The sequence below is a fragment of the Eucalyptus grandis genome, chromosome 6, assembly GCF_016545825.1.
Source record: "Eucalyptus grandis isolate ANBG69807.140 chromosome 6, ASM1654582v1, whole genome shotgun sequence".
NCBI lineage: Eukaryota > Viridiplantae > Streptophyta > Magnoliopsida > Myrtales > Myrtaceae > Eucalyptus > Eucalyptus grandis.
The window spans coordinates 47222973-47295061 of NC_052617.1; the positions used below are offsets into that span (position 1 = coordinate 47222973).

Below are 72089 nucleotides of genomic sequence, written 5' to 3' on the forward strand. Positions count from 1 at the left end.
ACGACGAAGATAAGAGCAACAAAAGGCGTAGCAAACGGTGCTACGTTTGTGGCAAGGTAGGACATATTGCCGGATACATTCCGTTGGTACAAAGGCAAAGAAGGAAATGTCGTCACTTCTTGCAAGAAGGAGATTGAAAGCGAAGAAGAATGGGACTTTCAAGTACCTGTTGCAATGAAGGAACGAGAAGAGCTTGCAACAGCTTGTATAGTTGAGTTGGATAATTCGACAGGTTCCATCATGACCCCGAATAAGAGCAACCCAAGGGAGAACTCGAAGAAGCAATTGCCAACAAGCAGTCGTGAAAAGAAATTGCATGAGATGCAAGATATGATAAAGAAGCTAAAAGTTAAGAATGCAAAGATGGAGAATATGTTGAAGAAAAGGGATGAGATGATAAGGCAGAAGGATCGAGAGCTCGAGGCAAAAGAAAAGGAGCTAGAGAAGTTCCGATGTGAGTTCAAGAAGCCACAGAAGCTTCAGGACCTCAAGCCCACTATGATGTTCCGAATTAATCATATCGGAAGAGACAATGAGCAAATGAAGGAGAAAAGAAAGTTTTCTTTGAGAAAATGAGGCCATCTACACCCTACATCCCGTGGTGTAAGGATCGGTGGAATCAGATCAAAGGGAATAAATTTTATGAGGAAAAGGATCAAGAGGTTTACATTGAAGTGCTTCGGATGGGATTGAATCGGTTGAAGCACGAAATGAAAGTGACGAATGAGAGAGTTGATCAAATGAGTTCTAATCTCCAAATTCTTAGAGGAGATATGCTAAATACGAAGACTGAATTGAGAAAAAAGAAGGAAAAGGAGACTAAAGGGCAGAATGAATTGGCATTGCAAAAATTCAAGGATCACAAAACTCAATGGAAAATCGCAAGAGAAGCAACTGAAGATGGAGCCATAAAGCCATCCACGTATGAGGAAGCTTCACAATGTGCTGAATGGAATAAGACAAAAGCAGATGCCGAAAAGCAACTTGACACAATGTCCATGCTAAGAGAGAGTAGTCGGTGAGGGGGAGTGTCAGAAGAAAAAGGCACCGCCTCTCTCTCTCTCTGGATTTTTCCAGATTACTCTCTCTCTCTCTATTGCTCTAGACTTTTCTCTCCCTCTCTCTCCAGATTTTTCTCGGCCATTTTGTCCGTGGACTCCACCGACTTTGGCTCCTATAAATAGGGGCTCTTGCCCCTTGAGTGTGCGTGAAGAAATGTGAGGAGTGTGTACGTAAAGTGTGGGGTGTGTACGTGAGTGTGTGAGTGGGTGGGAGTAGGTGGCGTGAAGTGTAGAGTGAGAAAGAGTGAGTGGGTGTGTGCAAGAATTGTGTTTGTGTGAGGTGTGAGAGGTGTATGAGAGTGGTGTGTGTAAAGAGTTTGCAATATTGCTTATATAAAATAAAGTGATTATTTTACTTGCACATCCACTTGATTACTCAACATGGTCAATAGTCCAAAGATTGTAGCGCTACAATCCAGGCTATTCGCCGCTCAACGGCACAGCCTTGGAGCACGAGACGTTGGAACAGCTTGGCCGCCACCCAGAACCACTACCAATGCCATCTCCACCATAACCATCAAAACCTGAGAACGACCACCGTTCGAGTTCGACCCCAAACCATTTCTCCTAGCCGAAACCGAGCGAAGTCTCTCTCGGAAACTGTCGAGATTATGGAGGAGAGGGAGAGAGCTATATTGTGCAATAAAAGTAGTGAAGGATCATTACAAGAACCAAAGTCTTGACGAGTAAGATGAGTATTGATGCTGTGAAAAAGGGTGTAAAATCCTAAAGAATATAGAATCAAATCTAATATCATTGCGGCTCTGTTTGTTGTCATTAAAATGTTTTCCAAAAAATGATTTTCCTATATTTCTGGTGTTTGGGGCTTGAAAAATCAAGTGGCCAGGAAAATCATTTTTGGACAACAGAAATTAATCTTCTGAAAATATGACTTCCTCTTTTTATAAAAAAGGAAATTATTTTCCTCATCTTTCTCACGCAGCCTAGGGCTTCTTCGTCCCGTCCCTCGTCTCAAGAGCTCCTCCTCCTTTGCCGCATTGAGCTTCTCTTCTAGATAGCAAAGCAAAGAGGATGCCCCGTCATCACTCTGGCTTTGAGTCATCCTTCACAGGCCCAATTCGATCGTCGCTTGACTTGCTGAAGTTTCACGTCCATCGGTTCTCTAAAGTCTGAATTCCAGATTCAGGTCGCTTTCTACTCCCTCATCTCTGAGTAATTTTCTTATTTCTAGCTCAACTGTGTCTTCATTCACGTCAAATCAGATGTGCTTGTTTATTATTGTGGTACTTCACTTGCTTTGGCGGGGGTTAAGTTCAGTGGATTGATGATTTAGTTTCTGTTGCTTTTAGGGACAGTCGGGTATCGTTTTGGTTGGTTAGGTTAATGTCCACTTCGTTTGCTCATTTATTTATGGTCCAGGGTGATTTTTGGTAAGAGTGAAACTTTTTATCCGGGGAAGCTACTGAAAGCGTTTGTTCATCGTACTTATAGGCCTTCATACAATTAAAGGTCGAAATATGTCTGTGGGTTATGTCTGAGTTGAGTGAGAGGTGAAGATGGTTTGAAAGCTGAAGTGTGTGCCTTATATTTGTTGTGATTGTGATGTTACTTTCGACTCCATGGAGAGGGCAAGGACTACGTGAGGGAATTGCAAGGCATTAGTGGGAATTGCTTTGAAGTGGCTGAAACAGAGATGGGGAGTTGATATTTATTGGGCTAATTCCATAAAAAAACATCAACTTTAGGTCGATGGACAAATCTAGCTAAAACTTTTTTTCTCATGAAAAAGCACAAACTTTGGTTCGATGGACAAATCTGGCCCAAACTTTTTTTTTGTCTCGTAAAAAAGCACAAACTCTAAGTTAAGTGACAATTCTGGCTCCAAATTTTATTTTTTTTTGTCTCATAAAAAAATCACAAACTTTCACTCCTATCCAAAATCTAACCCCTACTATTAACTTTCTATTTGAAATTAACCTTATTTCAAGAGAAAAGGTTCTAGCCGTGAGATTGGTGGATCTCATATGTGGTTTCTCTTAACGAGCAATGATCTACACCTTCATATTACGACAAAATGATAAAGTCTAGCCAGACAAATTCAATCTGGAGATTTTTTTACTTTCTAGTGACAACATAGTTTCAGCGTTATTCTTCAAGCTGTAACTCAAACAAGAAGATAATGGATGGTGTTAGCCAACAAGTGCACATTGATTTATTGATAAGGACAATCAATGAATCTAAGTTAAGGGGGGCCAGATTTAGGATTTAAGTGAAAGTTGGTGATTTTTTTCAAAAAAAAAAATGGGCTAGAATTGTTACTCGATCTAAAGTTGATGCTTTTTTACATGACAAAAAAAAAAAAAGCTTGGGCCAAATTTGTCACTCGACCTAAAGTTGTGCTTTTTTACGAGACAAAAAAAAAAAGTTCGAGCTAGATTTGTCCATCAACCTAAAGTTGATGCTTTTTTTTGGAATTAACCCGATATTTGTTGATATAAATAAAAAAGTAGCGAGAAGTTCACGGGGAGTTTTAGGTTGCCCTAGAGTGCGAAGATGGATCGGGTTAGGCCTCGGTGGAGAATGAAGTGCTCCCTGTCATTGTTCCAAAGGTGGAGGAGAAGAAGCCTGAGTTCAAGGCCATTGCAATCTCCGGTTGAGAGTTGGTGAATTTACAGTCCTCGTTGCAACTTGTGTCTATACATTGAGTGTCTCTATGTATATGCTGTATTCTGCAGGGGTCTGTGTGTCTGAGTTGGGAGTCTCGGTCTTCTTGCGTCTGATATGCCATATTGTAACTGTCGTGACTTTCTACTGGTCATGGGATTCGACGATATGATTTCCTAACTTCTGTTAAATGTGATATTGGTTCCTCAAAGTATTTTCCCCCTATTTCTGTGGTATCGATTGGTAGTTGCTTTTGAGATGTTGCTTATTTTGATGTGATTAGAAATACTATGATGACAATGCACCACCTTCACATACCGCCTTTTCAAACAGGAGTTCAATTAGTTCATTCTTTTCGTGATGTTCCATGGAAGGATCCCTCAAAAATTGTAAGTGCCACGCTGTGCACATTGTGATCATTTTTCCAACTGGGTTTGGGGGTGCCTGTAACATGCATTGAGATGAGGTAGTAACTTTCTGAGATGAAACCAGGCTTGAAACCATATTTCTCCTTTTGAGCTCAGCACGAGGTGCAGGTTTCCTTCTACTTCAGTCTATCAAATTTATCAAATAACAGCACTGGATATCCCAACAAGCTTTCTATTGAAGGCAGATAATTTATCAAGTACTCGGTTCATGTGCATTAGCTGTTAGCGCCAGAGTTCGGGTCCACCGAGGCTGGGCCCAGGTTCCTAGTGGTTGGGACTAATAAATCCTGGCTTTTGCTACTAAGACCCCAGCGCTTGGGCTTCGGAATCTTAGTGGCCAGGCCCATGTCCCCTGATGCTGAGACCCAGTCCTTGATGCTCGAGCCGGGATCGTCAGCACTCAAAAATAATTTATGGATTCCTTCCATCACATGAATAGTGCATATCTCTTTAGGAAAATAAAACAAGTTTCCTTTATTAAACAATGGAAAATATTTTTTAGTTCATTTTCAAGTTTTAGCCATTGATAGGAAAATATTGTCATTTCCTAAAAAATAACTTTTTGGAAAAGCATTTTCTAGAAATAAACTGAGCTTAGATATTGTGCGTGTGTGCTTTGAGAAATGACCAAATAGAAGCTGGTGGATTTATAATAACACAATTCAATGAGGTAAGGGAGTAATTTTCAGGGCGTTGTAATGAACTTTAGGATAGTAAAAGGGCTACGTACATAAATAGTTTTACCCTCTAGTTATGCATGTAAAATTGGAATTCACAATGAGAATCGGCTAATATAATGGCATCTTAAAACCTGTGAACTAAATTTTGGTTGTGTTCGAGTGAGAATGTCACTAGAAGGGGTGACGACTTGAGAAAGCAAAAGCAGTCACTTGCGTAAATAATAATCATGAGGCTCCTTATTAAGTGGACAATATAATTAGTCAGGTTAGGATATTAAAACGACCTCAATCTAATGACGGTTGCCCTTGTTAGGCAACCTTAAAAATAAAAATAAAAAATCTTAAATTTATTACACTTTTACCAATTCAGTTCCTTTATTTATTAATTTTATCAATTGAACCCTCAACTTTTTTATGTTTTATCTATTGAGTTCATCTGATCAATTTTAGCCAGAAATTGATGACGTGTATATTAGTTGTTGTATGTAATATGGCCAAACATTGATGATTTTTAATAATATCTTTATTAAATTTTCATTTTTTTTCTTTTTCCTTTCTTTAATTTTCTTTTTTTTTCCATTTTCTCTTCTTTTTTATCTTTTTTTTTTTTTTTCTCTTTCTCTTTGCCGGGCCTCTCAAGCAAGGGCCGCCCCTGCTGGATTGGGCAAGGAACCAAAAAGAAGAATTTTTTTTTTTTTGAGGGGGAAGTCAGAAGGGTAGCCTTACTTGAGGTTGGTGGAAGGAAAAATGATAGAAAAAAAATAAAGAAGGAAAATAGAAGAAAAGAAAAAGGAAAAATAAAAGAAGAATAAAAATCGAAAAAATATTAAAGTATTACTATACATTGTCCATGTCAACATCGGCCATGCCTGATCATGCTATGTGGGACTGTCAACATCCATGTGAGCGAATTTAGGCTAAGATAAGTTGGATGGACTTAATTGACAAAATGTAAAAATGTTTAGAACTCAAGTGATACAATTAAAATGTTGAGAGCGGAATTGACAAAAGTGTAATAAATTTAAAATTTTATAAATGAGTTTTTCAATGGTGGACTCTAAGTAGCATTGACACCAATACGGATATGCGACACGCTGACATGTCATTTCTCAAAAAAATAGAGAATTCTAACACGTTGAGACATATTTTATATTAAATTTATATTTTTATATATACATGATAAATTATCATAATATTTTTATGATTATTTCAATCAAATTAATTTGATTGAAATTCATAAATAATAAATAATAAATAATAATTTAGAATGAATTTGCACTATAAACATTAATCAACAATTTGTTAATATCATTTATTGTTTCAATTTGACAAATTCAACTATATTCCATTCAAATAATCCATGAAACTTGGTAAGGAAAAAAAGTAAAAAAAAAAAAAAAAATCAACATTTCACCATCAAATATAACAAAAAGTCTTTCCCCATTTATTATTTTATTATTTTTTTACATATTTACATTTTGACTCTTTATTTATTAGAAATTTTTAAAATTGACCTTGTATGTATCGAGAATCATATGTCAAAATTCCAGACTCACGTGTTGGAGCATGTTAGGAGAGTTGATCATGTGTCCGAAAAAATCCGACACATGTTGATCAAGCATTGGACACGTGTTGAAGTGTTCGACACAGCACGAAGGCTCTCTCGAAGAGTGTCGGTGTTTTTAGGGTGGACTTGACAATATTAATCACTATAGTGGTTGATATGATTTCCGTAGGTGCTTAACTTATCCGAGGCCTCTTTTAGTCTATTAGTATTGCTTAGCGTTGAAATTCCATTCTAAGCGTACTTAGGTGATGAGGCTATTGTGATGGGTGAACTTCTAAAAATATGCTTCATTGCATGATAAAATCACAAGATTTAGTATTAGATGGATTAACCCTGAATGAGTTAAGCTAGGATGTCATAATGACGGGAAATGTGTGAAGAGTCCCAAACTTATTGAATTGGTATCAATTTAGTTCCAAATTTTTCAACCTAATGCCTATTCAATCCTTTTGCCTAATTTTAGCCCGATATTACTAATGAAAATACCAGCCGACTTACGTGACACTACCGGCTCGACATGAATAATTTTTAATAGTAAATAATTTTTTTAATTTTTTTTTAATTTTCTAATTTTTTTTTTTTTAATTTTCTAATTTTTTTTTTCCTTTTTTTCCCTTCTTCTTTCTTTTGTTGGCCATCAGCCACAAGCGATAGCTAGGCTAGCCTCGCCCAGGATAGTTTTGATGAGGTCACCTTGGCCTGGTGAGGTGAGGTGGACTCTAGCCTAGGCTAGGGCGACCTTGTCGAGCTTGCCCTTGCCTTGGTGCGGCTCAACAAGTCCAGGCTAGATTTGGCAAGGGCGATCTTTGCTTAACCTAGGGCAAACTCGCCGACTGTCACCTTCACTTGAGTGATGCCCTGTGAGGGTTGGCCTTGCCCAAGCCAAAAATGGCGAGGCTAACCATCACCCATAGGAAGGGGACCTCGTTTATGGCAGGCGATGGCAAGCTAGGAAGCACTCGACACTCTTCAAGAGTTTTTGTGTCATATTAGACATTTCAACACTTATCCAACACTCTCGGACATTCTCGAACACTCGGTTAACACGTGTAAGAAAATCTGACATCTGGTCAATTTTCTCGACACTCCCCGACATTTGAATTGGAATTCCAATATGCAAGTGTCCGATATGTGATTCCAACACGTAAGGTTAATTTTAAAAAATTTCAATAAATGATGGATCAAAATGTACACATGTGAATTTTTTTTTAAAACAATAGTAAAAATAATAAATTGGGAAAGAAGAAAAAACCCTATCTTCTTTTCTTTTCTGACTTTTACTTGCCATGATATATAATTTATTCAAGTTTTTTTTTTCTCTTTTCTTCCGATACGTTTGACACACAAGTCCATAATGTAAATTGCTTATTTTTTCTCTAAGTTTATAGATTATTGGAATGAAGTTAAATTTGTCAAATTGAAACAATGAATAATTTTAATAAATAGTGGATTAATGTTTTTAGTGTAAATTCATTCTAAGCTTTATTATTATTTATTTATTTGTGAATTTGAATCAAATTAATTTGATTGAAATAATCATAAAAATGACAATTTATTATATATAAAAATAGACATTTAATGTACAACATATCTCAATATGTCAGAATTCTTTGTTTCTTGATAAATGACGTGTCAACGTATCGTGTCGCGTGTTAGTATCGATGCTACTTAGATGGTGAGCCTAGCCTGGCCATGGCTAGCGGTTAGTGATCTTCAGTGGCCAATGGCCAGTCGTCGGCAAAAGGAAGAAGAAGAAAAGAAGAAAGTTAAAAATGGGAAAAAAATATTGAATTATTAATAAAAACTGTCCATGTCAATGTCAACGAACTGGCATTTATCTTAGCAATATTTGGCCAAAATTTACTGGAAGGGCTAAAATGGCACTAGGTTAAAAGGTGTAGGATTAAATTGATATCATTAAAAGATTTATTATTATTTTGGCACAAATATAATAAGTCTAAGACTTTGTCGACACTTTTTCCTCATAGTGGCCACCTTGATTTTCATAAACACAATCATATTTGTCTGCGCTAAACAATTATTTTGCATAGTATATATTAATCTCCAATGTTGAAATCGGTGGTTATCAAACAAAAGGATCCGATATATAAATTCTCATTATGTCTCATCTTTATCTTATCCTATCCTATTTGACCTAATAATTCAGGCCACCAAGTAACGCGCAAGAGTATATAACTAAAAAGTAGATGAAATACTACAAGCGTGCAAATGAAGAAAGGAAAAAAAGGAAGAGAAAAACCCACTTCGACACATTTCTCAATAAGGAACATGGTCACATTGGCATTTCTCGTTAATTAAATTTGACAAAATTAACTAACAGATTTGATTGCACCCATTTGACTAATTCTAGACTTTATTTTAAGTTTTTAAAATTTTAGAATTCAAATGGGCCTCCACAATAAGTTCTTGAAACTTCTAGTGCACTTTCTCCCTTAAAAGAGAAAATTATTGAAAAAATCCAAAACTAATGACAATTGTGCCAATTTAATCATAATTTTTTCTTTTTTGCTAATTAAGTCCTCAACCACCAACTTTAATAATAAAAATAAATAAATAATTTGAAAAATATTAAAGCATTAGTAAAAATTGTCTATATCAATGTCGGTTGACGATTGGTATCCATGTCAATGTTAATCCGCAAAAATTGGTCGAGATGAATTAAATTGATACAAATATAAAAGATTTAGGATTCAATTGACCAAACAAGAAAATATTTAGGACGGAATTAATATAATTGCAATAAGTTTAGGATTTTTTTGATAATTTTTCCTCTTAAAATATCAACAGAAGTCTGCTGCTTTACTGGATAAAAGGACCTTTAGCGGAAATTACATTTTTAATCCCTTGGAAATATTTCCCTTTTGGTCCTTGTCTTATTGGCTTGTGGACAAACAAAGTCATTCGGTCAAAAGTTGGGTTTGAATATTCCCGCAAATTATTGAATCCCGACGTAGGAAACATTATCCTATAGTTTCATCCACTGTGCGTTTAGAAATATCTAGTATTAGTTTCCGTTTCAAATCAGTTCTCTTCCAGATTGCAGAACGCAGCCATACGAGCAATTTTCCTGCTTTGGATTATCCAGTCGAGGAAGCGTTTTGACTTATTGCATCAGAAGGGAGAGAATGCCGGAGGACAGCCGGAAGAAGTACGCAGATCAGATGTCGAGGTGATCTCTGTCTCTCTCTGTCTCTGTCTCTGTTTCTCTGCCTCTCGGCGATGAATTGGATATGACCACATCGATCAAAAGCTGCTACTTCTTGAGTTCTGAATCTATTTGTATAGGAAGCTCAAACAAGACCTGTTCAGCATCGACCAAAAGACTGGCCTTTGCGCCAAAAATAGGGAAGCTATTTTCCTATTTCCTTCAGAAGCTCCCTCATCGTCTGTTGGAAAAACAATTAATAGCCCTGTTACAGTCATGTAGGACCAAGAAACAACTTCATCAAATCCATGCCCAGGTTTTCTGTCATGGCCTTGAACGAAACCATTATGTCGCTCCCAAAATCATCACAACTTGTGCTCAGCTCAAGGAAATGGGACACGCCCATAAAGCCTTCGACCACATTCTCGACCCGAATGTTTCACTCTGGAACGCCATGTTCAGGGGGTACTCTCAAAATGAATTGAACAGGGAGGTCGTTCGTTTGTTCAGTCAAATGAGAAGCATGGGCGTGATGCCTAACTGCTTCACTTTCCCTGTTGTGCTTAAATCCTGTGGCAAGATCAACGCTTTAATGGAAGGCCAGGAAGTGCATTGTTTTGTGATGAAGTCCGGTTTTAAAGACGACCCTTTTGTAGGTACCACCTTGATTGAAATGTACTCAACCGGGGGAAAAGCTGGTACTGCTTACAAGGCCTTTGGCGAGATGCTCGAGAGGAATGTCGTTGCATGGACCTTGATGATCCATGGGTACATCTCGTGTGGAGATGTAGGCTCAGCGAGGCATCTGTTCGACATGGCTCCTGAACGTGACATAGTGTTGTGGAACACCATGATCTCCGGTTATATAAAAGCTGGGGACATGGCGGCTGCACGGGAGCTCTTCAATGCCATGCCCAATCGGGATGTTATGTCGTGGAACACTATGTTAAATGGTTATGCTAATAATGGTGATCTAGATGCTTGTGAAATGATGTTTGAAGAGATGCCTGAACGAAACATTTTCTCATGGAACGGCTTGATTGGAGGATATGCCCTCAATGGCAATTTCTTGCGAGTCTTGGCTACTTTCAAGAGAATGTTAATTGAAGGCACTGTGAGCCCAAACGATGCCACTCTAATGACTGTTTTGTCTGCGTGCGGTAGACTAGGATCTCTTGATTTGGGTAAGTGGGTACATGTATATGCCGAGAGCCATGGATATGGCGGGAATACATATGTTGTCAATGCTTTGATCGACATGTATGCGAAATGCGGGACGGTAGAGAATGCCCTTTATGTGTTCGTCAATATGAGCACGAAGGACTTGATTTCTTGGAATACCGTAATAAATGGTTTGGCAATCCATGGCCGTGGGGCTGACGCCTTGAGTTTGTTCGAGCAGATGAAACGTGCTGGAGTAAAACCAGATGGAATCACATTCATAGGCGTCTTGTGTGCCTGCACGCATATGGGAATGGTTGCAGATGGTTTCTCGCACTTCCAGTCCATGATCGATGATTACTCGCTTGTGCCTCGAATGGAGCATTATGGCTGCATGGTCGATTTGCTTGCTCGAGCTGGACTTTTGGTCCAGGCTGTTGAATTTGTGAACAAGATGCCCGTAAAAGCCGATGCTGTAATCTGGGCTACCTTGCTCGGAGCCTGCCGGCTACATAAAAATGTTGACTTGGCTGAAGTAGCCCTCCATCAGTTAAATGAACTTGAACCAGGAAATCCCACCAATTACGTTACGCTTTCGAATATATACAGGGATGTCGGAAAGTGGAAGGATGTGGCAAGATTGAAAGCTGCAATGAAAGATACCGGGCGTAGAAAACTTCCTGGATGTAGCTTGATTGAGGTCAATGATGATATTGTTGAGTTCTATTCCCTGGATGAGAGGCATCCTGATGGTCATGAAATATACGAAGCCTTGGACGGTTTAATAAAACTATCAAGGTCATCTGGGTATGAATCTGACTTAACTTCGTTTGAGCAGTGAACTTACAGAAGAAGAGGTACCTCTTGAATATTAGAAATATATTTGGGAGATTCTGTATATTTCTTGGATTGTAATTAACATTGTAATACTCCGTCACTTTAGCGAAGCCTGATCTGAGAAAGCCTATAGAATCTGTTCCATGATGAATGTACCAACAACAACCGCATCAGCTGCATTTTCTCCGTTTGTCCATAGCCTTCAGTTGCTGTTTCGGCTGCTTGTTTCAAAGTGAAGAATACTACCACCAGACTTGCTCTCCTCAAATAAGCCATGCCGTGAAGTTTCATCACAAATGGCGGCCGAATGCTGCCTCACACGACATCACACACCACCCCATCTCGGATCTGTCACACCCCGAAAACTACAGGGAGAGGGGGTGACACGACTATTTTTCCACCCGAACGACGAAGCCTCTAACCAGCTGAATCCAACTCCCAAAAGTCTCTGTGAGCTATAAGTCACTAACTGAGGCACCTGAAAATATTGAGAAAGAGAGGGATGAGCAACAATAAGTTTGGCGAGTAACATATATCTCTTTTAAGTGGATTGAGTAGCCTTTATGTATGTACGTATGTAGGCATGCGTGCATGCATGCATGTATGTATAAAGCACCACTAGATATTCATAATCTAACTCATTAATATACATATCAAATCAAATATGAGTTGTTCATTTCAACAAAGTTTTGTACAAGTAAGAAATACACATTTAAATACATCATCATGTTTCAAATGTCAATGGTCAAATCCATTGATTAATATCTATGAAAAACTACGCCAATGATCCATCTCATAATCGACCAATTTTTTGTTCAATATCAAATTATAGTCACAACACAACGCCTTGTGACAAGATGATCAAGATTCATTGCTTAACAAAGTATTTACTACAAAGCCAATAGTTCGACTTATAAAGATATCCTAAATTTGATATGCATACTCATTAGCCCTTCAGTAGGCTCACAGTGATATTGAGTATCAAATCCATATTCTCCAATATCTAGAAATCTAATTCATAATTTGCATTTCATTTTCTCAAACCAATCATATAGCTTTTCGTAATTTAGTGAATCAAATAAAATATACTCCGTGAGACATTTTTCATAACGTTTCGAAATCCACTTCATAAGCCCTTGATGTTTTGAAACGCTTCTCATAAAAAGTTTCTCAAATCATTATAGACTCATTCCAAAAACCAGTTCGCAAAGCCACACACACACACACCATTTCACAATACTTTTCATAAAATTATTATTTAATCATTCTCAAATATTAAAATGTACTAATTGCCCGATCTATACTTTTATGCAACAAACATGTCTTAATTACTTGTATGATACTCAAATATTTATCTTTTTCAAGACATGAGTTTACAAATCTATAGAAGATATATAACACCATTCACCTGGATATGCCCTAAATCAAATAACAGAGCCCACTTGATCTAACGAACTCACATTCATAACACATAAGTGAGAGATAGCATCAAAACTAAGTAAAATGCTATCTCAACTACGGTTTGGTTAAACTAAGCTTAAACGCTAACAAAATAAGAAATCGTTCACCTGAAGCAATTACTCAAACTTAAACACTTACCCGCGAAACCCTAAAATCTCGCTCCAATGAAACTGATATGTCAAAAATGATTTCTGTCAAAACCCACAACTCTATAATGTCATAATCCATCATTCCCACAAAAACTTTTCATAACCCAAAAATTAGACTTTGTGGTTCAATTTCTACATAACTTCAAATTTTAGCTCTATTTCTGAAAACTACCTCGATTGGATGAATGAGAGGCACAAATACTTATCGGCATTGTGATACATAATTGATCTGATTTGGTGGAGTCTATATGGTGAAAACTCCTCCTTTTCTTCCTCCTTTCCCTCTCACCTTCTTTTTCTTTTCTTTCTTTCTCGGCTTGCTCTCCGTCTCGAACGCTCATTTTTCCTTTAAAGAGCTTCGGTCCTCTTTCCTTTATTTGTTGACTTTTCAACATCTTTTGTTTCCTTTTCCTTTTCTTTTTTTCTATAAAAATGTGTCCCATCACCACCTCTTTGACCTAGTCAAAGAGATATGGCTTGATATTACAGGATCCGTCAAACCCGACCCGACGCCTTTGAGTACTGATTTCAACACTTTTTGCTACTTCTTCTGTAAATCAAATGCTGCCTTGTCCTTCGACGAGTCACATTCCCGCGATTGCACCTCGATCAGCCGCCGAACGTGCCTGTACACATGATTAGATCCAGGCGGTAAAGTGCCTTCCATGTGATCAACTGCACCAGCAGCGTGCAGTGACGTCATTGTAGTAATGCCTAGACGGTTAATCCTCGCCGGATTTTTAAATTCCTTGCCTCGAAAGGAAAGCAGAACACAAGAAAGAGGGAAAGAGTACATCTTAAGCACCAAAACTTAGCACGAAAAAATACTTAGGACACGTTTGGTAATGATTCTATTTCCGGAAACAAATTCTGATCGAAATGATTTTTTTTTTTATTCTCGTTCTGAGAACTAATTCGAGTAAAAGAACGCGTTTGGTAACGTACAAAATTTCTAATTCTGAAATAGAATTGCGTTTAGTACCGTGTTCATTAATTCTGTTTCAAATTAATTTCTTTTAACTTTTAATTAATTTTTATAATTTTTCCTTTTTTATTTTCTTTTTATTTTCCTTTTTTTCTTTTCTTTATTTCTTTATTCTCCTATTCTTCTTCTTCTTCAGCCGGTTGTCGGCCCTTGGCAAGGTTGGCCCTCGTCGGTCGAGCCTCGCCGGGGTTGGTTGAGGCTTGCTTGGCCACCGGCCGGGGGCGAGCCTCGCCGGTGGCTAGGCGAGCCTCGCCCGGGGCGGGCGAGGCCCGCTTGGCCATCGGCGGGGTTGGGTGTTGCGAGGCTCGCCCGGCCACCGACGAGGCTCCGGCCTTACTAGATTTGGCGAGGTCGAGCTTCGTCGGTGGCTGGGCTTGCCTTCGGTGAGCTCACCGGATAGGTTGCTAGCGACCGGTAGTGGCGGGCGGTGGCAATCGGTGGCGGCAGTGGCAGCGACCGCGGCGTCGCGGCCGGCGACGACCGGCGGATGACGGATGGCGGAGGCAAGCGACGATCGTGAGATGACGATCGATGAAGAAGAAGAATTTTGATTCTCTTTTGATTCTCGGGACCGAGAATCATAGGGCGTGCATGGTCGTGTTTATTTTTTCTATTTATGAACAAAAATTTTGTTTTTTTGTTTCCTAAACAAAAAAACAACAAAACACGTTTGTTTGCGTTTTTGTTCAAAATCTGTTTTTGTTCCGAAATACTTTTTGAAGAATTGAAAGAATAAAAAGTTGTTTTTTTTTCTTCCACTTTTCTTCTTTTTTTCTTCTTCTTTTCTTCTTTTTCTTTGGCCAATTGCCGGCCTCGGCCATGGCCGGAGACCGGCCGTCGAGGGCCCGCGACCTCGTCGGAGGGTCGCCGACCCCCGCGAGGCCGAGGGTTGTCGGCCCCAGCGAGGCTCGGCCTCGCCTTGGCTTGGTGAGCTCGGGCTTGCCTAAATTCGGCGAGGCCGAGCTCGCCCGGCTACCGGAGAGGCTCGACGAGCTCGGGCTCGCCCGGCCAAGGCGAGGCCAAGCCTCACCCAACCACGGCGAGGCTCGACCTTGCCGAAGGCTGGTGAGCCTCACCGTGGCCGGGCGAGGTTGCCGGCCCTCGTCGGCCAATTGCCCGCCATGGCCGAGGCCGACGACCGGCCAAAAGAAAAAAAGAAAGAAAAAAAGGAAAAATAAAATAAAAATATTAAAAATTTAAAAGAAACAAAAAAAAAACAAATTTATCGAATGTGTTTCTATTTATTTTTATTCTCGGAACAAGTTTACCAAACACGTTTTTCTGGTAAAAAATTGTTCCTCGGAACAAAATAGTTTTTTTCTCTTCCTTGGAACACTTTTTGAACAGTTCACAAACAAACACGCTCATATTTTTTTTTTATTCTCAATTCTTGTCCAAAATTGATTCTGGGAACAAATTTGTTCCCGGGAACAAAAAATTTAGCAAACACGATTTTGTTCCCAAATTGATTCTAGGAACAAAAAATCAGAATTATATACTATTTGGATGGTTACCAAACAGTGCCTTAAGTACGAAAAGTTAAAAAAGTGAAACATTAAAATGATGCCATTTTTGTTATTACATGGTGATTTTTTATTATTTTTCTCACCTACATGGCTCGCTAGAGAGCCGACTAAGCAAAGAAACGTAAAAAAATGACGTCATTTTTGTACGGATGCCAATTTTAATACAAAAATTAATTTATAAAAAATTAATATTGTAAAAAAAAAAAAGAGGGAGGAAGAAAGCAGTTGAGGGCTGAGCCCTTGCCACCACCGCCTCTCTGCCGTCATCGGGAAGGGTCGGCAAAGGTGGGGGAGGGTCGGTGAGGGCTGGGCAACGGCTCTTGGCCCGGTTGAGTGAGGGCTGCCTACCCTCGCAGATCCCGGGGAGGGCTGCGACCCTCACCCCGGATCGGAGCGAGGGCTTGCGAGCCCTTGTCACTGGTCGGCTAGGGTCGCCGTCCTTGGCCAAGGCCCCGCAACCCTAGCTAACGTTGCCCCCACCGTTGCCGGCCCTTCCCGGTGACCGCAGCAACGAGGGCTCGGCTATCAATCGCGTGCCTCCTCTCTCCGAACCCCTTTTTTTCTAATGTTTTAAATAAATTTAATTAATTTTATATTAATTATTTATCATGTTAGAGACAAAACGATGTTGTTTTTGCATTTGTCTAGTTACGTCAGCATGCAAAACGACATCGTTTTGCATTTACCTCACTGGAAAAATTGCAACGTCAGCATTTTGACCGGATTTTATCGCCATTGATACTTTAAGTGATCAATTTTGCTTCGATTTTGGCACTTAAGTGTCACTTTCCTAACTTTTGACACTTAAAGTGTCCCTCCGTGTCAAGTTTTCGCACTCCACATATCCGGCTCTAAGAAAGAGATTTCAAGCTCTCGAAAATTGAACCATTGATGTGGTTGGCTGAATTGGTTAAGACTTGCTCCATGGTGGTTTGAAGCCGTCACGGGTTCTTAAGCCCCCAGATGCTTCTCGATCTTAGAATATTCTGGTCTGTTTGTAGAGTGAGTCTAGCTTTGTATACTGGGTTCAGGGACTGCTTCCGCTTTACTCCAACTCATATTCAGTGATGTAATGATGCTGGATTCCATCGAAATGAGCGGTAGCTATGGTCAAAGCCCCATGAACGAGTGACTCGAGAATGACCAAATAGAAGCCGGCGGGCCTCATTCCGATAAAGTAAGGGAGTGGTTGTGGGGCTGAGGGGCTTGAAACAAAAAGTTCGGGTCGGCGATAGCTACAGACACTAAGGGCACGTTTGGTAACGTTTACGTTTCGGAGAATAATTTTTGAACATAAATATATATATATTTTTTTTTTTTCTGTTTCAGAGAATAATTTTTGAGTATAAGAACGCGCTTGGTAACTGCAAAAATTTATACTTCAGAAATAGAAATACGTTTGATAAACTTGTATAATTTTATTTATTTATTTTAATTTTTCAATATTTTTATTATATTTTCCTTTTTTCCTTATTTCTTTCTTTTGGCTGGTTGTCGGCCTTGGCCATGGTTGGCGACCGGCTAATGGCGAGGCCGAGCTCAAGCTCGCCCGCCATCGCAGTCAACGTCACCCAACAAAGGCCTTGACGCTCCAGCCGAGGTCGCCACCCTTGACAGCTGGTCATCGGCCATGGCCGAGGTCGACGACCAGCCAAAAGGAAGAAAAAGAAGAAAGAAGAAGAAGAAAAATGAGAAGAAAAAAAAAAGTGTTTCTCGGAAGTGTTTCCGGAGTAAGAAACAAGTTTTCTATTTTTTTATTTATGTTCCAAATTTGTTCCCAGAAATAAAAAAATAGATTTTTTGTTCTCGAAAATAAAAGTGTAAACAAACGCGTTTTTTTTGTTCCCCGGAACAAAAGAATAAAAATTTGTGTTCCGAGGAACAAAAACACAAATAAACAAACACACCCTAAAAAAGTATTTCCCCCAAACGTTTGTGTGCTATATTAGTAAATGAAATATGAACAAAGAGTTCCCGAATGAGTGGGAGTTGAGGACTATGATTAGTATTTATTGATAGTTTAATTAAGCTTCCATTTATTCAATGTAAAATTATTTTCGAGAAATTATTATCTCACTTTCCAAGTATCGAATATCGAAAAACTAATTGATTAATGCAAAACATTTTTTATGAAGAAAAAATGAATTTAGATTGGGGAAAATAATTCTCCTTTCTAATAAGAACGAAATCACCTCCCGCGAATCATCAAACAAATTCTCTATCCGTGGACCTATCCGTAAGGTGTGCGCAACTCAGACTCCAGAAACACAAGAACATCTTTTCCTTCTCTGTTCGTGGACCTTGACTGTATGGTCTCACCCTCCGGTTCGCAAACGAATTCTACCTACTCAAATCAAGCGTATTGAAGAGTGGGTAGTTAACAGGTTTGTGAAAAATCAAAACTCACAAGGTATGGAAGTTATTGCTATTCTCCTCTGGCACATCTGGAAAGCACCTAAGCGATGTCTATTTCAGCACTAGTAGCCAGATCCAGTCTTCGTTGTGGAAGCGGCATGGGCTACCTCCAACTTGGCAAAGCATCTGCTGTCCACCATAACAGGATCCATCCCCCCTCGCTCGACTCCAGGATCTCTGTGGAGGCCCCTTGATCCTGGTACATTAAAAATCAACAAAGATGGAGCCTTCGAAGTGGTAATATCTCAGGATCAACTGCATATATCTGTCGTGATTATATTGGTTCTGTGCAAGAAGGTTTCGCTTGTGCAGCCACAACAAATTCTGCTTTGCAGATCGAAGTCCAAGCTTTGAATATAGCGCTGCGCCATCTTCTGCAGATCAGGAAGTTTGATGAGCCCCTCATCATCGAGACGAACTGTCTCCAGGTGGTCGATGCCATGCACGACCCTCAGAAGACGCCATGGGAGAGCCGCTCGCTGCTAGCAGGAACGACTGCCTTACTCCCTTGTTTCTCTAGTCTTCTCATTAGGTTTACAAGACGCGAGACAAACGCCCCTGCGGACTGGGCTACCAAGGCCCATTCTCGCGGTCCCTATCTTTCGCTGATGTCTTTCCCCCTTCCCAGCTTTGTTTAATTTATTGCTTTCGGACGTGATACAAGCGGGTTGTTTTTCAGCGTTACTTAAATGAAATGTCTCATTACGATAAAAAAAAAAAAATCATCAAACTAAGAAGAACCTAACAATCATTTTCATGGTTAATATTTCATATAGAGACAATTCCTGAATTTTTAGTCAAAATAAAAAGATATCTCCCATTTCTTAGAAAAACCTTTTTATTTCGAATTACGAGAGCAATCAATTTGCTTGGAATCCCGCCCGCGATGCTGTAGAAGACGGTCATCCTCTTCCTCCAGCCGTGAGCTTCGATTCGGAATCAGTTCTCTTCCGGGTTGCCAAGACGCCGGCCGGACGAACGATTTTCCCTGCGCCGGAGCGGAGGAAGCGATTTGACTTGCTGCATCGAAAGGGAGAGAATACAGGAGGAGGGCAGCTAGAAGAAGAAGAAGGAGAAGGACAGCGATTTTTCCGGCGACGAATTGAATCCTGCCGCATTCATCAAAAGCTGCTGCTCCTGGAGTTCTGAATCTAGTCGCGCAAGGAAAGCTCGAACGAGACTCGTTTCGCATAGCCCAAAAAATAGCGAAATTACTTTCGGATTTTGCTCACAAGCTCCCCCAGCGTCTGTTGGAAGAACAGTTCATCGCCCTGCTGCAGTCATGTAGGACCAAGAAGCGGCTCCATCAAATCCACGCCCAGGTAGTCTGTCACGGCCTCGAACGGAACCATTACGTCGCGCCGAAAATCGTCACGGCTTGTGCTCAGCTCAAGGAAATGGGGTATGCCCATCACGTGTTCGACCGAATTCTCGACCCGAATGTTGCTCTCTGGAACGCCATGCTCAGGGGGTGTTCCCAGAATGAATTGAACAGGGAGGTCGTTCTATTGTTCCGTCGAATGAGGAGCGTGGGCGTGATGCCCAATTGCTTCACTTTCCCTGTCGTGCTCAAATCTTGCGGCAAGATTAATGCTTTGACGGAAGGCCGGGAAGTGCATTGTTTTGTGATCAAGTCTGGTTTTAAAGAAAATCCTTTTGTGGGCACCACCTTGATTGAAATGTACTCAAGTGGGGGAGAAGCTGGTCCTGCTTACAAGGCCTTTGGTGAGATGATTGAGAGGAATGTTGTCACGTGGACTTCGATGGTGAATGGATACCTCCTGTGTGGAGATGTAGTTTCAGCAAGGCATCTGTTCGACTTGGCTCCTGAACGTGACATAGTGTTATGGAACACCATGATCTCTGGTTATATTGAAAAAGGGGACATGGTGGCTGTGTGGAGGCTTTTCGATTCCATGCCCAGTTGGGATGTTATGTCGTGGAACACTATGTTAAGTGGTTATGCTAATAATGGGGATCTCGATGCTTGTGAAGTGATGTTTGACGAGATGCCTGAACGGAATATTTTCTCATGGAATGGCTTGATTGGAGGATATGCCCGTAGTGGTAATTTCTTGCAAGTCTTAGCCACTTTCAAGAGAATGTTGATTGAAGGCACTGTGAGCCCTAATGATGCCACTCTTGTGACTGTTTTGTCTGCATGTGCTAGATTAGGAGCTCTTGATTTGGGTAAGTGGGTACATGTTTATGCCGAGGGCCATGGATATGGCGAGCATACATATGTTGTAAATGCTCTGATCGACATGTATGCAAAATGTGGGACTGTAAAGAATGCCCTTAATGTGTTCATCAATATGTGTGCAAAGGACTTGATTTCATGGAATACCATAATAAATGGTTTGGCAATCCATGGCTGTGGAGCTGATGCCTTGAGTTTGTTCCAGCAGATGAAACGTGCTGGAGTTAAACCAGATGGAATCACATTCATAGGCATCTTGTGTGCCTGCACACATATGGGAATGGTGGCGGATGGTTTCTCATACTTTCAGTCCATGATTGATGATTACTCGCTAGTGCCTCAAATGGAACATTACGGCTGTATGGTTGATTTGCTTGCTCGAGCTGGTCTTTTGGTCCAGGCTGTTGAGTTTGTGGATTCGATGCCCATAAAAGCCGATGCTGTAATCTGGGCTACTTTGCTTGGAGCCTGTCGGCTACATAAAAATGTTGACTTGGCCGAATTAGCCCTCCATCGGTTAAGTGAACTTGAACCTGGAAATCCTGCCAATTATGTTATGCTTTCAAATATATACGGGGACATTGGAAAGTGGAAGGATGTGGCAAGATTGAAAGTTGCAATGAAAGATACTGGGCGTAGAAAACTTCCTGGATGTAGCTTGATTGAGGTCAACGATGATATTGTTGAGTTCTATTCCCTGGATGAGAGGCATCCTGATAGTGACGAAATATATGAAGCTTTGGACGGTTTGATAAAACTATCAAGGTCATCTGGGCATTCATCTGAGCTAACTGTGTTTGAGCAGTGAACTTATAGAAGAAGGGGCAAATCTAGACTAAGTCAATCAAAGTTACCGACATGTATCAATTCGCTTTCTTTTGTTGTGAGGCGTTTAATACAGGTATGATTATTTCGATTTTGGGGGAAGGAAGAGGGATCATCATGACATATACTTAAGAAAAAATTTAGTGGTTACCTTCTCAGCCATTCATATTTGTTTTTTTTTTCTTGTTGTAGACAATCTTCAGAGGAATCAGTTCGTTCTTTTTTTAGGAGAAAAAGGTACAGATCTCTAAGAGATATATATATATATATCTAACATTTGAATTGATCCTTATAAATGTAAATGAAAATGTTGATGTGATTATTATTTTGCCATTAAATGTAGATTTTCTCAATCGACGAGGCTTTCAAAATCTTTTGACAAATAAAAAGCAGGTATACACAGAGGATCTCGAGCCCCCACCTGTTGCGCTTCGCGTGGAGAAGACTGCCGTGTGGCAAGGGGCGATGTGTCGTCAGGGTTGTGCAACCTTGGCTGGTCCATCTCACCAAGGATTGCACAACCCCGGTGATCGCCTTTTTCGGGTTTGTAACGGGAAGTCTCTGTTTTTGTCTTTCTATCCATTGGGGCTTGAGTTTATTTTATTTTATTTTATGCTATTTTAACGCAACCAAGACAAAAAAAAAAAAAAAAAAAAAAAAAAAACTTTATATTTAGTCCTAAATCTACCCCGAATTTGATGATTTTTCCATTTGCTACAATTCCGAATCTCGACTGCCTAATTCTTGATTTTGTTTGTAATAACCAATGGAGTCTCTCAAGTCTAGCAGGTGTCTTGCCTTAGTTTTGATGTGAATTCAGTCCATGCTCCCACCTTCAAGCTGTGGTGGTGATGATTTGCTGGTTTGGGGCAGCAATAACAATGTTTCATGCACTATTAAAGAAGCTTATGAATCGATTTCATCGAGACATCATTTGCCCATTGATAGACTCTGGAGTTTAGTGTGGAAATGGATGGTCCACGAAGGATTAGAAGCTTCTTGTGGTTAGTTTCTCACCAATGCCTAATTATGAAAGGTTCAACGTAAAATTAGTGCGGATTCCTTTGCGCTTCTTGTCCGCAATCTTCTACAACAATTTTAGACATGCTTAGGGATTGTAAGCATGCAAAGGCTATTTGGCAAAAGATTTTGCCAAGCTTAGGGGGCGAATTCTTTGCTCATGATCTGCACAAGTGGTTATTAGCAAACCTATTGGCTTTAACAACTCTGGTAAAAGAAGTTAACCGGCCACTAGTTTTTGGTGTAACTTGTGGCATTTTTTAAATTGGAGAAACGAGATTATTTCAAAAGAACTTCTCTTCCTGGCGCACCTATGGACTTGATTTTGGGATATGTTGAGGACGTATGACTAAGAACAGAATGTCTTCTTAAAGGAAGAAACGGGATATGTTTGTAGGTTTGACCGTCTCTCCTTTTAGTTGGATCAATCTCAATAAAACAGAGCCTCTAATGATAAACTGGGACCAACTTTAGTAGGCGGTCTTCTTCATCATGAATCGGGCAATTGGCTTGTTCTGTGGGAGTGTGTTATTTGCTCAAAGCAAAACTTTGGAGCATATATTTGAGACCATCTCATTGAACATTAACAAACTTTTTGTGAAGGTGGACTCGCAAGCGGCTAATTTTCTTCTTTAGAAATCAATTCCCTCTCTCACTTTTGGTGACATTCTCCTTTCTTGGATTGGGAAAACATTAAAGAGTATTTCCCAACAGGTCAAAATTGCATATACTTTTAGGTTAGGAAAGTCGTGCGTAGATTGACTAGCAAATTAAATATTTATAATCCCTTGAGAGGTTTATTTCCTTAGTTGATATGAGATCAGACATGAGATCAGACAAAATCAAGTTTTATTAGGAGAATAATGACGTAACTTTAGGGTTTTGCACTCATTTCTTACCCAAAAAAAAAAGAAAAAGAGTTAATGATTTTTCTCTTATAAAAAAAAAAAGTTTGGAGTATATGTGACGCCCCTAGCATGTCATGGCTAATGTAGAACTATTAGCATAGTTATCTTATTCATTTCACTTTTTCTTATGCATGTGGAAGCGTAAGGGATTAAAGTAATCCTGGGATGCACGTGGACTTCTGTAAATGGGGCAACTTCAGGTGACAAGTTGGGTACGTTGGGGAATTCAAATGGTCAGTACTATTGACTACATCTAGTCATAAGTCAATCATCCCATCTTCCACCTAGCTATACACGTGATCGCTTAACCCTGACCATTAGCTCCATCCAAAAATCTTCCAAGCTCCCCTAACTGCCCTTCTCCTCTCTTCTACTCGGTGGGCTTGCCTTTGTTCCCTGGCCTATCCGCGAATAGTGGGAGAGGACTCACCATGTGCTCGTTGACACTTTTGTACACTCCAACGAATCCAAATGTTACAAGCCCCATCGGAGGCCCAATATTCACAACCAAACCAGACATGATCCAGATAAAATTCGTATATGGGAAATTAGGGTTTATGAACTCGTCTTCTTGCTAAGTGAAATCGACCAATACTCTATAACGGACCATAGGAGAGGTATGTGGGATTGACATTCTATTGATCTGAAAAGATGAAGTCAATAACCAGTGAGCCTAAGCCTAGCAAGCATAAGATCCATTTATAATATATCAATCGATTATCGTATTGACAAAGAAAGCCTTAGTATAAAGTATAGTAATCATCAACTTACCTAAGAATCTTTTCAAAATAATATAATAGATCAGTAAAAGTATTAGCTCAATATAAGTGTACCAAGGTTATATTCAATAGGAATCTCCTGTTGCCATCATCACTTGGGGAACCCGTTACCCCCCAAGCATCTTGCACCCATCCGGCATCGCGAGGTCATCTGGGGGATGGTGTTAGACTCCCAGGTATCCAGAGGAACCCTTCCCTACTACAACCTAGGGCATGTCGTTCTAAGGACCAACAACTTTCTTAGTGACACATCCATGTCATGATGCGGCAATTCCATAATTCAATTTAAAAAACACATGGACATTACTACTATCCAAGAACTCAAGCGTGACTCTAATGAATTTTTAATCATTTTCATCCTCTAGACTAATATAAACTCACCTGTGCCGATATTAGATGAATTGTAAGAAGAATTTCATACCCTAGGCCCTAAACTAACCTTATAAAGCGTTCCGCATGCCTTTAGAAGTGGCAACTATTGTCTAGATAAACAAGTTTAAAAAATTATGAAACTTTAATATGAGGTAGAGAGGATCTAGAGGGACATTTTTTGTGAAGGACTCGAAGTCCGATTTGACTCACATAGTTCTATATAATATTTGTAAATTGGGCCCAAAGTAGCAAAAATTTCCAAAACGTGATAGAGTAGAAATATGAAGATTTCGCAAGTTAAATGAGACCGAAAAATCATGGAAATTTTATATGTGATAGCAAAGGATATACTCTACAACTTTCATGAAGGGAACATGTTAGAATTCTTGACCCTAGAATTTGTGGGAAATGGAAAGTAGGAAGAAGTCAGTGTCGTACCCCTACAAACAGATTTCACACTCAGCAGTTTTTCAAATGTTCCTTTATCGTACGAAATTCAAAAATTATGAAAATAAATTATGTCTAGAACAGCTAATAAAGGACGACTTTTGTAAAGAACGCCCCATAAAATTTGCATCTTATAAGTTGGTACAAAATTAACAAAGGCCTAGGGTTGAGCTAAACCAAACCTTACCTAAGTTCAGTACTAGTTTAGTTTGGAATTTCCGCAATCTCAGACCTCATATGATCTAGATATCGAGCAGCTATGCTCATATTGTAACATCCCGGGCCCCACTGTGTAATATTGTCCGCTTTGGGTCACCCGCCCTGGCGCGGACGAACCGCCATCCCAGCCACGGTCTCTTCCCTCACGGCTTTAAAACGCGTTACACAAGTTAGAGGGACCCAAGCCTTATAAGCTAACCAAGATCTCCCTCCCTAGGCGATGTGGGACAAGAGAGGAGGTTGTTACACTCTCCACCTTTTAACAGAATAGCATCCTTGCTATGGCCCCACGGGCATCAGAATAGCATTCAAGCTGTGGTCCCACACGCGGTCGGGAGTCGGCTCTGATACCACTTGTAACATCCCGCGTCCCACTGTGTAATATTGTCCGCTTTGGGTCACCCACCCTGGCGCGGACGCACCACCATCTCAACCACGGTATTTTCCCTCACGGCTTTAAAACGCGTTACACAATTTAGAGGGACCAAAGCCTTATAAGCTGACCAAGACCTCCCTCCCTAGGCAATGTGGGACAAGAGAGGAGGCTATCACACCTATGGTCCAACCACAAACTCAACTACTTTGAACTTGACAATTTAACAAGATAACGCGATCAGAACTTTTGATCAAACGAGGATCCAAACAACGCCTGCAGGATTTCTAGGAAACCATCCTCGTCAAACAGTAATCTATTTGCCTCAGGTACTTGGTGACGGTGGTCGTCAGTTGGTGGGGTGACGGTGTGACCGACGGGGCAACGCAAGCTGCTAGGCCGGTGGTCAACGGCTTGTTGGCCTTCTGTGTCTTCTGCGAGCGAGCAAGGAAGGTAAATTGGAATTGCTTGTTTGTTGCTTTTGGCTCGTTGGCAGCAACGGAATTGAAGAGGAGCAACTGAAGATGGGCATGAGGAGCAAAAATGGGGTGAGTTCTGGGGCGTGAAAACAGAAAGGGAGCGGCGGCCTCTCTCTCTCTCCTCTCTGTTCGCTTCTTCTATCGCCAACGTTGTCTTCACCTAGGGCGATAATTTGTTGACTCAGCAATCCCAGCTGTTGTGTTGTCGCCAGCTTGAGGGAACAGAGATGGGAGGGTGTCGCGACCTACCCTCGGGGGAGGGAACAGGTTTAGGGGTATTGCCTAAAGGACGGGCCTAAGGCCCATGATTAGGTGCGGGCTCTCCCAAGCCCATACCCCGCGTGACATTGGGATATTTTTTAGAATTTTGCACAAATGGAGTCGCCACTAGCCAATTGGGGTCAGCTAGAAACCGAGTGAGGCATGGGAGTATACCTCACTTCCTACGCAACAGAGAATCTAGGGTCGGAGACTTAATTACACTAATTGACTAATTAGTGTCCTTTCGGTACCTAATCTTGTTCATTTTAACAAAATGATTTTCATCAGGCAGTTTAGATCGATTTCATACCTATCCACTAACATAGGAGGTGAGCATGCATGTGCACAATCAATAAAGTAATAATTATACCTACCAAGATCCTATTTGTCCTAAAATTAAACACGTGCAAATTAAACATAAAACACGCAAATTAAACATACGATAAAAAAAACATACAAGAAAATAAAGGCTTAATTACACTAAAGAGGCAATACATAGCAATTCCTAACCAAACCCTATCATTTTTGGATTTTCGAAATTTTTAATTTAATTTTTTTAATTTTTTAATTTAATTTTTTTAAATTTTAATTAAAATTTAAAAAAAAGGCGAAATTTTAATGTTTTCTGAGTTTTTTGAAATTCCAGAAATTTTTTGAAATTTTATCATTTTTTGAAATTTTTGAAATTTTTGATTTTTATTTATTTATTATTTTTTAATTTTTAATATATATTTAATACTTCAATAAAATGGATTCGGACCGGTAAACCCAACCCGCCCGTGGACCAAACCCAAATCCGGATCCAACATTTTTGGATTAAAAAAAATCATTTTTAATTTTTTTTGTTATTATTTTAAAAAAATTCTTTTTGTTAGTCTTTTCTCACTGCACACTCCTCCTGCGCCATTTGCTTCGCGATTCCTCTTTCCCGAAGCCAATTCCTCTTTCCCGAAGCCCCTTTTACTTTCTTTTTCCATAATTGTTTTACTTTTCATTTTTTTTTTCTTTACTTTTCTTTTTCTTTTGTTTCTTCTTTTATTTTTATTTTTTTGGTCTTCTTCTCTACACGTTCTCTCCTTCGGACTTGCCCCCGCACGCCTTCAACCCTCCCGAAGACTGCCTTCTCCTTCTTCGTCGAAATTTGTTTCTTTACCAAAACTATTTCGAACAACAACAATAACCAAAGCACTTAGCATCCCTTCTAACACCAAACCACCCCGACCATCGCAAATCAGCGTCGGCCATGAGGGCTGCTACACCATTTTCGGATGTGAACACCCCCGGCTCAAACACACATGATTACTTCACGAAAATCACATGAAATCGCGATGAAAACATAAGAGACAGTCATGGTCCAACATATATATGAATAAGCGTAAATTAGACCGAGTTTGAACGTAGGTTTTTTTTTCAGTTCTCTTTGAGACATTTTGTCAAACATTGGGCGTGCAATAGCTAAAAAAGGGCATACGGGCTCATTCGAGGCTCGAATCCGAGTAAAGATCGACACAAGATGCACAAGCAACACAGATCCACTAAAGAACATATATCACACTCGAGCAGATGCGAACACAACAAGCATTTTCAGCCACAACATACCCACAGACTCGCATTTCATCAACCGGTTTGCATACACAACATAAACGAAGGATCTCAGGACTGGTATAGACTCGAGCACAAGCCTGGACATCTGTCAACATGCACTAGGACATCTATGAGCTTTCATGGAGTTCTGGTGTAGCCGAAGCTTGCGTGAACAGGTCGACCGTGAGCTCCGGCCTGAGACCTCGAAGTGAAGCGGGAAGCCTACCTGGTTCGGATGGCGAGCAACAGGCGTACTTCAAGCGACGGCGAAGCGTTCTCTCCCCAATCGTCTCTCTCTCAAGCTCGCTCTCCGGTCTCCCTCTCTTCTCCGTCTCTCGATCCTCCCCGTTCGTTTGCTATGTCTCCTGAAGTTCCAGTGGGGTTGGGAGCGAAGGGTGACTCCGGGAAACGATCAATGGCGTGGACGACTGTCGGAGGGGTCCTCTCTCCCTCGCGCTAGTCCTCTCTATGATTGGTGTGTTTTCTCTCGCTCGCTCCTCGGTACTCTCTCTGTGGTCTTGATTTTTTGTAGTGTCGATTCCCCGATTCTCCCCTCTTCTCTGTGCTGTTGCCTTCTCCGGTTTTATACCCGGCCAGCAAGCGCGCATGGCCTCTGCGGCTACCAGCTTGCCGGCCGGACTGCCCCTCCGACCCGCGGATCACGCCGCTCACCTGCCACCGATCCCCTTGCTCCCTCTGTTGCTGCCCTGTTTCTGTTCTTCTTTGCAGGTCTTGCAGCGAAGACCGACTGCAGGAGGGAGACGGCTAGCTCGTGATCGGGCTGGGCTGAAGGGAAAAAGAAAAACCAAGGCTGGGCCGGGCCTAGCGTGAAGTAAAGAGGAAAGGAAATGGAGGAATGGGCCTGCTCAAGGCTTGTCCAAACTTGGCCTAATTGCTCCTCTCTCTTTTTCATTCATTTTTTTAATTTCGAAATTTTCTTGTACTAATTTTTTTGATAAAAACTTTTGATTGATTATAAGACTAGTGACACAAATTCTCCTAATGTCTATGTGTGATGCAATTTTAATGATTTTTTTTTTTTTTTTTGTTGAGGGGTTGGAAATCAATCCCCAATTTTTCAATGTAATTAAGAAACACTTAAACAAATCGCCAAAATTTAGGTGTCAACAGCTGCCCCTCTTTGAATGGGAACTCGAAGAGATTCCTTTCAAAGACGAGAGACACCTAAATTTTGCCCATGGAGGTTGACGAATAGGGTTGCACGCGGGAAAAAGATATGAAGGGATGACCTACTTTGTAAAAGACGTCATTCGATCGGGATGGGCAAATCTTATTGTATGATAATGAGTTTTGATAGGAAGAAAGCCTTCACCGTGTACAAATGGGTTTTGACCGGATGTGATAGTCTCACCGTGTAAAAACGGGCTTCGACTGGAGAAAAGTCTCACCTTGTACAAACGGGTTTTGACCTGATGGATAGTCTCACCGTGTAAAAACGGGTTTCGACTGGAGAAAAGTCTCACCATGTACAAACGGGTTTTGACCGGATGTGATAGTCTCACCGTGTAAAAATGGGTTTCGACTGGAGAAAAGTCTCACCGTGTACAAACGGGTTTTGATCGGATGTGATAGTCTCACCGTGTAAGAACGGGTTTCGACTGGAGAAAGGTATCACCGTGTACAAACGGGTTTCGACCAGGAGGAAGGTCTCACGTGTATAAACGGGTTTCGACCGGGTTGAAAATACATGATTTAAGGAAAACCAATGGACCTTTGTAGATGACCTGGTTTAAGGTTGATCATGAACCTTTGGAAATGACATGGTTTAAGGTTGACCATGAACCTTTGGTTTTTAGGGAAGCATCTCGCTAACCCCTTGAAAACTGCATGGCTTCACTAAGAAATCTGTCAAACTCAATTTGAGCAAATGTCATTAGAAACATCATCAAGAGGAGTATTGGCAATATTGTAGCATTAACTGAACAAGCTAATCAAGCTGAGTCCGACTGCTTTTAAAAAAATATATATATTTGATGTCAATCAGCATCATGTGGCGCAAAACTGTCATCTTGTTTGGGAATGCATCATTAGTCATAAAATTCTGCAGGAGTCAAGTTCTTATTAGAATGACTATAACTCATGAAAAAGGCTCATTAAACATGCCAAACTAGAGCTTCTTAGTCAGAAAGAATTTCTCACACACTCTCGATAAAATGGCTACTTGATCTCATCCATTTATGTGGGAGATAACTGGTTGCTGAGGGTATCTCACATAACCTATGTCGAAGGCTTCCAGAAACATTCGCAATGAGCACAATATGATCGATCAAAAAGGTCTTTTGAAAGGATCGCAATATAGGCTCGGTTAGGGCTTACACAAAGGAATGATTGCTTTGAGGCCAATAAGGGAACATTTGTCGCTATCTTCAATGGGTTCACAAATCGAGAACTTGGGAGATAAGACAAGATAAAATTACTTCCACTCCTTCAAGCAATAGCTTCTTGGTGGTATTCACATTTTTACTCAAACAATCCCAATTAGAAGAGACTTCGGAAGAGGGTTGTAATGTTGGCTTGGGTGAGGCTCGAACGGCTTAAAATTTTCAAGAGGTTTTTTAAGAGTCGGTGATCATCATGGCATCGTAACCAGGTCACTCGACCTTTCGAAAGCATTTGGCTTTTGAACACAGTGCACCTCAAAAGTCCCTTGACTAATCATTTTTGCAATGGAGCTTTACTCCTTTTTCTAATTTCCTTTGCACTTGCGATGATTTTTTTTACGCAGGCACTTTGACTTTAACTTTGACATTTTTTTATAGGCATTGACCTTGCTTTTACCAGGCACACTGCTTTTTCATGTCCCCTAGTTTGTCGAACCCTTTTTTGAACTTTTGTAGCTCTTACGACTTTCGAGATGCTTTTCACATTTTCTTGTAACTATCAATTGTATTTGGTCAATTCTTATGACTTGCCCTAGTGAAGGGAGATGATCACCGCTCGGGGTTCAGAAATGAATAATCAGGCCCAAATTGGTTAAAGTGATGGGTATCAATGTTTAGGTAGAGAAGGAAATGCTCTTGTTCACCTTGGGATGAGTCGAGCTCTAATGAGAATTCCTCTTAAGCTATCACCAGAAGATTGATGCAAGTGAAAGTAATAGAATCTTTCTCAATCTTTCGCTCTACAACATGATCATAACCCCCTATGTTGCCCCAATGTAGAGTTGTTCTCGACAATGGTATTTTGAAGTGTCATTTTTTTTTAATTTTTATTTTTGCCCAAAGGGATAGCAAGGGATTGGTGCAATACTTTGGATTGATGAAGGAAATGCCTTTATCATTCCGATCTTTGTGCTCAATGCGAATGAACCCTTCATCCTAAGAGAATGTCGCCTTTTACTCAACTCTCAAAAGTGTCTGAAGGACGTGTTTGGAAATGACTTGCCTTTCTTCATCCTAAGCACTTCTTGTTTGGCATGATTAACATTCCCTTTTAGTTTTGTCAAAATCACTCATATGAAGTTCCCCTCATGAAGACGCAATTAACAACAACTGAATCGACAACATGAATGACACTAGGTGCTTTACTTTTCATTCATTCATCTTTTTCATCATTTTCGATTTAAAAAAAAACATAAAAAGGAATACCCGACTGCCTTTGCAGAGGTTGGGTAGCCATTCGAATCAACCTTTCAAGGGTAACGATCAACTTCTTCCATTCTGTTGTAACTTCATCAAGTTGGTTGGATACCTGAAATACAAATAAATATGCATGTATGTGATGTATGCATGACATGCATGATGCTATGTGACTCGGATTATGCGCAAAATGGCTCTACGGCCTTGATCTCATTCATGGGAAATATTTTTTTACAGTATCGGCATTTACAGGCTTAGACAGCTCATGGCCGTCCATTTCAACTAAAACCATAGCACCACTCGGGAGGATTTTCTTAATGACATAAGGTCCCTCATAGTTTGGGGTGAACTTGCCACGAGGATCCGGGATGATTGGCAGCACATTCCTTAGCACCAAGTCATTGACCTCAAAGTGCCTAGGACGAACCTTGCGATTGAAGGCCTTCGCGACCCGTGTTTGATAGCATTGGCCATGACATATTGCTTTCAGCCTCTTCCCATCAATCATGTTTAGCTACTCATGCCTCTGCTGTATCCATTCGGCTTCATCGAGCTTCGATTGAGAAAGGACCCTCAATGAGGGAATCTCGATTTCTATAGGCAGGACAGCCTCCATTCCATATACTAATGAAAAAGGAGTTGCCCCTGTGGAGGTGCGAATAGATGTTCGGTATGCCATCAGTGCGTAAGGAAGCCTTTTGTGCCAATCACGATAATTTTCAGCCGTCTTTGCCAGGATCTTCTTTATGTTCTTATTTGCTGCTTCAATTGCCCTATTTATTTGAGGACGATATGGTGATGAGTTCAAATGGCGAACTCGAAACTCATCAAGCAAGTCATTTACAACTTTGTTGTTTAAGTTGGACCCATTGTCGGTGATGATCGCCTCCGGTACCCCATAACGGGCAATAATATCGCGGCGAATGAATTTGGCTACATTCTTGGCAGTGACATTGGCGTACGAGTTGGCTTCAATCCACTTCGTAAAGTAGTCGATCGCCACCAAGATAAATCGATGTCCATTTGACGCATTGGGATTGATGGGCTCGATCACGTCAATTCCCCACATAGAGAAGGGCCAAGATTGAGACATTTGGTGAAGCTCATTTGGTGGAGCGTTTATCTTATCCCCATAAATTTGACATTGGTGACAACATCACACATGTTGTATGCAGTCAGATTCCATTGTTAACCAGTAGTAGCCAAGTCGCATGATCTTTCTCGCCAAGAGGTGACAATTCATGTGAGGGCCACACTCCCCTTCATGTATTTCCTTCATCAAACGATTGGCTTCTTTGGCATCGACGCACCTTAGTAATGTCGAGTCGAAGGACTTTTTGTAGAGGACATCTCCACTGGTGAAGAATTTTGATGCTAGCTTCAGCAAATGCTTTCTGTCTGCTGCTTCACTTCCTTCGGGGAATTCACCCTTCTGTAGATACTTCAAGATGTCATGATACCAAGGTTGTCCATCTGGTTCCTCTTCGACCATCATACAATAAGCCGGGCGCCGAAGGATTTCAATTCTCAACGGTTCAATGTCCAAGCCCCCAGCTACTTGCAACATCGAAGATAAGGTAGCTAGGGCATCAGCGAACTGATTTTGAGACCTTGGTAAGTATTCGAATGATATTTCTTGAAATTCTTCCGTCAACTCCCCAAGGAACTCATGATACGGAATCAATTTAGAATCGTGTGTTCGCCATTTGCCTTCGGTCTGTAAGATGATAAGGGTTGAATCACCATAAACTTGAAGCTTCCGAATCTTCATATCAATGGCGGCTTGAAGACCGAGAATGCATGCTTCATATTCAGCGATGTTATTCGTACAAGGAAATGTCAATTTAGTGGCGACAGGGTAGTGTTGTCCATCTGGGGAAATAAGGACCGCTTCAGGATCAGACCCAGCTAAGTTAACTGCACCATCGAAGTACATCGTCCATGTGTCACTGGATACAAGTAGAATTCGCTCCTCCGCATCACTATCTTCATCAGATGCTCCGGACCCCTTGGAACTTTCCGCTAACATGTCTGCTATGGCGCGACCTTTAACAGACTTTTGTCCTAGGCTCTGAACGTCGAATTCTGAAATTAAGATTGGGATAAGTGTTCTAGAAGTCCTACAACTTGTCACGAAAAATGCATTTAAGTCCTAAAACTTGTCAAATTGTTTCAAACAAGTCTTACGACTCGACGCCGTTAGCCTTTTCCGTTAAAAATGCTGACGTGGCATTTTAAATAATTTTTATTTTCCACGTGAATTTTTTAATTATTTTTAAAAAATTAGATTTAAAAACTAAAAAAATCAAATTTATTCATTTTATCTTATTTTCACCAAAAAATTTAAAAAAAGTTAAAATATTTATTTAAAAAAATTAATTAAAAATAAATTTTTTATTTAAAATATTTATAAAAAAACATATTTAAAAAGTTAACATTATTTTTTAAATTTATTATTAAAAATTTTAAAAATAAAATTTTTAACTTTTCTTTTTAGTTTTTGTTGAAAATAAGATAAGAATAAATTTAAATTTTTAGTTTTAAAATATTTTTTTTAAAAAGAGTAAAAAATTAATTAAAAAATAACCTGGAAAATAAAAAAATATTTAAAATGCCACGTCAGCATTTTTAACGGAAAAGGTTGACGGCGTCGATCTTAGGACTCATTTGAAACAATTTGACAAGTTTTTAGGACTTAAATGCACTTTTGCAAGTTTTAGGATTGAAATACATTTTCGTGACAAGTTGTAGGACTTCTGGAACACTTATCCCATTAAGATTTGCCATTTAGCCAACTTGCCCACTAATGCCGGCTTCTCTAAGAGATACCTGATAGGATCGTTTTCGGTCACCAGTAAGATTCGGTGATGAAGTGTGTATTGCCGCAGCCTGTGCAAAACCCAAATTAAAGCCACATAAGTTCTCTCAACTTCCGTGTAATTCATTTCCGAAACAGTGAACTTCTTACTGAAATAGTATATGGTGCATTCTCTCTTGTCATTTGGTCTTTTCTGTGCCAACATGGCTCCCAATGATTCGTCATGTATGGTTAAGTATTGAATCAGGGGAATTTTAGGGGGAGGGGGCACTAGGACTAGTGCTTGAGTAAGATAGTGTTTTATCTTCTCGAAGGCATTCTGGCACTCAGCATCCCACTCAATCTTTGCATTCTTTTTCAAGAGCTTGAAGAATGGCTTCGCTGTTTCAGACAACTGACAGATGAACCTCGCTACATAATTGAGTTGTCCCATCAAACTGCGGACTTTCCTGGTGGTAGTCAGGGGTCGTAAATCACAGATAGCCTTTACCTTTGACGGGTCAATCTCTATGCCCTTACTACTAACCATGAACCCTAACAGTTTCCCTGATTTCGCTCCAAAAACACATTTTGCAGGATTGAGGCGTAGCTTGAATTTCCGAAGACGTTCGAACAGTTTCCGCAAGACCTCAACATGGTCTTCGCATCGTCTTGATTTCGCAATCATATCATCCACATATACTTCAATCTCCTTGTGCATCATGTCATGAAACAACGTGACCATGGCTCTTTGATACGTTGCCCCAGCGTTCTTCAAACCGAAAGGCATCACTTTGTAGCAGAAAGTTCCCCAAGGAGTTATGAACGATGTTTTGCTCCTATCTTCCTCCTTCATACGTATTTGGTTGTATCCAAAAAAACCATCCATGAATGAGAATAACTCAAATTCCGACATCAATATGCGGGAGTGGGAAGTCGTCTTTTGGACTAGCTCGGTTCAGGTCACGATAATCTACGCACACCCTGACCCGCCCATCATTTTTCATGACAGGTACAATGTTTGCTATCCAATCTGAATAGTGTGACACTTCAATGAAATCCACTTTTAACAACTTCATGACTTCCTCCTCGATTTTCTTAGACAACTTTGGCTTCGTTCTTCTGAGCCTCTGTTTTTTAGGTGGCACATTAGGATTGGTCGGAAGGGCATGCTCTACAATATTAGGGTCTAACCCTGGCATGTTGGCATAAGTCCAGGCAAATATATCCTGGTATTCTTTCAGGAGGTTAATCATTCGTTCCGCTTCTAACTTCGAGAGACATGCCCCGATCTTTATTTCCTTGACATTCTGTATATCGCCCAAATTTATGGTAACCATTTGTTCTTCTGTCAGCGGTTTTGATCCCTCATGTCGATTCCAATCACACTCGATCCCTTTCAGATCTTCATCGGCGTCAGATTCTAAAAGGTCTCCCCCATGTGGATCCGAGTCACATGAATCTTTGTCATGATTATGCATAATGTAATGCCTGAGATGCAATGAGATGAGTTAGTATACATTAATAACAAACAAAACGTGTGTCATTTGTAAATGATTTTTCAAATAGTTTTTTGGAAACTGTTTCGAGAGCTCATCCTCATATCCTCAGATTTCCTTGCTCTTACAAAATTATGAAATTATGAAGCATGTAGAAGCCCAGCCCTCAGTGACCATCATAGAACCAGTTTGGTGTGCTTCCACATGTCCTTAATAAAACATGCATCTTCATTGAAAGGGAAATGATAAGGCTGTATTACAACGTACTCCACCCAAGACCAACGGCTCAAAGTCAAGGGCTTAACAGAGTTTACATCATAAGCGACTTAAACAAGCAAATTGAAATAACGAGTTCCCACGCAGGGGAAGAAAACATAGAGTAAAGAGCTACGCTGAGCTAGAACCGTCCTACTCGAAGGGTCGGCGATGCTCCCGAAGGTTCAGCCTCCTCCCAAGCTAGGATGGTGCATACAAGATTCTCTTCAAACATCCGGGCTATACCGTCAATAGCTCCATCTTCTTCCATCAGCATTTTCGGGGTCCTGGGAATGTTTCTTTCAAAGGGAGGAGGGAAAGCACTCGGCAACTTCTATCTCTTATAATCCGACCTCCGTGGTCGCCTCGGCCTCCACGTTCACCTCGACCTCCTTGGGTGCCTCGACCTCCACATTCTCTGTGACTTCCTCCATTGCCACGGCCTCCACGCTCTTCAACAAACCCTAAGCCTTTTCTCCTTAGAACTCTTCGAGCCTCAATAGGCTTTCGAATCCCTTGTCCATGCAACCCTAGACCGCCTCCAGGATTGTACCCATTTGCTAGCATAATCTTCCCTACCGCCAGGGCCGGCTTGGATAATTCAGGAATTCCCATGCAAGAGCCCACAGGAACGTGGACCATAGACACCAGCTCGAAAATTCTGAAAGCTTGACTCTTCTTTGCACTCGGGTTCCACGTATGGGATGGTCGTTTCCTGGTACACCTTGAAGTTTGTTTCCCCGTGCACAGTGATGAGTCTATTGTCCACCACAAATCGTACTTTCTGATGAAGGCTGGAGGCAACAGCACCCGCTGTGTGAATCCATGGTCTCCCCAACAGAAAGTTGAAGGCAGTTGGTATATCTAGGACTTGGAATGGTACCAAGAAAAACACAGGACCGATAAGTAGTTCCAACTCAATTTCTCCTAGCACCTCTTTCCTCATCCCATCAAATGCGCACACAGTGGACTTAGTTGGACGTATCCTTTCCATCTCAACACCCAAGCGGTGGAGTGTAGCTAATGGACATATATTCATTGCAGAGCCATTGTCAATCAACACTCTAGAGACAATGATGCTATCGTGCTTCGTTGAAATGTGCAACACCTTTGTGTGATCACCTCTGTCAGCAGGGAGGTCTTCATCAGTGAAGGCGATTTGATCTTTCAGAAGGATGGCCCCCACGAACTCCCGTAGTTGGGTGTTATCAATTGTTTCTGGGACATGTATCTCGTTAAGGACCTTCAACAAAGCGTTTCTATGCTTTTCAGAGGATTGAATTAGTTCCAAGATGGAGATTTGGGCTGGCATTTTTCGCAGTTGATTCACTACGTTAAATTCGCTTGTTTTCACCACGGCTAAGAATTGCCTCGCATCCTCCTCTCGTCACGGCTTTCTTTTCGGTTCCTCCGGTGGGCACATAGCAATGCCCTGATCGAGTGACAGTATCTACCTCCTTTGTCCCGTAATCTCAGGGTACCGCTTTGGTGTTGAATTCCAAAGGGGATTCTAGCATTATCACCTCGTCCTTTCCTTGAGGTGGTAGTTCGATCACGACCGGCGTCAGGCTTTCCTCCTAGATTTCGATCGCTGATAATTCTTCGACCATAAGGTCAATCGTCATTGGCTCAGTGGTTTCCGTCTCAACATCACTAGTGCGATCCTCATCAGGCAATTCTATCACTACCGGGGCAATTATAGTGACCATCCCCTCCTCTCGTGGCATCGGATCATCCATACCCCCTCATCCATCAGGGACAATGTCCTTGGGATCATCAAAGAAACTCGAGGCAGGCGAATATTTCACGTAGTAGTCATATTTTCCGCTTGGTTGACCCAATGTGTCGAACACTTCACCCTTATCACGTATCTTCCGTAGGAGATCCTGGCTCCGAAAGGTTCCCTCAAAATCAGTTCTCGATGCGTTGTCTATTACCACTTGTTCGTCCTCTTTTGGGAAAGGAAGCTTAGCTTTCTCCACTTCACGGTCGCGAGTAGCATTGTGAGATGATGCGCTAATCGTGGATGGTGTCATCATGGGTAGTGGTCTTTGTTCTCTATTGACACTTCGGATTACCCCCATGCTTGTCATTTTGCAAATACGTTATAGTTTTTCCTCCCTGGTTATGTCCTCCCCTCTTTCATGGTGCCCAGCTAGCTCGAGGGCCTCATATAGTTTAGGGACATCCACCGCAAAGGGTCGTTCATTAGCTTGCATTTCCCCAAGAATCATATTCACTTCTTCAGCATGATCGGGCACAGGGTTTTGTTGCACATTGGGCGTAGCTTCTTTGAAGGTCAACTTTCCTTTATCCAATAGGTGTTGAACTCTCCATTTCAGTGTGTAGCAGTTATCGACGTCATGCCCTCTTTCCCCCATGTTCACATGCCTTGGTCACATCAAACCCCGGGAATCTTGGGGGATTGTCTCTAGGCACCTCATTGGCTACCAATCTCTTTTCGAGGAGGATAGGTAACAATTTTGATAGAGGTCGGGGTAGAGGCGTGAATTCCCTTCTAGGGAACTTTTTGCTTCCGTCAGATCCCCGTGACATGTTTCCTTGCATGGCTTTAGGCTTTTGCGAAGGCGTCGACACTGATTTAGGTGCAGATGGCTCTTGGATAAACGCCACTTCGACTACCGACTCTTTATCCTTCTTTGTTGAGAACTTTTTGCTATTCCCCGTGGATATTCTTCCATCAACTATCGCCCATTCAACCCCTTCACCAACCTCCACCAGTTTTGAAAATGTTTGGCACCCAAAGTACACTAATCCCTGGAAATAATCAGATGGCAAAGTCTTCAAGAAAAACTGCCTCATTTCTTTCTCACTCAGTGGAGGCTTCACTTGTGATGCCATCGTTCTCCACCTCTGGGCGAACGCTTTAAATGATTCGTTCCTCCTTTTTTCCATCCGAACTAGCTCCTCTCTTGTAGGGACAATCTCAGAGTTGAATTTATATTGCTGTAAAAACTCGTCAGCGAGGTCGTCCATCCAGTGAGCTCTTCAATATCTAGTGCAATAAACCACGACAAGGCAGGACCGTCTAAGCTATCTTGAAATGTATGTATGAGGAGCGGGACATTGTCGGAGTAGTGAGCCATCCTCCTTAAATAGTATTTGAGGTGGGTTATAGGACAGCCGGTGCCATCATATTTTCTTGTGAATTCCGGCTCCTTGAAATTCTCAGGTACTTTCACCTTAGCATATGGGGTTAGCTTGTCCACTCCCTTCATCTCATATCCTTGGAGGACACAAAGTCGCTCCCCCATCTTAGCCAAGCATCTTGCATTTTCTTCATCAAAGCGGATGGCAGATCCCTTCTTTGGAGGGGGATCCAGATTGACGATTACAGGCGTAACAGAAGGGGCCTCCTCAGAAGCACCTTTTTCAACAGGATCGGCGACATGTGGTTCTCCAGCTGAGCGCGGAGCGGGTCCCGACAAAACGGGAGTAGAGGTTCCGGCTATGGTCGGGGCCGGAGGTTCACTGATTTTTCGGCTTATCTCAACCATCAAAGCAGTGAGTTGAGCCAGCTGGTTCTCCATGTTGGACACGCGTATATTGACATCCTCGTTCTCCATCCTGACTTTTGCGCGAGTACGAATTAGAGATCTCTTAGCCATGTTGACAGTTGGACGAAAGTAGACAACCTGTTAGTACTTGGACAAGGATAGATAAGCATATATAAGCATTAAGGAATGATTAGGCGGTCAGTCCATGACAAAGATCTAATCGCCCCGATTTGTTCATTTCATTGAAAGCAAGGTTGTTACATAATGCAAGAAAAGACATGAGGGAGAACCCCCAAACAACGAAGCTAATCATGAGTCAAATTCTTTAACATTGTAACACATGTGGGCATGGGCCCATTACATATCGCACTTGACTCAATCTAACTAACGAAGACAGCTCCCGCTTGTGGCAGCCCCACTAACTCGGGTCAACTTCGAGGCGCGCTCCTTGGCTTCTTCGAGCTTCCTTTTGAGACACTTAATCTCGGCTCGGTGGGTGGTCTTTAATGGCACGTCGGGAATCTTCGGACGTAGGCTCTTTGGGATTTTGTGCCTAAGAATATATTACATTGTGGCGTAATAGGTCTTCTCTTGCCCTTCCAACTCCTCTTCAGGCCATATCAGCTTCTGAGGGTGGCACATATCCCACATTAACTTAACTAACGCGACGGAGTCTTCGTGGTCATGGCATCCGTTAATGAAGTCTATCCTAAGCGGGTCTTCTTGAATCGTTGGTGGAAGTCGTTGAACCTCTTGGAACTGGTGGGCGACCCGAGTCAGGTAATACTCAGTGACTCCAGTAATTCCCAACAAAGGAACAGTCCAAGAAGCCCACACACGAAATGCGCTTCGAACTCGAAGCCATTTGGCATGCCATTGGAAATCTTCGAGTCCAGGGTTGGTCATGAAAGCAAACCACTCAAAATAATGATAATCGGGGGCGAATGCCTTCCTATCTTTAAACTTCATAATAGGGTGGTGAGAGTCAGAAATGTCGTTCACAATCATCAAGCTACCAAACCCTTTAACGTGAGAGAAGAACCAAATTTGCAAGAATTCAGGAGGAGCATGGAAAGTTTTTTTTTTTGTTTTCTTTAAAGCGAGTAAGGGAAAGAAAATTTTCAGTTAGAACGGCGTTAACAAAGCCCTTTTCGATACATACCTCACGAACTACCAATGCCACGGAAGGGTTAATAGCGTTCCTACAATGTGGGAATAACATGAACCCAAAGAAAGCTAACAGGAAGATCCTATTCTTTTGAAAAGATGGGGCATTTTGAAAAAACTCGTTTAGAAATGAAAACGGGTAGGTCTTGCGATTAGCTTTCAAAACTTTCCTCACGTCACCCTCCTTAACTCTAAGGAAATCAGATAAGGTCGATGCATGCTCAGTCCCTACAAGTGGGCCAATTAACTCCGATACCAAAGGCTTTCCCATGGCAACACTGTATTCTTCAAAGGTTGGAGTGAGCTCGTGGTCACCGAACATGAATGTGCAAGTTTCGGGACACCAAACATGCGCCAACACTCTTACAACACCATAATGAGTTTCCATTTCTAAGAAGGGAAGTAATCGTCCGACATAGGATCGCACATAATCATGGCCAGTCGGGTCTAGTCTATCCCACCATGTGCGAAGCTCAGCTTTCGGGGTAGCAATGATGTGAAGCTTAGGTATCCCCATCATATACTACTCACAGTTACGATCAACCTAATTTGCCATGAACCGACCAAAAGAAAGCAAATAAGTAAATTATGAAGAAGAGAATTCGAAAATCTTACCATACTCATTAAGTAACAAAGCCAATGACATAGACATACGCATGGACGGTGATTCAATTTCTACTCTAAACGGCTCAAAATGGAGCCATGGGATCATCGGATTGAACCAGCAAGGTTGCGGTTAGGTCGGGTTACCCATGACTCCGGCTTCGTCAAAGAACCGACCCATGTCGCACGGTTGCAGACCGGGGTGGGTACCTTTGACGTGAAGAAAGAAATTTTGGGGTTAAGGTGGGCGACTTGTACTACGCGGTTGTAGTCAGAGTGGTATCCACCTCAACACCATCCTAGGTGATCTTATGCGGCCCAGGTCCGGCGGCAGGTTGTGCGTGTTATGGTGTAGTGCAATGCAGGAGACTCATGCACGACAATTTAAACAATCAGCACTTCAAACATAAATAAACCATTCACTCTTACACCCCCTACAAAACAAAGGTTAGAAATCACTGCCCCTTATAACTCCCATAAATAATCAACATTCGACATGTTATGGATGCACATATTATCTTTGCTGTCAAACAAAAATATTTTTGAACAAGATTAATTTTGGCCTAAGTTCTCTAAGGTTTAAAACCAAGTCCCCAGTGGAGTCGCCAAGCTGTCGCGACCTACCCTCGGGGGGAGGGAACAGGTTTAGGGGTATTGCCTAAAGGACGGGTCTGAGGCCCATGGTTAGGCGCGGGCTCTCCCAAGCCCATACCCCGCGTGACATTGGGATATTTTTTAGAATTTTGCACAAATGGAGTCGCCACTAGCCTATTGGGGTCGGCTAGAAACCGAGTGAGACATGAGAGTGTACCTCACTTCCTACGCAACAGGAGAATCTAGGGTCGGAGACTTAATTACACTAATTGACTAATTAGTGCCCTTTCGGTACCTAATCTTGTTCATTTTAACAAAATGATTTTCATCAGGCAGTTTAGATCGATTTCATACCCATTCACTAACATAGGAGGTGAGCATGCAGGTGCATAATCAATAAAGTAATAATTATATCTACCAAGATCCTATTTGTCCTAAAATTAAACACGTGCAAATTAAACATAAAACACGCAAATTAAACATACGATAAAAACAACATACAAGAAAATAAATGCTTAATTACACTAAAGCGGCAATACATAGCAATTCCTAACCAAACCCTATCATTTTTGGATTTTCGAAATTTTTAATTTAATTTTTTTAATTTTAATTTAATTTTTTTAATTTTAATTTTTTTAACTTTTAATTAAAATTAAAAAAAGGCGAATTTTTAAATGTTTTCTGAGTTTTTGAAATTCCAGAAATTTTTTTGAATTTTTATCATTTTTTTGAAATTTTTGAAATTTTTGATTTTTTTTTATTTTTTTATTTATATATATATATATTTTTTAATTTTTAATATATATTTAATACTTCAATAAAATGGGTTCGGACCGGGTAAACCCAACCCAGCCCGTGGACCAAACCCAAATCCGGATCCAACATTTTTGGATTAAAAAAATCATTTTTAATTTTTTTTTTATTATTTAAAAAAAAAAAAAATTCTTTTCGTTAGTCTTTTCTCATTGCACACTCCCCTGCGCCATTTGCTTCTGCGATTCCTCTTTCCCGAAGCCCCTTTTACTTTCTTTTTCCATAATTGTTTTACTTTTCATTTTCTTTTGTTTCTTCTTTTATTTTTTTTATTTTTTTTTATTTTGGTCTTCTTCTCTACATGTTCTCTGCCGGACTTGCCCCCGCACGCCTTCAACCCTCCCGAAGACTACCTTCTCCTTCCTCGCCGAAATTTGTTTCTTTACCAAAACTAATTCGAACAACAACAATAACCAAAGCACTTAGCATCCCTTCTAACACCAAACCACCCCAACCATCGCAAATCGGCGTCGGCCATGAGGGTCTACACCATTTTCGGATGTGAACACCCCGGCTCAAACACACATGATTACTTCACGAAAATCACATGAAATCGTGATGAAAACATAAGAGACAGTCATGGTCCAACATATATATGAACAAGCGTAAATTAGACCGAGTTTGAACGTAGGTTTTTTTCGGTTCTCTTTGAGACATTTTGTCAAACATTGGGTGTGCAGCAGCTAAAAAAGGCATACGGGCTCATTCGAGGCTCGAATCCGAGTAAAGATCGACACAACATGCACAAGCAACACAGATCCACTAAAGAACATATATCACACTCGAGCAGATGCGAAAACAACAAGCATTTTCAGCCACAACATACCCACGCACTCGCATTTCATCAACCGGTTTGCATACACAACGAAACGAAGGATCTCGGACTGGTATAGACTCGAGCACAAGCCCGGACATCTGTCAACATGCACTAGGACATCTATGAGCTTTCATGGAGTTCTGGTGTAGCCGAAGCTCGCGTGAACAGGTCGGCCGTGAGCTCCGGCCTGAGACCTCGAAGTGAAGCGGGAAGCCTACCTAGTTCGGATGGCGAGCAACATGCATACTTCAGCGACGGCAAAGCGTTCTCTCCCCAATCGTCTCTCTCTCAAGCTCGCTCTCCGGTCTCCCTCTTTTCTCCTGTCTCTAATCCTCCCCTGTTCTGTTTGCTATGTCTCCTGAAGTTCCGGTGGGGTTGGGAGCGAAGGGCGACTCCGGAAACGATCAATGGCAGTGGACGACCGTTCGGAGGGGTCCTCTCTCCCTCGCGTCGGTCCTCTCTGTGATTGGTGTGTTTTCTCTCACTCGCTCCTCAGCACTCTCTCTCGTGGTCTTGATTTTTGTAGTGTTAATTCCCGATTCTCCCCCTTCTTTGTGTTGTTGCCTTCTCCGGTTTTATACCCGGCCAGCAAGCGCGCATGGCCTCTGCGGCTGCTAGCTTGCCGGCCGAACTGCCCCTCCAACCCGCGGATCACGCCGCTCACCTGCCACCAATCCCCTTGCTCCCTCTGTTGCTGCCCTGTTTCTGTTCTTCTTTGCAGGTCTTGCAGCGAAGACCGACTGCAAGAGGGAGACGGCCAGCTCGTGCGCGGGCTGGGCTGAAGGGAAAAAGAAAAACCAAGGCTGGGCCGGGCCTAGCGTGAAGTAAAGAGGAAAGGAAATGGAGGAATGGGCCTGCTCAAGGCTTGTCTCGAACTTGGCCTAATTGCCCCTCTCTCTTTTCATTCATTTTTTTTTTAATTTCGAAATTTTCTTGTACTAATTTTTTTTTATAACAAATTTTGATTGATTATAAGACTAGTGACACAAATTCTCCTAATGTCTATGTGTGATGCAATTTTAATGAATTTTTTTTTTGTTGAGGGGTTGGAAATCAATCGCCAAAATTTAAGTGTCAACGAGGGCACATGTTGACGTCTTCTCGCTGATTCGGCGAGAGGGATTGAGTGCCAGGTGGGGAGAGATGTGACATCACTCGGGGCGGCGGCACTGATTGGGTGACGCCATGGTGCGACGATGGGGCAGCAGTGCTGAGTGGGTGAAATCGGGTGGTGGCGGCGATGAGGACTTGTCGTTGAGGTGGCATCGATTGTGAAACAATGGTGCTGTCATCGAGACTTAGGTGACTCGGTAAAGACGGGAACGAATGGGATTGTAAGTCTTCGTGGTGGTGCTATTGGTACGGTTTGATGACGAGCTTGATCATATAGCGTGGTTCATCCAGTATTCAGGGCACGTTTTTTCTCAAGCAAAATTTCAGATGTTACAATATATTTAGGACTGGATCTAAAGTTTGTTCCGCCCTATAATTTTCAATCCTTAGTCAAAATCAATGGCTTGCAATTCAATCATAACTTAAGGGCGAACAAGCTTTGGTGCTCTAAAATAGAAACTAGGTTCATCTTGATATTAATTGACGAATCCAATTTTGTTGGGATTATGGATTAGTTTCATGAACTCACCCGGTAACTGGACTGTGGTTTGGTTCCCAAGTGGGTTCATGGAACTAACAGGCTCAATTCTAATTTTGTGGAATCAGTCCTTAGTGGGCTTTTCCAAGTTTCAAGGTGGAAATCACTCGTTTAGATTATGCCCACCTCTAATACTGGTAGTTTGTTCAGGTAGCGCTAATGTGGCAAATCTTCACAGCATTTCGTAAGCATAATAACGGATGCACTAATCTGATCAAATAAACATGTTGTTAGAAGTCCAAATGGCCAGAAAAAAAAGTCAAGGATCACGATTGTTTGTTTTCTGAAAATACACGGACGATGGCTGCCTTCGTTCCAATAGAGAAAGGAAACATCATATGATAAAATTCTAAAATGAACTGAGAGATGAAAATCAAAATTTTATTTGTTCGTAGTCCTTATGAGCTGTGACTGTTGCGGTGGCTACGCTGTGCGGCTGTGATTGGTTCGTCTGTCCCAATATCCTCCTCTGCATCGTTTTGTTATTCTTGGAATCTGTACCGATAATGTGATAAATAGTAGACCTCTTCTCTCGATTGTCTTCTCTACCTAATCGGAACCAAAAGTGACAGGAGAAGACTTCCTTTTTAAGTCAATCGCCAGCCATAAACTCAAATCGTAGTACTCGACCTTCGAAGAGATCCAGGGTCGAAGGCGAATCTCGCTGAAATCGTCGTGGCTCACGTTTGCTCCTTCGGGTCCTCTACGCTCAGTTGACCCAGTCAATTGGCGTCTTTACGTGAAACACGATTCAGCGAGACATTCATATAATGCGACCTTCAGCTTGAGCCACTGTATCTCACTCGAGCCCCTTCTGTCTCTGCTATATGCCACGAAAGCTCTCCTTAACATTGACCTCCTTCACTACCAGCTGTCACCTTCCGTGTCTCTCCGCCTTTGACTGTCACGGACTCAAGTTGTCATAGTACTCGACCTTCAAAGAGATCAAGGGTAGAGGACGAGTCTCGGTAAAAAGCCCGTGGGAAAGCTTCGAAACCCCGTCGAACAAAGTTGGAAACTTCGTAAGAAAGGTGCCCACGGAAACAAAGCGGGCCATGGGTCTGTGGCCGATGGAGTGAAATCGATCGTGAGTGAAAATGGACCTTTTTAGCCGAAGTATCAACCGTTTGATTTTGTCTGACACTGAGCAAATATGTGGTCCCCTACGTTTGCTCTTTCGGGTCCTCTACGCTCAGTTGACTCAGTCAACTGGCGCGTTTACGTGAAAAAGGATTCAACGAGACATTCATACAATGCGGTCTTCAGTTTGAGCGACTGTATCTCACTCGTGCCCCTTCTGTCTCTGCCATAAGCACACCAAAGTTTTCCTCTTTCCGACTGTTCTTGTACTTCTGTTGTTCCCCTCTAAAATTCCTGAAATGGGTGTCGAGAGCTCCATAAGTTCCAATGTTTTGCTTCGCCTTGTCATTACCATTTTGACGATTTTTTCCTTGGAAGACTGGGTTCCATTAGTGAGCTTGACATATGGATCCTGCGAGTCTGACGAGTGCGGTAAGGTCATGATAGGTTATCCTTTCGGGAACGACTCTGAACGATGTTGTCCTCAAGACCGACTGTTGAAACTAAATTCTTTCTGGAAGGGCCATGTTTCTTATGATTATCAATCTCTTGGGTTGATCTCAGAGTTTGGGAGAACGGGCAATGCTTGTTTTGTTCCACCTAAGAAGTCTCCTCAACCGCCCAGCGCATCTGATGCTGATGTTCCCGGCAGTAAAGTGCTCTCCTTTCTTAAATCCAATCACTGGTCTTTCCACCTAGCATTTCTCCGTAATTGCACCGGCTCCCCAAATGGTGATTATTCACATCCTGACTTGACTTGCCCCTCTGCCGGGGCCAACCACTCTTATGTCGCTCTTATAGGTAGACCAGACGACCTTCATCTTAGTCGGTTAGCGTGCGAGAGTCATGTTATTGTATCTGTTGTATCAACCGGAGAGGATTGGAAGAAAAATGAAAATAATGAATCAGCCAAGGAGGAGTTGAAGCACGGGTTTAGACTGCAATGGAATTTAACCTCCTGGGAGAGTTGTGTTAAATGCAACATGGGTGGAGGCAAATGCTGGGAAGCGGATGGAAGTTTTCTGTGCATCTGTTCTGGTAAAGCTTATCCGCGTACATGCAAAGGAGGTAAAACTTTTCGATTAATTCCCCGTAATAGCAACCGCTTAAAATCTCCCATGTGTTTTTCGGCGGATGTCCTCGCGATGCTCTCCGAACTTGATAAGGACTTCAAAGGAAGAGGAAGAACTTTTTGGCTTCCCTTGGTTCTCTCTTCTCAGTTCCTTTTTCCCACCTCGGCTTTATTCAACAAGCCATTACTTTTTTATTTATATTTCTTTCGAACGTTCTTTTGTAGATCTGCTTGTTTTGGGGAAAATTTTATGATAAAGAAAATAAATTCCGTGGAAATCATTTTTAAGAAAAATATATTTTTCTCTTTTCGAATTAGGGAATTCATCTTCCTAACTTTAAATATGTATATTTCTTTCGACCAAAAATGGTTTGACTAATCATTTTCAACAAACCTTCGACGAAAAAAAAAATCATTTTCAACAAATCAAACATAGTTTGCATAGTCGCTTTTGTAGTTTTAGTAGTTAGATGGATTCATAGCAATGTCCAAAAGAAAATACCATTTGCTTAGCTAGTTCCAATGTGAGATGCAGCGATGCGTTGAGGATCATAGATGATTAGTGAATTTACGATACACTAGACAAAGAGGAAAATGTAAAGTGAAGAGCTTTTTCCACGTATGTTTGCCCATGCATGTTTTGCATAATACTCTCCATTGAGCTTAGTTCTGCAATCTCCATAAGGTATGCGATGTTAGGGAATATGCATTTGTTCCTAAGATGTATTGTGTTAAGTGATATTTAGTTGATCGGTAAATTTTTATGTCAAATCAAGGAAGCCATAAGAAATTTATACAACGTATATGCATGTCATCATATCATGATATGACATACATGATTAGCCAGGTTTCCTTAGACTTCTGGAGGGAATAATTTAGCCAAAACATCCATCAATAACTTCTAAGCTAGATATATATAAACATCATCATGAAAGGTTCTTCCCTAATCTTTTTTCTTTCCTTTTGTTTGTCTATTTTCGCTTTTGAAATCCCAATCTACACCTCTTTCTGAACTGAACTGAATTGTTATGGTCAACAGTTATGTCCTTTTTCCTTTGGCCAGAGTGATATTTCTCTATTGATTGTTTGTTTGATTATGGATCAAATCACAATCAATGTTAAACTATATGAAAACGTCACTAATGTACACGCCTGTAGAATGTTTGGACTTTTGTGCATAATTTGAACCTTAATGGTTTTGTCCAGTGACTTTACAGACCTTTTATATATCACATGGTCAAATTATAATATCTAAGAGGGAATTCACTAGTGAGAATATCGTATTGACAAACGTTTTAGAGGGCATATGTACCCTGACCTCTCAGGTAAATTCGCCTCTCTCTCTCTCTTCCTTCACATTCTTCGACTGTCCTGTAATTTCTTAGAAACAACTAAAAGAACGCATACCAACATCATGAGAGAATAATATAATTTGTCTTCTGGCTATAAAGAACCAGAAGAGAAGACATCACTTTGCAAGTCAATTGCCAAGCCTTCAATACCAAAAAAATGAAGTGTTGGCTGACCAATTGAATTTTGTGGACTCCCCACTTAAATATGGTGTGTTAAAGTAATAGGACCTTTCAATCACATAAACATGAGATCAATCGATAAATATAGCATACTCGAATCAAAAGAAGTTACTATTGATCCAATATGAGAGAATATGTGTAACGACCCAAGCTCTACTGTGTAATATTGTCCGCTTTGGACACTGAGTTCTCACGGCTTTAAAACGTGTTACACAGATTAGAGAGACATAAGCCTTATAAACTAGCCCCAGGACTCCCCCCTAAGCGATGTGGGATAGGAGACACACCTGCGCGCTTGGGCCGTCACAATATGTATTCTTGTGAGTATGATTCTTCACCACTCTATCTTGACTGGAGCTGTCAAAATGGGTCATAAACCCATATTATAACTCACTTTCAGTTAAATGGGTCATATATGAGTCAAGTAAAAGTTAAATATGGGTTACAAAGGGGTCTTAGAAAGTAAAGCAAGAAAAGAAATGGGTCTTAACGAGTTATTAGGAAACTCACTTTGAACCCATGACCTTCCTCCTCTACATCCTCAATTCTTTCTCCTTCCATCGATCGCAAATCTTGGGTGAGCAGAGCATCCCCTTTCCTTTCCGATCCCAATCGCTTGCAGCCATCGCCTACCCTGTCGTCATGCCGCCATCTTCGTCGCTGATCCTGAGCTTGCCAGCCTCAGGCGAGCGACAAGCTCACTGGCCTCGACAGAGCTCAAGCTTGCTTGGATCGGGTGAGCCGCAAGCTCACTAGCCTTGGCCGAGCTCGGGCTTGCTTGGATCTAGCAAGCCGTGAGCTCCCCAGCCTCAACAAAGCTCGAGCTTGCATGGATCAGTTGAGCCACGAGCTTGCCGGCCTTGGCCAAGCTCGAGCTCACCTAGATTTGGTGAGTCGCGAGCTCATCAGCTACAATGGAACTCGGGCTAGCAAGCTCGAGCTTGCTTGGATCAGCCGAACCTAGAGCTCGTCGGTTGCAACGGAGCTTGGGAGCTCGAGCTCGCCTAGACAAGTCAAGCCTCGAGCTCGTCGAACCATAGCTTGGCCTATCACCATCGATCGAGGAACAAGGGAGAAGAAGGAAGAGGAAAAAGAAAGAAAAGAGAAAAGAAGAAAATAAAATAAAATAAATAATAATAATAATAATAATAATAATAATAATAATAATAATAATAATAATAATAATAATAATTTCAAAAAATTTACAAATAATAAGAAATTATATTTTAAATGATATTTGGCAGATAGATATCCATATACATACCGAAAATGTACTTTTAGAGGAAGCTCGATGTTGTCTATATTGAAATTCAATCAATTTTGAAATAGAAATCATGATGTAATTTTTAACTTGGTGAACTACAATTAAGAAATCGACCAAAATAAAAAGAACTACAATTAAGAAGCTATGCATTCTCACATTCAAGAAGATTTGTTATAAAGCAAATATTATTTTCATGTCAATCATTAGCTTATCAAACTTTTTCTTATCAAGAGTTCTTCAAAAGTATTTCAATTTAAAGGTTTTTCATTTTTTTATTTACTAATTTTATATTGTTTATTTACTTTTTGAATTTGATGTGAAGCTTTTATTCAAGTAATTGAGTTAAATATTAATGTGTTTCAATAATATGGGTCGGGTCGGGTATGGGTCATCAAATTTACATCGCATGAAAATTGGTCAGAACGGGTTAAATGGATCAATATGGGCTTGACCATTTTTGACTCAATCCAAATCCAACCCGACTCACCTATTTGACAGCCCTAGTCTTGACGATAATTCCATCCTCCGGCAATCTCTAAGTTATCAACACGCACAAAATCAAGAGGTAGCATCATCTTACTGATCATGCTGCCTCTCCCTCCACTCAGAACCTCATATTAGTACTCCTGTTTGCAGCCTTATCGGCAAAGCTTTCGGTCTGTGTGATGAACAAGCACTTCCAAAACTGCAGCATCACCAGAACCTTTGGTGGCCACAACATCACCTTCCCATTCTCTGTCCTAGACCAACAACCCTCTTACTGCGGCTTCCCTGGCTTCGAATTAGCTTGCATCGACAGCAGTCTGATCCTTAACCTCTCAGGCGATGACTTGTCGTCCGCGATATCTTTTACCAGAAGTAGTCGCTCCGCATCTCCAACACCGCTTTCTCAAATAATTTGACCTTCTCTTGCACGCCTGTTCTCAAGAACTTGACCCTTCTATCGACTCATTTCCAAATTAGTCCGAACATAGCCGCCACTCTCTCTCCTTTACAACAGCAACATCTCTCTCCATGCGGATTACCTTCTTGGGACAATTATTACTTGTACTTGAAAAGAAGACCAGGACAGTGTTGTTCGGGCAATATAGGGAGATGACGAAGATGGGGAAGTGGTGAAAGCGTCAACAAAGTGCGAGTCGGTGGTAAAGGCGCCAGTGATGGCGGAGTGGAGAGGGTGGAGGGGAGAGATAGAGGAGGCGTTGAGGCGTCATGCTGAATTGGACAGCACCCAATTGCAGCGCGTGCGAGGAGAGTGGTGTGGCAAATGTGGAATCAATCAGGAGCGCTTCAGGTGTTGCTGTCCTGTCCGGGCTTTCGTTTGGGTTTGTGCTCCTGGTGGGCTTATTAATTCTTCACCCTGTGTCTGAGCATAATACTCTCTTCTCTTTATGAAACGTTGATTAACATCATCGGATTGTGCGGGTCGAGTCGAGTGCACTTACCTTTCTGCCTTGGATGTGCTACGAGTTAGCTCTGAATCATAAATATTCAGGGGCTTTACGATCTCACCGCACAGCAGAGTTTTCTTGAGGGTCAGAACAGCACAGCATCTGTCCGTTTGTCGAAATATTCTGTCGTTGCATGAGAGTATCTCTCGTTGATTGATTAGGGAAAAATCTCTTAAGGATCCATGATCTGTTGAACCTTAACTCCTGTGCGAACCAAGGTACCTTGAGCCATACGGCACTGATATTGGATTTACTCATTCTATCATTTCCTTGCCTTATTTCTTCTTCCTTGTTTAACTGTATACTATCATCTTAATCCTTGTCCTCTTTGTATTTTGTCAATGTATTCGTCAAAGTCAATGTTCTAATACAATCCCTAAATTTATTTTATTTTCCCTCTTAACTTGATTCTTTAGCACGAGTATCAAACTAGTCTTTTTAAAGACATGAAATAAGAGTGACTGTGATGAGTGTGGATCAAATTATGATCCACGTAGCTTTCGATCTTACATGCATAACATCCTGCTGTTTCAAAATGCATTCCTACTGGTTTCATCATAGTTTTTACTGGAAGAGTTCTCTGACAAGGATTTGTGTCCTTTGTAACAGCGCAACATGGCGATTTGGTGATGAAAGTCGCAATAGGTACTTCATTAAACCTACACTTTGTCTCATATAGAAGTTCACTGCTTGGAAACCCTGATAAAGTTTTGCTTTTCTATCATTAGGACCTTAGACTAGTAGAATGATGGACTGAAATTGTTGCACACGAATCTTTTGCTTTTCTCTAATCAGCTGCATCAGGAGTTGGGATTGCAATTGTCATTCTTGTAGTCTATTCCCTGAGGAAGAAACCACTGATAAGGAAACATATGGCTATGGTGATGGGAAAGAGAGAACATTCTGTGGCCGCACAGCAAATTGAGGGACTGATCTCTTCGAGGAGATATACCTACAAAGATATCAAGAGGATGACCAATTCTTTCCGGGAAAAGTTGGGTCAAGGAGGTTATGGTTATGTGTACAAAGGCAAGCTTCGAGAGGGTCGACTTGTAGCCGTGAAGCTTCTAAAGAATTTGAAAGGTGACGGGGAAGAGTTTATCAATGAAGTTGCAAGCATAAGCAGGACATCTCATGTCAATATTGTCAGCCTTCTAGGCTTTTGCTTTGAGGGGAGCAAAAGAGCTTTAGTTTATGAGTTCATGCCCAACGGATCATTGGAAAAGTTCATATTCAAAAGCGACGCTTCAAAGTCAAATCGACAATTGAGTTGGGAGACATTGCACAACATCTCCTTAGGCATAGCACAAGGGCTAGCATACCTGCATCGAGGCTGTAATGCCAGGATCTTGCATTTTGATATAAAGCCTCACAACATTCTTCTTGATCGGAATTATTGTCCGAAGATATCCGACTTTGGTCTTGCCAAAATATGTCCTAGAGAAGGGAGTATCGTGTCGATGTTGGGTGCACGTGGCACTGCAGGCTACATTGCCCCTGAATTGGTCATAAGGAACATCGGAGGGGTTTCTCACAAATCGGATGTCTACAGTTATGGCATGATGGTTTTGGAAATGGCCGGAGGGAGAAAAAATGTTGAAGTTGGGGTGGACCGTACAAGCGAGATATATTTTCCTCTTTGGATTCATCAACGCCTTAAACTTCAAGAAGAACTCGGGTTGCGCGGTATCGCAAATGAGGAGGACGAAGGAATTGCGAAGAAGATGATCATAATCAGTTTATGGTGCATTCAGATTGATCCAAGAGATCGACCACCGATGACTCAAGTGGTGGAGATGTTAAAAGGAAGTGTTGAGACCTTGCAAATTCCCCCAAAACCAACCTTGTCATCCCCCTCATCGAGATCCCCCATAGCAACTACAGATGACAGTTTATTTCTGCAATTTGATGTCACGACAGCATCTGTATAAATTATTACGATATACTTATTTTAAGATTTTTTTTTTCTTGGGTGCTTCCGTTCGTGAAAGATCAAATCTTAATTCTTTTTCTGATTGTTAGATTGTAGTTCCTGCACAACATTGTTGACACCCTAATTTTGCTGATCGTTCAAGTGTCCATTTTTTTGCAAAAATATTTATAAAAAAAAAAAAAAAAAAAAAACAGAGAGAGATAGCAAAAGTTTAATTAAAAGAAAAATGAGCAAAAATGAGGTGGAGCGGGCCGGCATGTCCGGCCCACTCTTTTAATAAATTTTCGGTCAGCCACTTCTTTCTTCTGGCCCATCTTTCCTTATTGCTTTAAGTCTTCGATTTGAGCCCACATCAGAACCTAACAAAAGAAGGCCCAGCTCATCACCCATCTTCTCTCCTCTGCACACGCGCGCGGGGCCAGCAGAGGGAAGGGGAACGCGTGAGTGACGCCACCGCCGTGACGACGCAAGCAAAAGGGATAATCCAGCTATCGTCAGAGGAGAGGTGGGCGAATGGGCGAGAGGCATAACGGAAAAGATGCGTGGGCGTTCGAGGGCGTGAGCAGCGCGAGCAAGGCGTGAGAGGAGCTGGCTGTGTTTGGGGAGAAGGTAGAAGGCGCTCGGATTTTTCGCAGGGGTTGGTTTTGGAGAGGCTGGAGAGTTTTTTCCACAAAAACTAGTCCTCCTTTTGCTAGACCGAGAGAGTGAGCAGGAAGAGAGAGCGAGCTGTTATATTTTAATGGTACGTCCGTCCATGATGGAGTGTAATTGAGACGCACCGTCTTGTTTTGATATGAAATAATGGAGAAACGTCTATTGAAAGGGTGCAGGGAAGTTATCTTTTGAGGGAAATTATATAAATAACTTTTGAAGATAATCGTTGTAACGGTTGGCAGAAAGAATGTTCTAAAAAACTGTTATCTCTCTTAATCTCCTCTCTCCATCAAAGAATAAAAGGCAATTACATTACTATTTTGAGAAGATAATCGGCATTAATGCTGTAGAACGTGAATACTTGTATTCAAACCATCGTGAAATCGTATCGTCCGTCGTTCGCTTGTGATTCAACGTAAGTTCCTAGGTAATTCGTTTATTGCGCATCGAAAAATTAGGGCATGCATGGTTGTGTTCTTTTGTTCTGTTTATGAACAAAATTTTGTTTTTTTTTGTTCCCGAGAACAAAAAAAGAGCAAAAAACGCGTTTGTTTGCGTTTTTGTTCAAAATCTGTTTTTGTTAGGAACAAAATTGGAACAAAATAAGAAAAAAAATTGTTTTTTTGTTCCTAAACACTTTTTGAAGAACAAATTTTCTCTCTCTTTCTTTTCTTCTCTTTTTTTCTTCTTCTTTTTCTTCTTTTTCTTTGGCCGGTGCCGGCCTCGCCATGGGCGACAATCGGTCGTTGAGGGCTGGCGACCTCACCGGAGCGTCGCGGCCCTAGCAGGCTCGGCCTCGCCTAACCACGGTGAGGCTCGGCCTCGCCGAGGGCCGGCTAGCCTCGCCGTGGCTGGGCAAGGCCGCGGCCCCGTAAGCTGGTCGCCGGCCTCAACATGGTCGACGACCGGCCAAAAGAAGAAAAAAAGGAAAAGTAAAATAAAAATATTAAAAAATTAAAAGAAACAAAAAAGAATATAAATTTACCAAACGTGTTTCTATTCATTTTTATTCTCGGAACAAGTTTGCAAACGCGTCTTTTCTGGTCAAAAATTATTTCCCCGAACATAAATAGTTTTTTTTATTTCGTTCTCCTAGAACAATTTTGAATAGAAACACAAACAAACGCACCCTTAGTTGTTTCTTCCGCCAACTCTTCTTTTTGGCTTCCGCTGGTTTTCTATTCTCGGTTCCTTTTTCCCACCTTGGCTTCATTCACGAAGCCAGCTTCATTCACCAAGCCATTCATTTTTATTTATATTTCCTTCGGATATTCTTTTGTAGTTTTAGGATTTGTTTTGGGAAAAATTTTACGATGAAGAAAAATGCATTATCGAGAAATCATTTTCAACTTTCTAGATGGGCAACATTCTTTTGTAGTTTTAAGACAAGATTGTTCTCAATCATTCACTTGCAATTAGATTGTTCTCAATCATTCACTTGCAATTTAAAGTGATGATCCAATTTATTTTTTCCTTTTATTTGTATTTTTATTTTTACTTCCATTTAGAATCCATTTGCCATAATTAAGCATTTCACTTATTTTGTTTTGGTCTATTATGGGTATCTTATATATATATATATATATATATATATATATATATATATATATATATATATATATATATATATATATATATTGAAGGAATTATGTTTTCATTTTTATTTTTAGATTTTAATTATGTAGAAATAAAATTTGTCGAAAATAATTTTTTTTTAAGAAAATATATATCAAGTCTCTTTAATTAAGACATCAAAGAATTTGTATTTTTTTTTTCTTTACTATTAGCCAGATACTTTTACACAAAGCACATGAGACATTATAAGAGTATATAGGAAAACACTAAAATTATCGATGTGAAAAAGTTATACATAATGAGGCATCTTGATATTTTTAACGTAAACACTTCATGTATGCTATGAATTTTTGTCAATCCAAAATGATGAGATTCCATTGACATTTGAAAAAAAAAAAAAATTGTATAATTTTTTAAATAATAAAATTTCATCTTTTAAAGTTTCACGTTGGAAAGTGTAACTGTGATTTCATTTTGGAAATCCTTTAAAGGATTTTTTTCCCAATCCTATCATCCCGTTTGATGTATCTGTACATAAAAGCCAACCGGTAAGAAGTGGATTGATTATGATATGCACAACAAAAGTGTAAAATTATAAAATAAAATAAAAATTCATTGGGTTAAAAATTATCTATCTATTTTTTAAAAAATATTTTCTTTGATAATCTATCCATAAGTTTGTTAGATAACGAAAAAAGAATTAGGTTCCCTGAAAATTTTCTTTTCAACAAAACTAATTTCTATGGAAAAAAAAATCTGTCAATAAAAAAGAAAACATAGTGCTGCAAAAACAAAACAGATCCTACATAGAAATAGAAAAAAACTAAGAAACGAATTTGTGGCACTAGTTTAAATTACAATAAATGCTTTGGGGCAATTTTGTCTTTTTCAAAATTTGGGTGGATTTAATCATATAATGGGTCGACATAGCGTCGCCCTCTTAGATTAGGGAATTATTTTTCTAAGTTTAAGCATGCATATTTACTTTAGTCATGAATGGTTTGACTAATCATTTTTAGCAAAACCAAACATATTCTGCACAATCGTTTTATAGTTTTAGTAGTTAGGAAAATATTGTGTGCTTAGCCAGTTCCAATGTGAGATGTAACAATGTGTTGAGGATTATAGATGATTACTAAATTTAGGATACACAGGATAGGGAGGAACATGTAAAGTGAAAAGCTTTTTGTGCGTATGTTCACTCATGCTTGTTTTGCATCAGCTTCAAGTTGCGATTAAACACTAAGCTTAGTTCTACAATCTCTAAAAGGTATGTAAAATTAGGGTATATCCATTTGTTCTAAAGATATATTATGTTAAGTGATTTCAATTGATTGGTCTAAATTTACGTTAGATCAAGGAAGCTATAAGAGATTTGTACATCATATATGCATGGCATCATATCATGATATGACATTCATAATAAGCCAGCTTTTCTTAAACTTCCAGAGGGAAGACTTTAACCAAAACCTTTATCAACAACTTTTGAGTTAGATATACATAAGAATCATTATGAAAGGTTCTTTAAAAATTCCAATTTAGACTAGTTGCCGAATTGAACTGATTTGTTATGGTTGATAATTATGTCCTTTTTTCCCTTGGCTAGAGTGATATATCTATATTGTTTGTTGGTTTGCTTGTGGATCTTATCACATTTGATGCAGAACTTCATGAAAACATTGCCGATATACATTCCCGTGGAGTTGTTGGACTTTCATGCATAATTTGAACTTTATGGTGTTGTTTGATGACTATGCAAAGTTTTTATATATCAAATCGTCAAAGTATAATATCCCTAGTGAGAATATTGTACTAATAGACCATTTGAAGGGCATATAGGCCTCTGATATAGCTAGTATAAGCACCTAGAGGGGGGTGAATAAGTGTAAAAATAATTTCTTGAGAAATGAAAGCAATACTGGACTAACAACAGAAAGGAAGTTCTCCTTTAGTTAACAAATCGAACTATGATCAAAGTAAAGCGGAGAGTAAGGAAGAGAAAATTGAACACAAGGTTTATAGTGGTTCGGCTTATTCCAAGCCTACGTCCACTCTTCTACACCGACGACCTGCCGGCTGGATTTCACTATGAACAAAAGAGATATTACAACACTGTTTTCCCTTGATTCCACAGTGTAGATATTCTATCACACTTCCTTAAGGTCTCTCAAAGTATAAACTCTCTTTTGTGTACAAGATTTCGCTCAGTAAATGAATTGACTAAGAATCAAAGAGCTTCAGACTTTGGAATTCTTCTATCGTGCACTTCTCGAACAACTGGAACGTCTTCCTTTTATACTCATTTGTGCCATCATACCCGTTGGCACTTACCAAAGGGATTCTTCCAATCCTCCCGTTGGACATAATCAATTAGGAAGATTATTCGAGCTATTAAAGGAACATGTCGATAGTCCATCAATCATGCTCGTCCATACAATCAAGATCTTGGTTTCCATAAGTAGAACCTTCTAGGAATACTTCATCAATCATCGGATCTTTAATCATTCTTGATTTGAATAAAGGAATCCGTTATGTCTTATCCAGCCAAGAGATATTCTCCAGTCGATAAGGCCAAACTCCTTAATGAAGTAGTTCTGGATAGCCTTTCTTCAACGGATAGAAACTGTTAATGAGAATAGACTTTGAGTCTTGAGTCTAGTAGTCCGGAGGTCTTCAGACTTTAATAGTAGAGTCTGCAAGGCTTCAGACTAGACTGATAGAAACGTTTTGTCAGCTTCAAAATATTCCAAAAAGATTTCTCCAACAGCCTCAACCTCTTAGGTGAATGAACCCCCCCCCCTCTCTCTCTCTCTTCCCTTCGCATTCTTTGACTATCCTATAATTTATTAGAAACCGCTAAACAAACGTGTACCGATATCATGAGAGAATAGTAAAATTCGAATTGGTCCTTTTGATTAAAATGTAAACGAAATGCTGACGTGATTATTATTTTTCCATTAAACGAGACTTTGTCATTACACAGGGCTTTTTTTTTAAAATTTTGACATATAAAAACAGAATTAACATTTCTAAAAACATAGTATGGCAAAAATTTATATTAAAAAAAAAAGTGGACTGGCGGCTGATGGTGGTCATTGAACGGCGGTGCAATAGCGCTAGCATTGCTACCTGAGTGGCACTACCATCGCTAATTGCATTTGAGAGAATACATGCTCGAAGAAGGTCTCAAGCCCCCACCACCCGCGCTCGTTGTGACGACGATGACTGTTTTCCAATCTCTAGGCAACGCATCGCTAAGGTCATGCAACCTTGGCCAGGTCTGTCTCACCAACGATTGGGCACCCTGGAGATCCATTTTTTTGGGGGTTCACGGTTGTTTGTCTTTATCTGTCTCTCTCTCTCTCTCCATTAGGACTTGAGATTTTGTCATTTTTTAATATTCTAACCCAATTGACACAAAAGAAAATTCATGATGTCACAAAAGAAAATGTGGCAATTTCCGACAGCATTTCATATACATATTTAACATATGAACATGTTAGAAATCTAAATGGCCAGAAAAAAAAATTAAGGATCATGATTGCTTATTTCCTGAAAATATGGGGACGATGGCTGCCTTCGTTCCGATAGAGAAAGGAAAATTATATAATAAAATTGTAAATGAAATAAGGAATGAAAATCAAGATTTGATTTGTTCGGAGCCCTTGGGCTGTGACTATTCTATGCCAATATCCTTCTCTTTGTCATCCTGTAATTCTTGGAATCTAAACTGATAATTGATGGAAATAATTTGAAGATGAAACACTCACAACTCACATAAGAAGAAGATAGATAGGCCTATAGATTTATTTCACCTTAAAAAAAAACAAAATAAAAAAAAGAAACAATTACAAGACTCTCCTATTTATAGACTTGTTATATGACATTTACTCTTCACAGTAAGAAAAGCTAGTGTTTCAGATAAGATATAGAAACTAATAAAAAATCACCATATCTCACCTTATCTCTAAAATCAATCACTACACCTAAAAATAGGAATAGACTCATTATAGATAATGACAAACATGCTCATTAAAGATAACACTACAATTATGACTCTTTTTCAATGCAGGTACTAAACAGTTATATGCATCGATGAATTTGGTTTAATTTCTAATACTCCCCTTAAACCAAATTCTCTTCCATCAATTATTCCAAGCATGCAAGTACTGAGAGGTTTGGTAAAAATGTCTGCTACTTGATTTCCAATCTTCACATGCAACACTTCAATCTCATTCTCTTTAACATGTTCTCGAATGAAGTGATATGGAACATCGATATGTTTACTTCGTTTATGAAAAGCCAGATTTTTCACCAATGCAATAGCAAAAACGTTATCAACAAAAATCTCAGTTGCTTTTTTCTACTCCATAAGAATATCTTTGAGTAGTCTTCTCAACCAATTGCATGACAAACACATGAGGATTTAGCCACATATTTAGCTTCACATGTCAATAAAGTGACACCGGGTTGCTTCTTTGATGACCACGTGAAAGTAGTGTCACACGAGAAAAATACAAAGTATGTAGTGCTCTTTCGATCATCGATATCTCCACCATAATCACTATCCGAATAAGCTTTAAGTTGGAAGGATTCAAAGCGATAATAGTGTAAGTCATGAGAAGTAGTACATTTGATATACTGAAGTATCCTCTTTACAGCTTTAAGATGAGATGACTTCGGCTTCTTCATATATCGACTCACAATTCCAACACTATACATAATATATAGTCTCGTGCATGTCAAGTATCTCAAACTCCCAATCAAGCTTCTATAATATGTCGAGTCAACGTCGACATCATTATCAAATTTTGAAAGCTTGGTTCTGCACTCCATTGGTGTATTGACCGTAGTACAATTATTCATGTTGAATTTTCCAAGAATATTTTTTGCATACCCTTTTTGGGAAATAAAAATCCCCTCGGCACTTTGCTTCACTTCAATCCCAAGGAAATAATTCACGAGACCATTATCGGTCATCTCAAATTCTTTCACCATTGATGCCTTAAAAGCATCAACATATAAACACTCGAGTAGAATATCACATTTTTCTTTCTTCAAATAAAGTGCATGCTCGTATGGACATTGAAAAAATCCATTCGCCTTGAAATATGCATCAATTATGGAATTCCATGCTCTCGGTGTTTATTTAAGTCCATATAGAGCTTTCTTCAACTTTAACACTTTGTCTTCATGACCTTTGACAACAAACCCCTCAGGTTGTTTAACATAAATCCCTTCTTCAAGGATGCCATTAAAAAATGTCAATTTGACATCCATTTGATAAATTCGCCAATTAGTTTGAGCAGCGATAGAAATAATCAATCTAATTGTTTTCATGCGGATGACATGGGCAAAAACTTCATCATAGCCGATTCCAGCTTTTTGCTTGTACCCCTTCGCAACTAATCTAGCCTTGTACCTTCTCATTTCTTCTTTCTCATTCTTCTTGGCCTTGTATACCTCATTCTTCTTGGCCTTGTATACCCATTTGACTCCAATCGATTTCTTGTCCTTTGGTAGATCAACAAGCTCCCATGTTTGATTCTTCTCAATGGCTTCAATTTCTTCATTCATGGCTTTTCTCCATTTTTCTTCTTTGGTTGCATCATCATAGATAAGTGGTTCATAATTTACAAGAAGACATACAAGGTGAACCTTGTCAATAGCTTCATAAATGTCAGACAATCTCCTTGACCTTGGCACTAGCGGTTCATCAACATCGTTTGAAGTTGGCGATGACAAACTTGAAGAAGATACTTGAGAAGAAGGTGTAGAATGATCCTTCAACTCTATTTGATTGGTATCACCATGAGCATTCACTTCATCTTTTGGGATGTCTTCGCATGTGCCATCTTCATGGATCTTGACATCTCTGCTTATATACACTTTCCAAGTGTTAGAATTAAATAAACGATAGGCTTTGGATAAGGAGTCATGACCAATAAAGATGAGCTTTTTGCTCGTCTTCCAACTTTGATATTTTCTGGTCTGGGACATGAGCATAGGCAATGCTCCCAAAAATTCTCAAGTGTGAAACACTTGGTGTTCTCTCGGTCCATGCTTCCTGTGGAGTTATGCCTTCAAGGCCATATGTGGGACATCTATTTTGAAGATAAACCACACATGAAACAGCTTCAGCCCAAAGCTCCTTGGACAAATTTTTGCTCTTCAACATGCTTCGGACCATGTCAGGAATGGTTTATTTTTTTCGTTTAGCTATGCCATTTTGTTGAGGAGAATATGGAGCCGTCAAGAAGCACCGATTGCCATGATCCTCACAAAATTTGTTGAATATGGTTGATGTGAATTCTCTGCCACGATCGGTCCTCAAAGCTTTGATAAAACAGTCGCTCTCCTTTTCAGTCGGTTTTTGAATTGTTTGAAAATATCAAACACTTCTATTTTTTCTTTTTTAAAAAATGCCCAAGTTTTCTGAGTAAAATCATCAATAAAAGTAACAAAATATCGATGATTACCATATGAGTGAGGAGTGATTGGGCCACACGCATCATAATGAATCAACTCAAGCGGCTTCTTTACTCGATAAGTCGCTTCCTTCGGAAAGCTAGTTCTAGAATGCTTACCAATAACACACCATTCACATAATTGATCGGGATGATCAATACATGGTAAGCCATAAACCATCTTCTTACGAGAAAGCAAATTAAGTCCGCCAAAATTGAGATGGCCAAACCTTAAATGCCATAACCATGAAGGATCATTCACGTACGCCTTCAAACATCGAGACATATCATTCTTTATATTAAGAGTAAATATCATGTTCTTCGACATCTTTACATTCGCAATCAATTTATTATTCCTATCTCTTAGCACGAGATTAAGATCTTTCATATAACCTTTCTCCAAAAGCTGTCCCAAACATAAAATATTGCTGACATTTTTGGGACATAATAAACATTAGTAATAAACTGACGTGTACCATTCTTCAAGCGAATCATAATTGTACCTTTGCCTTCGACAAGAATTTTGGAGTTGTCATCGAAAGAGACTTTCCCTTTAATTGTCTCATCTAACTCGGTAAACATCTCTTTTTCTCCCACACATGTGATTGCTTGCACCGGTATCCAAATACCACGTATCAGTTTGGCCTCATTCATCTTCTTTAAATGCTAATAATAGAACTTGATCCGCATCATTCATTGAGTTTGCCTTTTCATCTGCTCCGCTACTCTTTTTGCTCCATGTGACATCCTGAATTTCTCAACTTAGTTTCTACTGAATTAATCGGGCATTTCATTGACGCGTCTATAGGGCTATTTTCAGAGATGATCACACTCGAAATAACTAGATTAGTTGGGGAAGCTATTAAGAATTTTAAGGCAATAGACTTGAGAATTCGACTAAGAATCGGCTTCTCGACCGTGTCCATCTTTATAGGTCATTACGGCACAGTTAAAAATCGATTTGAGATTAGAGATAGGTCTGTTTGACTAAGATGTATAGCCGATCGTGGGTGACTCCACTAAATTGGAAAATTCTCGTTGATCGATACTAATCTGATTTTGCTGTCATTTTGGACCCTGTGTCTGTAATTGAAACCTCGAGATTTTAACGACAATCGAGAGTCACCATTGAGTCGAGTGGGTTCATTGTGGCTCGAAAAAAATTGACCACAAGTCATTTGCTTTAAAAAGTTCTGAAAACTACCCGATAGTCTAGGTCATGCTAAAAACGCTCCAAAAGGAAATTAACCATCAATTTAAGTCTGATTTCAGAAATTGAAGTTTCTGCCATGTCACAATAAATTATAGGAGTGTCGACTCAGTCTCAGAAGATTTTTCTGACAGCCGAGACTTTTTGAGAAAAAGTCGGTACATAACCGTTTTTGTGCATAAAGGGTCGGGGAATGTTTTGATGGAAAAATTGAAAAGCAAGATGGCTATACGATTGAGAAAGAATGCCAAGATGATCGATGGTGGATCAATTGATTTTTAGAGGCTATTTGATATCGAATTAAGAGAGAGTTGATGTGCAATTGAGTCCATCCCTCCCCTAAATTCGTGTACCCCCACCAAGCCACAACCTTTGGACCATTTTGGCTTCTAGAAGAAGTGTATGTGTGACCTAATGGAGGCCAAGAAAAAATACTTGGCTTAAGATGGTTTGTGAAGATATTTTTGTGAAAAGATCAAGCAAAGGGGACCCTCCATTCTCTCTTTTCTCCAACCCGTGCATGACCAGCAAGGGAGAGGAGAATCAGCGAAAATTTCAGTCCACTGATCGTCCACCTTCTCTGCCATCCCACCGAAGACACCGCCCACGATATCTCTCTCTCCCTTCGCCTGTTTGCCCCCTCTCAAGCGGCCAGCTCACCCCTGCTCCACCATCTTTTGCTTTCTTGGTCAACTTCAGTGAAATTCTTCAAGCGAAGCCCCCAGGTGTTGACTGAAGCTACTGCGGTTTGTCCAGCTCCACCTAGCTTCAAACCTCCAGCCTTTGCCAACGGCTTCAGCGACCGCCACGAGTGCTGCTTCTCTTCATCCGTGTTCCACCGAAACCTGCGAAGCCCGTTGGTTGACTCTGTTGGCCACTCATGCCTCAACCTAGCAAAGCGTGAGCTGCCAAGCATCCCCTCCTCCACCGCTTGTTGCAGTTGCACTTCATTTTGCCGCTACCAACGCTCCCAGCTTCAGCATTTGACGGTCTCGCCTACCACTTGTCCTCAACGTCGTCGCCCTCGGTCAATCTTCAGCAGCGACGCTGACTTCGCAACCGCCTCTCTCCGCTTGGTTTCTCTCCCGCGCCGACACCAACCGCTCGCCTTCCGTTCGTGGCCCGGCTCGTGCGAAGCAGCTCCCTTTAGGCCACCGAACCCACAAGTGCAGCAAGTCCACGAGCCCAACAATCCGACCCATCTCCAAAGCGGAGTCCTCAAGCCCGGCGAATTTAAGTCTAGTTGGGCCCAAAGTCCAAAGATTTCAGCCACTTGAAACCCGGCCCGGCTTCGGTGAAGACAGCCCGTTCAGCTTTGTTTCAAGCCCATTTCAGCCCAATCAATGAAGCCCAGATCAAGTTCAGCCCAAGAATTCCAGCAGGCCCAAGCCCAGAAATTTCTGTGGGCTTGTAAAGTTTATTAGCCCGGTCCAAGTTTGTCGCGGGCCCAAGTTTGGCCGCCGTCGCGGTGTCCTGATCCCCGCTTTTAATCAAGTGAGTAACCTCACTAATCCTTACTTAGTATATTAATGATGCTTAAGGGTAGATTAGATTTAATTAAGTGCAATTAGGTGGTTAGATTAGAATGGATTAGTAATTATTAGTCAATTGCATTGCATATTAGTTAAGTGGTTAGTGTACTTAGCTAGAGAATTGCCTATACTATTTATTGAATGCATCTCAGATTTTTCCTTACCCTTATCGGGCTTCAATTAGGCATTACGGGCCTAAATAGGATTTTAGTAATTATTTATTAATTTTCGAAATTAATTATTTAATTATTTATTTTTCGGAAATTAGGCAAAAATAGCCGACGACCGAAATTTCATGCTGATTGTCGTGGTGCAGTTCGTTTATTTATTTGAGCCCTATGTTGTTCTGAATTGAATTAATTGCGCGAATTAAGGAATTATTCTTAAATTGATTGAAATTGAGTGAAATTGAATAATTGATTGGTAGACGGCCGAGTATGGTTATTCGGCATTGTTAATGCCCTGATGAGTTATAAGGTGGAGAGAATCATGAGATTTAACTGGGAATACTATTGGTTGAGACCGATCAGATACAAGGTATAGACAAGCGTGGTTCTGTAATTAAGGATATCACTGTGCGAAAACGGCGCCTTAAAGAACGCACGCAAACTGTTTGTTACTTATGTTACCTTGGCGAAAACGACACCCGAGAGCATTAATGGAGCTCTGTGACTAAGTGTACTATTGGAGGTTATACAGTGGGATGTGAATGACCTAGAAGAGGTCCAACCGACATGTAATCGACTAGGTCGATTGAGCAATAATTTGATCTGATGTTGTGATTTGATTGACTGTTCAATGTGATATATGAAACATATGTATATAACCTTGAATTGCAGGTTGGAACTGATGTCAAGGTAAGTCTTCTGATTCGTGTTGTGCTTAGGCAACCATGTGGTGTATTGGTTTCCTAATCGAGTCTTAGTGGGGTAGAACTTGCTGGGACGTAGTTTTATCCCAGTTGTGGGACAACATTTCAGGCCCGTAGATGAGCCTGAGGAGTAGGAACTAGAAGATGATGATGAGCCAGAAAAAGATGAAGAGCTCGAAAGAAATGAGCTTAGTGAAGAAGAGTCGAAGAGGATTAGGATGATCTGGAGTACGACCCGGATGAGGATTGAGATCCTATCCTCTTTTGTGAATCCTGTTTTGATGTGAATAGAGTGAAATTAGAAAGTCGTGAATAGTTTGTGAAATACTTTGAGTTATACTCTGTATAAAAGTATGGCTGTGAATTTCAATATAAAAAATATGGCCTTACTTTTCTATCCCATCGTTTTATTTTTTGGGGATTTATAACTGCTTACGCATGTGCTATTGAAAAAGAAAGGGTCGGCAATACTTAGTCCTAGGATATCGCATTCTAAAATCGACCAAGTAGAAGGATGTGTGCGTGCCCGAGGATTGGGGCATGACACTCCAGCAGTTAGAAGCATAATGGCCAAGTCTATTACAATGATAAAATCGAATTTTAGATTTATCATACCATTGGCCTATCGAGTTCTTTCATCTTCCACGAGCACCTCTTTGATACAAGTATCTACCGTCACTTCGATAAGCATCTCCTCTACTTCGTCCACGACCTCTTCCTTGAAAGCGACCTCGGCCTCGACCACGATCACGATCTTGGTTTGTCCCACGGATTTGCATGGGATCTCTTCTTTGCTCCTTCTCATCTCGGATGGTTAATCGCATTTGGAGAACTTCCTCCACTGGTTCAATCTTTTTTCTTCAAAACCTTTCTTCATGGGCTTGTAATGAACCCATAAGCTCATTGATCGTCATGGCATCCAAGTCTTTGGATTCTTCAATTGCAACAGCAATGTGGTCGTACTTCTTGTCCAAGGACCGAAGTATTTTCTCAACAACACAAACATTGGAAATGTCTTCTTCATTTCTTTTCTTCTGGTTGACAATCGTCAAAACTCTTGTGAAATAATTAGCAATCGATTTAGATTCTTTCATATGAATTACCTCAAATTCGCCTCTCAAGGTTTGAAGGTGAATCTTCTGAACTTTTTGTACTCCTTGATGTGTATTGTGAAGAATCTCCTATGCCTCCTTAGCAGTGGTGGCATTCGACACCTTTTTGAACATGGAATCATCTAAAGCTTGATAGATGATTGACAGAGTATATTGATCTTTCGAACGAATCTTCTCCAAGGCATTTCTCTAGTTCTGGTTCAAGGTAGTTTCATCATCTGGCTCATCATAGCCAGTATAGACAAGTTCCCACACTCCGTGGGCGCCAAGTAGAGCTTTCATTCTAACGGCTCAGTTACCATAGTTGTCTTTGGTAAGATGAGGGTATTGAAGATGGAGCTGATTGTTTGTTGACGTCATGATCACAAACCGTAGGCTCTGATACCACTTTAATGGAAATAATATGAAGATGAAATGCTCACAACTCACACAAGAAGAAGATAGATAGGCCTATAGATTTATTTCACCTTTAAAAAAAACAATTACAAGACTCTCCTATTTGTAGACTTGTTACATGACATTTACTCTTCCTAGTAAGAAAAGCTAGTGTTCCGGATAAGATCTAGAAACTAATAAAAAAATCACCATATCTCACCTTATCTTTAAAAATAATCACTATCTCTAAAAACAATCATTACACCTAGAAATAGGAATAGACTCATTATAGATAATGACGAACAAACTCGTTAAATATAACGCTACAATTATGACTCTTTTTCAATGCAGGTACCGAACAGTTATATACACCGATGAATTTGGTTTAATTTCTAACTATAATGTGATAGAATAGTAAACCTCTTCACTCGTTTGTCTTCTGCCTGATCGGAACCAACAGTGACAAGAGAAACTTCACTTTTTAAGTCATCGCCAGCCATGAACTCAAGTCATAGTCCTCGACCTTCTCCGTGAAATCGGGGTGGCTCTGTGGCCACCTTTGCTCTTTCGAGTCCTCTACGCTCAGTTGACCCAGTCAATTGGCGTGTTTACGTGAATAAGGATTCAACCAGACATTCATATAATATGGTCTTTAGTTCGAGCAACCGTATCTCACTCGAGCCCCTTCTGTCTCTGCTATCCGCCCCCCAAACCTTTCCTCTTTCTAACTATTCTTGTGCTTATTGTTCCCCTCTAAAATTCCTGAAATGGGTGTGGAGAGCTCCATATGTAAATATGGGTTTTGACCCAGTCAAAAAGAAAAAAAAAAAAAAAAAAAAAGGTAGAAGCTTCAGCAGAGAGAGAGGAATCGAGAGTTTTTGGGAGAAGGAAAAGAGAAGAGAGAGAGAGAGAGGAAGAAAAGACAGAAAAAAAAAGGGAAAATGAAAAGAAAAAGGAGGAGATAAAAGGGAAAGAGAGAAGGAAAGAAAGGGAGAGAGAGGGATGGCAGAGAGCTCGAACGCAAAGAGAAAGAAGAAGAAGAGAAAAAGAGGGGCTTCATGCGTTCTCATTATGGGAGCCTCGCCAAGCCACATTAACTACGTAACGCAGCACCTAGTAAGCGCTCGTGCTCCCCCTTCGTTCAATCGGAGTAATTTCGGACATAGGGCTTGAAATTCGGAATTTTGGGAGAATTGAGCGGCGAAGTATGATTTTTGAGTCGTTAAGCTACATATTTTTATAGAAATGGTACTTTGGGATGTTGTGAAGCTATAGCATCTTACGGATCGTGATTTGAGCTTGCGGTTTGTCCAGAACGGAATTTTGAATTCGGGGGCGCATGCTGGTACTGTAGCGAACAGTGAGCTTCGAGCTTGTTTTTTTGTTGTTTTTGGTACTGTTTTGGGGTGGCTGAATTGGGGTTGTTGTTGTACGTTAAGAGAGCTTTCTAAAGACTGTAAGACGGCTTAAAACGGAATTTTGTGGAGGAAGTTATGGCACGACAAAGTTGGCGCATGGGCTGCGCCTTGTGGGAAATTGAAGGGTTTTTGATAAATGCGAGTTTTTGTGGCGCATAGGTGTCGTTTTATCGACAAATAGGCTTAGTATAGATGAGTCATTATGCAAATATCCTTTTTACTCGGCCTTTTGATAATGTTTTTCCGTTAATTATTAGGGATCCGAGTGCGTTGATTCGAGTGAGCGTCGTAGTTGATTTTCGACTTTCCCAGGTGAGTGGTGCTATCTCTTTTAAGAATTTAAAAGCTCATATCTTCAAAATGATAAACGATTGATATTTTATGAGTTATGAATAAGCATATTTGTTGCATAAAATTTGGATCGGGCATTTACTGCGTTTTGGTATTTAAGAATAGTGTGAGAATTTTTTGTGGAAATATATATTCTGTTTGATGAACGAAATTGAGAAATATTACATATTTTGAGTTTGTGAAACATTTTTACGAAGATCTCGGCTTTGAGATGGTTTATGGAAGGCTATACGAATATCGATTTGTGATGAGCTTTTTGAAATGTATTTGATTTGAAATTGATTTATGATACGGGTCTTGAAATTATTTGAAAATGTTTTATGAAAAGTATTTATGGCGGATAAGTTGAGTTGCGAAATATTTTCATGATATATGAAATGTTTTATGGATTTGGTTTGAGAATTATGAAAGGTTTTGTTATGGATTGATGTGGATGCTCAATATCGCTGTGAGCCCAGCGAGGGGCTTGTGGGTATGCGCATATTATTCTAGGATATCCTTGTGGGCCGAGCCACCGGCTAATAATAGGTGGAGACCTTGCCAAGGAGGAATCTTGGTCGCCTCGTCACTAGGCGTTGTATCGTGACCATGGTTTGATATTGAGCAACGGATTGGTCAATGGTCGAGTGGACCATTGACATGTGATATGAGATGGGTTGATGGAATTGACTATCGACGTGTAATTTGAGATTAGTCGTTGGAATTGACCATCGACGTGTAATTTGAGATTAGTCGTTGGAATGGACCATCGACATATAATTTCATTTGATTATCAATGTGCGGTTTGATGAGATTAATCAATGGAATAGACCATCGATGCATGTTTTATGCGATTGACCAATGGGTTAGACCATTGGCATTTGCGTATTATTATCTTGAATATTTTTGCTTTGAACATATTGTGTTTAAGTAAGAAATGTTATATTTTGGCCTTGAAGATTTGTTAAATTTCTGGGTTTGGTGTGATATGAGATTAACCAATGGAATGGACCATTGGCATGTGAATTAATGAGATTGATCAGTGGATTAGACCATTGATGTTTATTTTGATGTTATTATGAAATGATTATTTTTGCTATAAATATAGCTATGTTGAAGCATATGTAATTTATTCTTTTTACTGTATGTTTGTTATATCCTAGATTTGAGTTAAAAAAGTTGCAGTTTGATTTTGTAAATATGCATAGTTGGTGCTCGATCCGCTTAGAAGAGATGCACTACTCACTGAGCCGTGATTGCTCACCCATTTATTTTACAATGTTTTTCAGGTCCCTTGATTAACGATGAGTAGGTACGAGAGCGATATGGATGTGGGGACTTTTAAGAGATGGATTTTGGGAGCTTTGAGGCTACGTCCTTTGAGTGGAAGGACGGCCGTGTCATCCCCCATTCATGTTGTTTTGGGGTGTGACACCATAAGTTCCAAATTTTTGCTTCGCCTCGTCATTAGCATTTTGACGATTATTTGTTTGGAAGACTGGGTTGCATCAGTGAGCTTGAAACATGACTGCGAGCCTGCAAAGTGCCGTGCCGTGAAAGATTTTCCCTTTATCTTACTCCACATAAACATTTTCCTAGATTCCCCAGTGCATCTGATCCTGATGAGCATTCATACCTAGCATTTCTCCGTGATTACAGCAGCATCCCAAATGTAACATTTCCATATCCTCACTCAACTCGCCCCTCTCCTGGCACCAACCGCTCTTATGTCGCTCTTATGGATAGACCAGAACACCCAAGTCTTACTCTGTCAGCGTGCCAGAGTCATGTTATTGTACCTGTTAAAAGAGCCAGAAACGATGGCGGGGAAAAAGAAAATGATGACCCCGAGCGTAAGTGGAAGCGCGGGTTTAGACTGAAATGGAATTTAACCTCCTGGGAGAGTTGTGTTAAATGCAAAACAAGTGGCGGCAGATGCGAAGGACGTGATGGATGTTTTCGATGCATCTGTTCTGATGGAAAAGCACATGCGTACACTTGCAAAAAAGGTAATACTTTTCGATTGGTTCGCTGTAATTTCGCTGTAATAGCAACAGTTTAAATTCTCCCATGCGCTCTTCGGTGGATTTCCGGGCCGCGCTCTCCAAACTTGATAAAGACTTCAAAGGAAGAGGAGGCAATTTTGGCTTCCTTGGTTTTCTATTCTCGTTTCCTTTTTCCCCACCTCGGCTTCATTCAAGCCTTTACTTTTTATTTATATTTCTTTCGGACATTCTTTTGTAGATCTAGTGTGTGTTTGTTTTGGAAAATTTTTTACTATGAAGGAAAATAAATTCCGTGGAAAGTATTTTTCAGAACATTGTATTTTACCTTTTTCAGATTAGAGAATTCATTTTCCTAAGTTTAATCATGCATATTTTCTTCAACCGTAAATGGTTTGACTAATCATTTTCAGCAGACCACACGCATTAAAGTTCAGAAAACTAATTTGTGGAGAATTCTTTCACTCAAACATATAGACCTTCAGTAGTTGGACGAATTCATAGCAATGTCATGTTCTTCCTTGCATCAAAGCTGAAGAACTGTGGTACAGCATCTGCAGATCACAGATACATAGTCTTGCTGCATTCGCTTCTGTGGATCTCAACCCTGCATTAATCATATGCGCAGCTCAGTAACTAGTGAAATTATTAAGAGTGTCACTGTTTGCGTTAGCCAGTTCCAATGTGAGTGCAAATATGTGTCGAGGATTATAGATGATTACTGAATTTATGATGCAGAGGCTGGGGTATGATTCAATAAGAGAAGACACATGCACGGAAAGGAAAAACGTGAAGGGGAAAGTTTTCCGTGCGTGTGTTTGCTTATGCTTGTTTCACATCAGCTTAAAGTTTCAATTAACATTGTCGCCAACAATGCTCCATTAAGCTTAGTTCTGCAATTTCCTTGTGATATGTAACATGAGTATTTGTTCCTAAGATGTATTATGTCAGGTGATATTCAATTGATCGATAGGAGTTTGTGTTAGATCAAGGAAGCTGGTGTCTGTATTCCTGTTCTATAATTTTCATGATGTGGATAGGATCTGCATTTGTGGAATTCATATCTGACGCAAATGCCATCTTTTGGCACATCTTTGCTGCAGGAAACGACGCACCTTTGAGGATTGGATTAGGTCAGTCCAAGCTTTATCATGGGGGACATTATACAATCCTTTGAGTATATGTCGGTGCATTAAGCATGTCTTGTGATTGCAAAAAAATGTGGTCAACACATAATTTGAGTACAATTATGATGCAAGAGCACAATGACACGCTTCGTACATTTGGGAACGCCTCACAGTGAAAAGTTGTCCTGAAATTTTCCATTTCCTCTACCTGCCACCTATGCAATTCTAATGGAACTTTTGTT

At 40.5% G+C, this 72089-nt stretch overlaps 4 protein-coding genes across 5 annotated transcripts in view; all 4 read left to right on the plus strand.

Annotated features, from left to right (window-relative positions):
• Positions 1-9401: 9401 nt before the first annotated feature.
• Positions 9402-11848, plus strand: LOC104455672 (pentatricopeptide repeat-containing protein At3g29230-like). Its single transcript, XM_039314735.1, has one exon. It carries the CDS (start codon positions 9613-9615, stop codon positions 11527-11529), a length of 1917 nt encoding a protein of 638 aa, XP_039170669.1. The 5' UTR covers positions 9402-9612; the 3' UTR covers positions 11530-11848.
• A 7320-nt stretch (positions 11849-19168) lies between these two features.
• LOC104453759 (pentatricopeptide repeat-containing protein At3g29230) lies at positions 19169-21687 on the plus strand. 2 transcript variants are annotated; one of them, XM_039314736.1, is made up of 3 exons: positions 19330-21162; positions 21279-21323; positions 21430-21687. In XM_039314736.1, the coding sequence occupies exon 1, from the start codon at positions 19459-19461 to the stop codon at positions 21067-21069; it is 1611 nt and encodes a 536-aa protein (XP_039170670.1). In that variant the 5' UTR covers positions 19330-19458; the 3' UTR covers positions 21070-21162; positions 21279-21323; positions 21430-21687. The 2 variants fall into 2 exon arrangements, with proteins under 2 accessions (XP_039170671.1, XP_039170670.1); XM_039314737.1 differs by having other exon boundaries at positions 19169-21323.
• A 29721-nt stretch (positions 21688-51408) lies between these two features.
• LOC120294575 (PR5-like receptor kinase) lies at positions 51409-53206 on the plus strand. Its single transcript, XM_039314738.1, has 3 exons — positions 51409-51458; positions 51850-51885; positions 52036-53206. The coding sequence occupies exons 2-3, from the start codon at positions 51870-51872 to the stop codon at positions 53169-53171; spliced, it is 1152 nt and encodes a 383-aa protein (XP_039170672.1). The 5' UTR covers positions 51409-51458; positions 51850-51869; the 3' UTR covers positions 53172-53206.
• A 17165-nt stretch (positions 53207-70371) lies between these two features.
• The window catches only part of LOC104455671 (LEAF RUST 10 DISEASE-RESISTANCE LOCUS RECEPTOR-LIKE PROTEIN KINASE-like 1.1), a 3057-nt gene continuing 1339 nt past the window's right edge, over positions 70372-72089 (plus strand). Inside the window, exons 1-2 of the mRNA XM_018877657.2 lie at positions 70372-70726; positions 71824-71853. Coding sequence (XP_018733202.2) covers positions 70456-70726; positions 71824-71853 — 301 coding nt within the window. The 5' untranslated portion in view covers positions 70372-70455. The remainder of the gene's footprint in view (positions 70727-71823; positions 71854-72089) is intronic.

Coding starts and splice junctions, on each gene's coding strand:
- LOC104455672 (XM_039314735.1), top strand. CDS start 9,613: ATGACCACATCGATCAAAAGCTGCTACTTCTTGAGTTCTGAATCTATT.
- LOC104453759 (XM_039314737.1), top strand. CDS start 19,459: ATGGGGTATGCCCATCACGTGTTCGACCGAATTCTCGACCCGAATGTT.